Source organism: Cibotium barometz, chromosome 61 (genome assembly GCF_041138505.1).
Source record: "Cibotium barometz isolate CiBa-2024 chromosome 61, ASM4113850v1, whole genome shotgun sequence".
Lineage (NCBI taxonomy): Eukaryota > Viridiplantae > Streptophyta > Polypodiopsida > Cyatheales > Cibotiaceae > Cibotium > Cibotium barometz.
The window spans coordinates 19636923-19709011 of record NC_141106.1 but is presented as its reverse complement, the minus strand read 5'-3'; positions in this window follow the sequence as shown (position 1 = coordinate 19709011).

Sequence of the window (72089 nt, the reverse complement as noted above, 5' to 3'; positions counted from 1 at the left end):
AAAATAACACTTTTGATATAAAAATTTATCCATTATGCATACTTCTATGCATGAAATAAAAATGGTAAAAATAACACTTTTGATATAAAAATTTATCCGTTATGCCTAATATTAAAATTCAATTTCTTCATGATTGTAATGAAATTCTTTCAATTCATCTAGGATGATAATTCCTAGAATATGGTAGGAAGTCCTCTTTTTATGCTTTGAATGAGATTATTTTATGCATAATTTTTATAAAAATTTTGCCATAGCTCCGCTGCTATGACTGATAAATCTCAATTTTTCTAAGGGATAATGCTTATCATTAAGAAAATAATTAAAATAATCTCTAATTGGATTATCAATCCATAATGGATTGAATCATTAATATACATAAACTAAAAGCATAAGAAAAAGCCATTAATTTGGCCTCAAGCATAGCTTAATCTTGGGTTAAGGAAAAGCTTTATGAAAAGCTTGATTTGGATTGAGAATGGGTCATGAGTATGACCATTTCTTGAGTGAGAGAGAGAATTTACATAAGAATCATTAGAATTTAAACATAAATGAAAATTAACTTCAATAGCATTTATTAAATCATGTAACTCTTCACTACTATTCAAACTTCAATAGCATTTTAAAAAAAAAACCATACCAATTAAACTTCTCAAGCTTGAGAGGGGTTGAGAAGAGAGAAACATTGAGAAATTATAGAAAGATCAATATTCACTAATTACCTTACAACTTGCTTGATTCTTTGTTCACGGTAGAGGCCCCCAACCAATCAATTGGTTAAGTATGTTGATGGAGCCACTAATGGGAATTGAAGAAAGAGGGAAGCTCCAAAAACTAGTGAATTATTAAATGAATTCACAGTTCTTGGCTTAGGTGGAGTAGAGTAACGATGCATAAACACTATATATTTTTCAACAAGGGGGAGGCTTCTATTTATAGGAAAAATTGAGCTCCTAACCAAACAAACTGATTCTAGAATTTTCTAAATCAGTTTGGTCAATATTTGACCATTTTTAGGTCAGTTAAGCTAACTTTTTGGAACTAGACTTAAATGAGGAGAGAGGAGAGATGAAATATCTCAATTTTTATGAGTTTAAAACTCATTCAAGCATGTGAAATATGCACCTCCTTTAAAGAACTCCCCTTCCTTACATATGTCATACTTTTAATATTGCTCATAATTTTTTTACTAATAAACCTTGTACATTTTCAACTCTTCATCTTATGTGAAATATGCACCTCCTTTAAAGAACTCCCCTTCCTTACATATGTCATACTTTTAATATTGCTCATAATTTTTTTACTAATAAACCTTGTACATTTTCAACTCTTCATCTTATGTGAAATATGCACCTCCTTTAAAGAACTCCTCTTTCTTACATATGTCATACTTTTAATATTGCTCATAATTTTTTACTAATAAACCTTGTACATTTTCAACTCTTCATCTTATGTGAAATATGCACCTCCTTTAAAGAATTCCCCTTCCTTACATATGTCATATTTTTAATATTGCTCATAGTTTTTTACTAATAAACCTTGTACATTTTCAACTCTTCACCTCATGTGAGCATTTACTCATTTTTGGGTATTTTCTTTTTACAAGTTGGATTTATCTCCTCCCTACACATGGATTGATGCTATTGGTCCATAGGAACCTTAATTGGACCATAGTCTAAAGATTTCTGAAAATCTAGACCCTTAGGCTAAGGTTCTTTATAGCTATTTTCAATTAATTCCAATTGCACATTGGAAAATTCTTTTTGAATTTCTGTTTCAGGGGAACTCATTTGAATTAGAAGAGATATTTTTCTATCCAAAAATATTCAAAATCTGAATATTCTCTCTCTAGAATATTTTTCTCTCTCTAGGCTAAAACAGATAGAAACAAGGTCTTTATATTTCTGAAGAGGGATTGATTACAGGGAAAGATACTAGACATCAAAAAGGGGGTGGGGGAGGAATCTTACATTATGAAAAGCTTCATTTGGATTGAGAATGGGTCATGAGTATGACCATTTCTTGAGTGAGAGAGAGAAATTACATAAAAACCATTTGAATTAAACATAAATAAAATTTATGTAACTCTTAACTATCATTAATCAATTAACTATCATTAATCAATTAACTTCAATAGCATTCATCAAATTATGTAACTCTTCTCACTACCATTCATCAATTAACTTCAATAGCATTCAAAAAAAACCATTTCAATTAAGCTTCTCAAGCTTGAGAGGGGTTGAGAAGAGAGAAACATTGAGAGATTATAGAAAAGCTCAAAATTCACCACTTACCTTATAAATTGCTTGATTCTTTGTTCACGGTAGAGGCCCCCAACCAATCAATTGGTTTAGTATGTTGAAGGAGCCACCAATGGAGATTGAAGAAAGAGGGAAGCTCCAATTTCTTACAAATTGGAGAGAATTTTAGAGAATAGTAAATATTAGTATTATTTCAGCATAGTTCTAGAATAGTAAAATTCTCCTCCTTTCAGCATAGTTCTAGAATAGTAAAATTCTCCTCCTTTTTTTCAAAGGATTCATGTTCTATTTATAGGAGAGGGAGGCTCTAACCAAAGCTAACTGATTTCTAGAATTTTCCCAATTTTAGTTTGGTTGAATTTGGACTAGATTTGGACCTAGTTTTGTTCCTTTTTGATTCGGTTTGGTTCCCTTTTGATTTGGTTTGGTTCAAGAGAGAGGAGAGATAAAAATATCACATTATTTTTGAGTTTAAAACTCATTCAAGCATGTGAAATATGCACCTTCTTTAATGGACTCCTCTTCCTTACATATGTGTCAAAATGGAATGATTATATCCAAAATATCTCATATTTTTAATATTGCTCATAGTTTTTTACTAATAAACCTTGTACATTTTCAACTCTTCGTCTTATGTGAGCATTTACTCATTTTTGGATACTCAATTTATCTCATTTTTTGATATTACTCATAGTTTTTTATTAACAAACCTTGTACATATTCAACTCTTCATCTTATGTGAGCATTTACTCATTTTTGGATACTCAATTTATCTCATTTTTATTACTCATAGTTTTTTACTAATAAACCTTGTACATATTCAACTCTTTATCTTATGTGAGCATTTACTCATTTTTGGGTATCTCCTTTTACAAATAGGATTTATCTCCTCCCTACACATGGATTGATGCTATTGGCCCATAGGAACCTTAATTGGACCATAATCCAAAAATTTCTGAAAATCTAGACCCTTAGGCTAAGGTCCTTCATATCCATTTTCAATTAATTCTAATTGCACATTGGAAAGTTCTTTTTGAATTTCTGTTTCAAAGGAACTTATTTTAATAAGATGAGTTCTTTTTCTATCCAAAATATTCATAATCTGAATATTCTCTCTCTAGAATATTTTCTCTCTCTATGCCAAAACAGGCAGAGATAAGATCTCTTATATTTCAGAAAAGGGAATTGATTACAGGAGAATATGCTGGACATTTTGAGAGGCTAGGGAGGAATCTTACATTCACTCCCACTTGAAAAACGCGAGATGTTCTCATCTCGCAAACTTGGGATAATTTCGCAAGATGCACGAATATGAGACTTAGAGAAAAATTAATTAAGATTAACCACAAAAAAAAGTCTCAAAGAGAGTAAGATTCGAGATAAGAACAAGATTTAAACTTTATTCATTCTTGAAACATATACAGTAAAGATAGAAGAACTCTTTACACTTCCATAAGCCCGTCCATCATATGATCACAAAAGCAGCACTCACAAGCTGCGCACGTATAAGGTAACTCATCTATGGGAATAATTTTGTTGGTTATTGCCGTACCTATCTCAGTGGTATGAGGTGATCTAACAAAAGAACCTCTGAGAGGCAAGCCAAAAACGGGGTAAAGGCATATCTTCTAATGAGGAAGAAAACACGCCAGTAAGAAGACTCGCTCAGAAAACCCAAGATGCCTTGATCTCATGATGTAGTAGTATCGGGGACCCAAACCCAAAGCTTCAATAACCATGGCCAAGCGGACATTGTTACGAAAGTGTTGCGACCCAAGGGTGTTGTCCCAGTTATGTCTTGATAGGTCCGCCATTTGGTCTGAGCTACAGAAGTTCCCAAGTGAGGAAAAAGTGAGCGCTCATACTGTTCTATAAAATCTTTCTTCACAAACTCACTTGCGTCTTGAAGGTGAGAAATTATCATGGATAAAACTAATTCCTGTTGCCAAGCCATGAAGGAGATTAAGAAGAAGGGAGATCGATGGAAGTAAGATTACTGTGAGGAATGACAGGTAAAAGTTACGACTTATATAAAGGAAGGAGCTAGCGTAACTTAGAAGCCAATGGTATCTTGTCACACTGAAGTTTTATCGTCTTTCCATGATTTGGGTTTGGCACATATTTCTATGAAATACATTAAGAACTTTGAGATGAGGAGGTAAAAGAAGCTTGTAGGCTGTCACTTACTTTCTTTGAATTCAGATAAGGCTCACAATATCTGGGGGATAACTTCTTATACTCCCCAAGAGATAAAGAACTTCTTTTGGGCCGTACTCCAAATGAAGACCAAAACCTTGGTATCCAAAACACCAATTTTTACGTCTGAACTCATTGTTCTGAATCCTTAAAACAGGTGGGACTCCTGAGAAGTATTCTAGGGAAAGGGTCTTCCTTTTTTAAACAGAATCTTTCTTTTATTTTAGAGAGGGAATAATTATAAGATCAGAAAGGGAGATTCTTACTCCTGTATACCTCGAAGGAGGCTGGGGAGGAATCTTACATTCTACCCCACTTAAAAAAGTGCGAGATGTCCTCATCTCGCAAGGTAGAGGACAACTCTTTTTCTTAGGATCCAATTTTATTATGGGGTTCCTTATATTCTGGTCAACCCAACAGAATGCTGGGATAAATATCCCTTATATAGAACTCATCATTAAATAACAATTCATTCAGATCGTATCATTCATATCTTTAACATGATAATGGTCCTTTAGACCGAAAAATTTCCTTCTAAACATTCCTCCACGGGAATTTCAGTCGAGTAAGTTCTCAATTTGTCATCCCTTAACTTGATCTATTGGTCAAGTGTTAACAGTAGGGCTGGTGTTTAAAGGACAACTCACGCGGCAAAAGAGTTGTCCCTTGTTTTTATAAAAACAAGGGACTGGATGGAAATTTTACCGCGTGAGTTGTCCTTTAAACACTTCCCGCCACTAGCTGTTGCAACCGAATTTCCCTAAGAAAAACATATACCAAATGCTCCCTCCAGCATTCTGGCGTAAGACATTCCTTTAAGAAAACAGGGTTTCTATGATGCAAGTTTTGAGTTTGATTTGCTTTTGAATACAATGAGTATATCTTGAATCAGTATCCCCAAAACTTCTTAATCGTAATCTTGAATTTCATAACATAATTCCTCGAGTTCTGTAACCTTGATCCACAGATCAATTCTAAGGGTCTCAAACTTAGTTTTAGATTTGGTGCAAGTTTTGAGGGTATTTTTCTAAACTGGTCACATCATCTTTCCTCGAAACTGTGACGAAAGAGTTTGGTCTTAGTCATAGTTTGATTCAAGGTTTGAGTCTGATAAGATTTTTCATGAACTATCTTTCTCCAAAAGGTTTGATAATTCAATTACTATTTTAGTGAATTTCTTTCTTTGAATATTCACTTAACTGATTTTTAAATTAGTTACGAATTCCAATGAGGATTAAATTAATCGTTTATCTGAATATTTCAACCTTGATAGATTTCCTAAATTTTCTTTTTACAATCCATGTGAGTATAAAACGATAGAAATTTCTCTCTTAGAGTATTTAATTATTCATTTATCAATTTCTCATAGAATTTAAACATAGAATTTAAGAGAATTCTAATTTTGATATAAAAATTCTATATGCAACTATTTATGCATAAAAATAAAACGAAGGGTTGGTCTTTTGTTGCATTTTTTTTCCGCCCTTTCATTATTTTTTGATGCATGATGTGAGCATATGCGTGGCAGCATGAGCATATCAAAGAGTAATGCTTTCCCTTCATACCCTCACTTGGTTTTGGCACACAAGCATTTTCTTTGCAAGCAAGAAGCTAGCATCAAGGCGCCGCAGAGAGTGCATGTGTGGGACTAAGGGCTTGGCCCACTTTCATTTTTAAAGGCTATAAACCTTAGCTTGAAGGGCTTGGCCCACTTTAATTTTAAAGGTTTTAAACCTTAATGGCTGGAAATCGCCGCCATGTAGCATTGAAATGAAAGGCCGCCAGCGCATGCTGAATCCAAGCATCCCCGCCAACACGGCCCACGAGCGCACGTTCGCTTGAAGAGAGAGGGGATGTCGCCATTCTCGGTTGCCGGCCCTTGTGCTGCGAGCAAGAAGAGGAGTAAAGCAAGCTTTACTAGCCGGCCTTTGTGCTGCGAGCAAGAAAAGGAAAGTGAAACAAAACTTTGCTAATCGCCCCGCTGGCACCGAGATCGTGAAGGAGAAGAAGACATCGCCAATGCCTCCCTCACACACTTAAAGGGAGAGTGCGGGCGCCCTGCTCATTCCGGTGTCCAGAAGTGGAAGAGCGAAAGAAAAAGAAGTGAAAAAAGCATCCCTGCTACGTTACAGGGAAATTACCTTCATATCACATATTACATGTGAGATCCCTATTCCCACCAAGCAACGGATTCAGGATACTGGCAGCGGAAGTAGCACTTCTCGCGCGGGACAGGGGTCCCACATTCGGGGCCTCACCCACGGATATCCGGATAAGAGACTAATCTGTCGGTTGTTCCAAAACCGAACCCGGAAAAACTTCCTTTACCGGAAAGCACGGGTGATTCCACCAGGAAAACTTTTACTCTAACGTAGTCAAAACCATTAATAGTGATGATCAAACTGATCCGACTGCACCTATAAAGATACTTGGTCAGATCAAGGAAGAAACTTGCACTTGGATCATTGGAATCGACGCTTTTTTTCCCATCAAGAGGCACAGCCGTTGATTCCTATCCATAGAACAATTACTATCCGGGACTTATTTCATCTATCGTAATAACGGAAATTGAGTCTCGATTTACGGATCCATCAGTCCAGCCTAACCCCATCCGATCCCATGGGTTAGCCAACCGCCCAACCACTGTAGTGATGGGATCCAATTTGGAATTTGGTTAGGTTTTGTCCCGGGTACCAAGGAAAAGAGTTCCAAGGCCCCCTAGCCGGAAGTTCATGCAAACATAAAACTAGCCACACCACTATGAAATTGCCTTTTTCTTAGCATCAGCTAACTTTAAAACAATCCTTTAATGAAACCATAGTACCACTGATCACAATCTTCCAATTTATCCAGTTGATTCATAATTTCCCATCATTCCTTCATCAGAGTATCTTTGGCATCATTGGCAACTAGAACGCTCACCACCTGTCCACACAGGGGCCTTTTCAATAGTTCCTAGCCCATAATACTCGGCAAGATAATCACTTATAAAAATCAAGATGGACTCTCGTTGAAGATCAGCAAGATCAACCAACAGATCCATATAAAGAGCCATGGACTCATCCATTGAAGACCAGCAAGGTCAAGCAACCAGATCCATGCCCGGTTTCACAAAACAACTCTTACTCCTTGTTCCAATATCTTCCTCGACGCACGCGTGGGTATCCTTGGCGACCCAGAGCCCGAGCACTGTATGGTCAGCACCCTCTAGGATCCTTCGCAGGTGACCTAGCGCTTCACTCATAGGCCGCTTCCTTGGTCCCTCATCCACCGTACCGGAAGCTCACCATTTAAATCGAACCGAGGCTGGTCAAGACCTCGGTCGACCTTGCTACGCAAGACGTCCTCCATTGACTCTCCGTCAACAGTTGCAACTTTAACAGTTAGGTCTTCATGACCTTAATCCACAAGACGGTCAAAATGCTTCCCCAGCATTCTTGACATAAATTAGTCATTTACAAACAGTTACAAAATACAGTTTCTAAATCGAACTCTCGTCTTTCCACATTATCCCTCCTTAGTCCACATTACTTATTCCACATTCCATTCAATGTGTACTCATTCTCATCCATTTCTTCATGTCGACGACACATTAATTCACATACACATTCCCATTCACATCCATACATCCACATTTACATGCATACATCCATTTTCACATCCTCATTTATACATCTACATCCCATATCCACATTCATACATACACATCCATATCCACATCCATACATCCACATCCACATCCACATTCACATTCACATCCACATTCACATCCTCATTTATACATCCACATCCACATCCACATTCACATCCATACATCCACATCTACATGCATACCTCCATTTTCACATCCTCATTTATACATCCACATCCCTTATCTACATTCATACATACACATCCATATCCACATCCATACATCCACATCCACATCCACATCCACATTCATATTCACATCCATATATCCATATCTACATGCATACATCCATTGTCACGTCCTCATTCATACATCCACATCCACATACATACATACATCCACATCCACATACATACATACATCCACATCCACATTCCCATTCACATCTATACATCCACATCTACATCCACATACATACATACATCCACATCCACATTCCCATTCACATCTATACATCCACATCTACATCCACATTCACATCCACATTTCCATTCACATCTATACATCCACATCTACATCCACATTCACATCTATGCATATACATCTTCATGCATACATCCATTTTCACATTCATACATTCATACTCCCATCTCCACATCCACACATCCACATACATACATCCATTTCCACATTCCCATTCATATAACCCCGTATGCCTTCACATCTAATCTTTTACATCACATCCATTCTCGCCCTATCACAACCCATATACATCTTATCCTATCACATACACTTCTTACCTCATCCCATACACATCTTATCACATCTTAATTCATCTTATCACCTCTTATCACCTCTTATACACTTCCTATCACATCCTATCACATCTCATATCTATTTATAGAATACAAGAGAATTCTTATATTTGATATAAGATTTCTTTATGCATAAATTCCATTTAAGGAGATAAATACTTCCTAAGAAAAATCAATCTTTTATGCGTTTTCCTATGCATAAATTCATTTTAAATGAAAATGACACTTTTGAATTAAAATTCAATCTTTTATGCATCTTCCTATGCATAAATTTAATTTAGATGAGAATGACACTTTTGAATTAAAAATTCAATCTTTTATGCATCTTCCTATGCATAAATTCAATTTAGATGAGAATGACACTTTTGAATTAAAAATCAATTTTTTTATGCATCTTCTTATGCATAAAGTCAATTTGGTAGGAATTACACTTTTAGAATAAAAGAATTTCTCTTATGCATCTAAGTTATGCATAAAATCCATTTATGATGAAAATTACACTTTTAGTATAAAAAGAATATCTTTTATGCATACCTCCATGCATGAAATCCAATTATGATAAAAGTAACACTTTTATAATAAAATAATCAACTTTTATGCATACCTCTATGCATGAAATTCAATTGTGACAAAAGTAACACTTTTACATTAAAATAATCATCTTTTATGCATACCTCTATGCATGAAATCCAATATGATAAAAGTAACACTTTTGATATAAAAAAAATATCCTTTATGTATACTTCTATGCATTAAAAATGATAAAAGTAACACTTTTGATATAAAAAAAATTATCCTTTATGCATACTTCTATGCATGAAAATTAAAAATGATAAAAGTAACACTTTTAATATAAAAAAATTATCCTTTATGCATATTTCTATGCATGAAAATTAAAAATGATAAAAGTAACACTTTTAATATAAAAAAATTATTCTTTATGCATACTTCTATGCATGAAAATTAAAAATGATAAAAGTAACACTTTTGATATAAAAAAATTATCCTTTATGCATACTTCTATGCATGAAAATTAAAAATGATAAAAGTAACACTTTTAATATAAAAATTTATCCTTTATGCATACTTCTATGCATAAAAATAAAAATGATAAAAATAACACTTTTCATATAAAAATTTATCCATTATGCATACTTCTATGCATGAAATAAAAATGGTAAAAATAACACTTTTGATATAAAAACTTATCCTTTATGCATGATATTAAAATTCGATTTCTCCATGATTATAATGAAACTCTTTCAATTAATCTAGGATGATAATTCCTAGAATATGGTAGGAAGTCCTCTTTTTATGCTTTGAATGAAATTATTTTATGCATAATTTTTATAAAAATTTTGCCATAGCTCCGCTGCTATGACTGATAAATCTCAATTTTTCTAAGGCATAAAGCTTATCATTAAGAAAATAATTAAAATGATCTCTAATTGGAACATTAATCCATAAATGGATTTCATCAATATACATAAACTAAAAGCATAGAAAAAAGCCATAATTTGGCCTCAAGCATAGTTAATCTTGGGTTAAGGAAAAGCTTTATGAAAAGCTTGATTTGGATTGAGAATGGGTCATGAGTATGACCATTTCTTGAGTGAGAGAGAATTTACATAAAAACCATTAGAATTTAAACATAAATGGAAATTAACTTCAATAGCATTTATTAAATTATGTAACTCTTCATTACTATTCACCAATTAACTTCAATAGCATTTAAAAAAACCATACCAATTAAGCTTCTCAAGCTTGAGAGAGGTTGAGAAGAGAGAAACATTGAGAAATTATAGAAAAAATCAATATTCACTAATTACCTTACAAATTGCTTGATTCTTTGTTCACGGTAGAGGCCCCCAACCAATCAATTGGTTAAGTATGTTGATGGAGCCACTAATGGGGATTGAAGAAAGAGGGAAGCTCCAAAAACTAGTGAATTATTAATGAATTCATAGTTCTTGGCTTAGGTGGAGTAGAGTAACGATACATAAACACTATATCTTTTTCAACAAGGGGGAGGCTTCTATTTATAGGAAAAATTGAGCTCCTAACCAAACAAACTGATTCTAGAATTTTCTAAATCAGTTTGGTCAATTTTTGACCATTTTTAGGTCAGTTAAGCTAACTTTTTGGAACTAGACTTGAATGAGGAGAGAGGAGAGATGAAATATCTCAATTTTTATGAGTTTAAAACTCATTCAAGCATGTGAAATATGCACCTCCTTTAAAGAACTCCCCTTCCTTACATATGTGTCATAATGGAATCATTTTAATATTGCTCATAGTTTTTTTTTAACTAATAAACCTTGTACATTTTCAACTCTTCATCTTATGTGAAATATGCACCTCCTTTAAAGAATTCCCCTTCCTTACATAGGTGTCATAATGGAATCATTTTAATATTGCTCATAGTTTTTTACTAATAAACCTTGTACATTTTCAACTCTTCATCTTATGTGAAATATGCACCTCCTTTAAAGAATTCCCCTTCCTTACATATGTGTCATAATGGAATCATTTTAATATTGCTCATAGTTTTTTACTAATAAACCTTGTACATTTTCAACTCTTCATCTTATGTGAGCATTTATTCATTTTTGGATACCCAAAATATCTCATATTTTTAATATTGCTCATAGTTTTTTACTAATAAACCTTGTACATTTTCAACTCTTCTGAACTCATTGTTCTGAATCCTTAAAACAATTGGAACTCCTGAGAAGTATTCTAGGGAAAGGGTCTTCCTTTTTTAAATAGAATCTTTCTTCTATTTTAGAGAGGGAATAATTATAAGATCAAAAAGGGAGATTCTTACTCCTGTATACCTCGAAGGTTGGGGAGGAATCTTACATCCTACCCCACTTAAAAAAGTGCGAGATGTCCTCATCTCGCAAGGTAGAGGATAACTCTTTTTCTTAAGATCCAATTTTATTCTGGGATTCCTTATATTCTGGTCAACCCAAGAGAATACTGGGATAAATATCCCTTAGAACTCATCAACAATTCATTCAAATCATATCATTCATATCTTTAACATGATAATGGTCCATTAGACCAAAAAATTTGCTTCTGAACATTCCTCCACGGGAATTTCAGTCAAGTAAGTTCTCAATTTGTCATCCCTTAACTTGATCTAACGGTCAAGTATTAATAATAGCAATCTGACAGCACAATCCACTAATCTCATAGTGATTTACTGAAATCATTATCATCATTCCAGTTATGAATATCATCACAGGGACTCATCCCATTCATCCTCATTGAGGTTTTGCTCAGCTTATTGCATTTCAACCAAATTTCAGGGATCATCATTTTTCAATCAGAATCCAATTCAATTCATCAATTCTCAAACAGAATTAAAAATCATATCAACCACATTCGAAATCATCCTCTAGATAGCATTAACGCTTATAATTTCAAGTCTTAGATTTACTCGTATATACTGTCAGTAAAGAGCTGCAATATACTCTTGGTATATACGGGTAGTCACGGCCCTTGGAATTATAAGGTAAATACCATCTGTGCGCTTTTGCCGCACAGGTCGTAGCTGGGGACTTGCCGAACACCGTATGCGAGCCACGAATGGCTGCAAGCATACAACCAGGAAGGCAAGCTCAAAACAGAATGCAAAAGGTGTGTCACTCACCGCTTAACTGCCGCCTTGAAGGATTCCCGCGTCGCAGCCGTGAAGGAGGAGCCGCCGTCGCCGCTCTACCGCCTCTCCGCCGCCTCGCCGTGCCGCTACACAGTGCGCTCGATCGCTCTCTCACTCTCTCTCTCTCTCTCTCTCTCACACACGCAGGAGAAGGAAAACAAGGAGATAAGGCAAGAGCACTCTTGTATTCACAACACATGAGAATGAGGATTTTAGGGTTACATTTGACTCATATAGGTGACTTGGCCATTCACACTTGGGCGCCCATACATGGCCGGCCGACCCTAACCCTTATCCTACTGATATCCAAGGTGCGCCTCTCATCGGCGATCACCCAATCCCTTCATCCTTAACATATGGTACCCACAAGCCCGGCCCATGACTCAGAATATTTAAATTAATGATGTAAAACATAGTATGTGTCCGTCATGGGTTAACATGCCCCCCTTCCTGATGTAGATTCCGTCCTCGGAAGCTATGGTATGGTAAGCTCGAGAGGGTTGTTGTTGTTGACCGTCTGCAAAACAGGGAAGTAGAGTGAAAGTATGCTGGAATTCAAAAGATATAAAGTGTATAAATTAAAGCATGTTAGACCACAATGGATGTTGTTATGAGAACTTAGTTTAAGGGTCACATGAATGAGCTAGTGTAGCAAATTAACAGGAGTTTAAAATTATTGAAAGTAAATCCAGAGTAAGCAAGGTGTCAAAGGTTAATCAAAGTTTATAACTGGCGTAAGTCAAGGTAAATAACCAAGCTTAATAAATAAACAGATGACCACACTGTGTCTACTCTAAGAACAAGTTAATACCACGAGTCTAGGGACACAAGAAACATTATAGTTACAGGAGCCTTTTGCCTTTTTTTAAAAAAAAATGCACGTGACAATTTTTACACAATGGCGACCTTCCTAAGGCAAAACTAACATCGATCCTGGTACCATGTTTAACACAAGGCATTATCCAGGAATCTATTAGCTCACTTTAGGCAAGGCTACCCCCTACCAACCAAGGCATCGGTTTGGAGTAGAATACTCCTCGCCTACCAAGTGTCAATAAGGCGATAGGCCAACATTGAAGCACATCATAGACTTGTATTGCCATTTATTGTAGGCTTGTTTTTTTTTTAAATCTATTTCTTTTGATCCTCGCTCCTGAACTATATTTTGTCTTGCATCTTTTCGACAAAGGGGTAATAGCTATGTCCTAGAGGTCAACACACACATGGCTAGGTGTCAAACATTAAGATGGTTTTACCCTAGACCTAAGACAATCGTATTCCAAGGTTAACTAAAGACGTCATGCTGCCTAGGAATATTTCCAATAAAGTTAAGCTCATTAATGATTTACACTAGCATGCAAGTAACTTCAAAAACTAAGTAGTACATTGACAATTTCCATGTGGTCATGCATTATAGTTTATGCAAATTTTTGAACAGTAAAAACGAAAGAGAGTGGGTATGGAAGAATTACACCTGTAATTGGAGATCTCCTTGATTTGACGAGACAGCTTGCAATTTGATGTAGATATATTTTGATGAACGTTGCGGCAGTCTCTGGACTTGGAAGCGAACCCACCTCAAAGTTTTTAACCTGTACAATCAACTAACAAGCACTATACCTCGAGAGGCACATCAGTGTGAAAATTTCAGGACTTGTTTAAGGAATCTGAACTAGAAAAAACTTGGAAACGCTAACCTACCTACCAGTCACCACACTACTACTGAGGATACGGTAAGAGGATGTTGTAGAGTCCTGGCTCTAGCCCTAAGGCTAAGCCTCTATCCGCATCATCCAAACAAATAAAGTCAACCTCAGTAGTGCCATGAGTTTCATCCGTCCATTCATCATTGTCAGATATTTCCTTTTCATTTTCCCATCCACATAAACTCATCAAAAATGTAACCATGCGAGGATAGTCATCTTGTGGAAAAGGAAAGCATTGGGCTATCGGGGATATGTCCTCTACGGAGTAGGGGTCAGTCATGGTCAATAGGCGAATTAGCCATTCTAATTCCTCAACATTTTCTTCTCTGGCTAGTACATCTATATGATCCCATTCAGTTTCAATTACAGGATAGCACATGTGGAATATCTGAGAAAGGTACAGATGATACCTCTCACCAAAGGTAGGAGTGGATGAAGTGTATGATGATCGGGCATCTGCCATATCTGCAAACACAGATATAGCATCAGTAGGTTTAGACAGGTCAATCTAGTTCTTGATTGTATACGGATATTTCTCTTGTTTTGTGCTCTTGCTCTTTTTACTATTTTTTGTTTTTCTTTTCTTTGTTTGTTTTTTTTTTTAAATGTATGAAGCTATATATATACATCCCCTTGAATTTGGCAATTACATGGTCAGGGGAGAAGGCTAAGGAGGAAGCATTAGAATGTCGAGCGTGAGTACATGCTCCCCCTTTCCTTGGGTAGATCATATTATTTGCAATGATGTTGCAGCCTCTTGGAACCAATTTGTCCAGCGGGTCATAGGTTGTGATATGGGCAGATAGCTTTTTATGACCCTTGTGGCCACATCCAATTGTAGAGATGGTAGGGTACGCTCCCATTGACGAATGGAGGAAATGGTTTCCGACGATACTATTACAAGGGGAGACGTAGACTCATCGGTTTTTTGTTGGGTGTTGGCAAGAGTAGGTGTAGAGCATGTAGAAACTTCTATATCAGCGTGTGCCTGGCATGAGGAGCTAGAAGCTTCATGTGGCTCCCCCCTTCCTGAGCTAGGTGGTAATGATCAATATCGTTTGGGAATCCAAACTAACTCTGGAAGAAGTGGTGCGGAGCACTCTGTTACCTTTCCCTTACCACGATCTTGAATTATCGTTGGGGTGGCAACAATTGGTTTGCAAGGTTTCACAGGTGATGTAGAGGGATTCAGCTTATGTTTAGGGACCCAAATCTGGTCATTTCCCTCGTAGTACCCTTGGGCTACTAGTAATTTTTTAGAGATCCATCGTGATGTTACATTGCCCTTTCTCGGGTGGGTAGCTGCTTTCCTTTTACGAGGCTTCTTGGTGGCTGAACGAGATTGAGCAGGGGAAGTAGCTATTAACGAAGCTTTTGGGACCCATTTGTATGTGTTTTTTGGCATAGTAAGCGAAGCTTTAGGGACCACCTTGTCTGTTTCCACTCTTGGCATTGAAGCGTTAGAGGGGTGGCCAACAATCGAAGATGGTTTTGCCACTGGACTTTGTGATTTTTCATTATCTAATATTTGAGGGGATGACTTAGGTGCGGGATTTTGAGCGGTCAGACCTAGTGTTGGTTCTTGCGTTGTGACTTGTCTGGTTGCCCAATCGGTTCTTGGTGGCCATCATCCATTTGTGCCCTAAGATTACAGTCCCTTCCATGGTGCCAGCTGGCATAACCAAAAAGCTTTGAATTATGGTTCCCTTGTCATAGGCAACCGAAGTGTGCAGAATTCCTGAGACGGGGGTTTTCTTCTTGTTGATTCCTTGAACTTGGATAGAACTCTTGGATAGAGGTGGTTTTCCCAGTTGACACCACACGCCATATGATAGCAAATTGTGTTGAGCTCCTGTATCCAATAATGCATTGTACAGCACCTCCCCGTAAGGACTCTGTAACTCAATTGGGTATCTTAGAGGTGGGTCAGATTCCAGTGCATCCTCTTCTGCTTCCTCGAAAAATACTTGCGTAATTCCCAAGGTGGCTTCTCGTTGTCTCCTAGCACGCTGTTGACGTTCTTTAGCTTCGACTCTCGCTTGTATCTTTTTAAGCTCAGCTTGTTCTTTAGCTGCCTTCTTTTGATGGATTGCATGTAACTCCTCCTGGCTCAGGGGGTCATAGTATCGTTTGAATTTACTCCCATTAAGGAATCCAATGGTTTCAACTCCGTCGAGAGTCTCCACTCTGATGGTACCTTGCGGGGTAATTTCACATACTCTATATGGTCCCTTACCAGCATATTTGAGCTTCTTCTTTTCATTTCGCACTCCATACATCAGGACTTTATCCCCAACCTTGATGTCCTTGTCCTTTAGATGGCGATCAAACCATTTTTTCCTTCTATCCTTCTCCACAAGGGCATTGTATACAGCCAATTGTCTTTCTTCGTTTAGCCTCTCAAGGATATATAGACGCTCTACTAAGGGATTACCATCCCATCCCTCTTGAGTAGCAACACGAAGACTAGGAATGACAAATTCCCACGGCATGACTGCTTCTTGGCCATATACCATTTTGAATGGTGTACAATTAATAGCCACTTTGTACGCAGTACGATAGGCCCATAAAGCTGTCGTAAGCTTTAGATCCCAATCCGTGCGATGAGCTTCAACTGTCTTTGTCAAAACAGAGATTAATGTCTTGTTTGTACTCTCGGCTTGGCCATTCGCTTGCGGATAATAAGGAGTAGATTTATGATGGGATATCATGAAATTTGTTGTGAGCTCCTTAATCACTTCATTTATAAAATGTGTACCATTGTCGCTCACAAGTTCAAAAGGACAACTGAAGCGTGTGATTATATTTTCAAAGAGGAACTTGGCTGTTGTCCTCGCATCTGCCTTACGTGTCGCTTTCGCTTCAGCCCATTTGGTCATATAGTCAGTGGCCACAATAATATAGCGAGATTGTGTGTTTCGGGCCGCTGGGCTAATTGGACCTACAAAGTCTAAACCCCACTTTTCAAATGGTTGGTTTACTTTGATTGGATGTAGGGGAATCTGATCTTTCCTCTGGGGTTTCTTATATCATTGGCATTCATCGCAACCCTTCACAAAGAGTGATGCATCTTGGAACATAGTGGGCCACCAATACCCTGATTGTAAGATCTTTCGCGCAGTTAAGTCTCCTGAGAAGTGACCACCGGCTATGCCCATATGTGCCTCTTGCAAAATGTATAGATACTCATCCTCTCGGGCACAACGCCTAAGAACGTCATCCTTTCCTCTTTTATAAAGAGTCCCAGCTATCAGGCAATAGGGTTCACATTCTTTGATTAGCTTTCGAGCTAGATCTTTGCGAAGCTCCTTGGGTGGAAAGCCATTAACCAAAAAGTTAACAATCTTCTCACTCCATTCAGGCATTGTCTCCACCATGAACAGGGAAGTGTCTGGTAAGTCATCATCAACCCCCGTAGGAGCCTCACCATTAGGTATGCGAGACAAATGATCAGCCATAACATGTTTTTTGCCAGGTCTCACAACAACAGTGAAATCAAACTCAAGAAGAATCAATAGCCATCGTGTGATTCTTCCTGTGGAGCATGGTTTGTTTACCAGATACAACAATGCTTGATGATCTACATAGAAAACAAACTTGGTGGCAAGGAGGTAATAACGAAATTTCCTTACTGCATATATCATTGCCAACCCTTCTCGCTCCGTAGTGGTGTAGTTCATCTCAGCATCGTTCAACTGGCGACTGGCAAAGCTAATGGGGTAGTCTAGCTTGTGTTCTCCAGGTTGAGTTAAAACACACCCAATAGCAAAGTTTGATGCATCAATATGCACATGGAAGAGTAAATCCCAGTTAGGCATTCTCAAGATTGGAGCACTCGCCAAGGCCTTCTTTAATAGCTCATAGGCACGGTCACATTCTTCGGTCCAAATAAACTCGATGAGAAGCTTATACAATGGTCGAGCTATCTCGGCGAAGAATAGAATAAACCTTCGATAATAACCAACATGGCCCATAAAGCGTTGGACTCCCTTGTAGTTGGTGGGTGGTGGCAATTCCAGAATGACCTTGATTTTACTCTCGTCAGTGGAAATCCCATTTTTGGACACTATATGTCCTAAGATAACTCCGTGTTTAACCCAGAATTGGCATTTGAAAGGATTCAAGGAGATGCGATATAATCTACACCTTTCAAATATTTTTCGTAAACACATCAAGTGCTCGTCCCACGAGGAATGAACACAAAGATCATCTAAGAAAGCTTCACAGAAGTCCCTTAGATATTCCTTAAAGGCCGTGTTTATCAATCGTTGGAATGTTGCAGGTGCATTGGTCAAGCCAAAAGCCATGACGCGAAAGGCAAACACTCCAAACCTTGTGATAAATGCTATTTTAGCTTGGTCCTCGTCTGCAATTGTGATCTGATTGTAACCCGAGTACCCATCTAAAAAGCTATATGCCTCCTTGCCTGCCACTCTTTCAAGCACATGTTCAGAATATGGCAAGGGGTAATGATCCCTTCTGGTGGCTGCATTAACCTTTTTGAGATCAACGCACACTCTGAGTTTCCCATTCTTCTTTGGCACGATGACTATCGGAGAAACCCATTCTGAGTGCTCAATTGGGTATATGAATCCACATTTTACCAGCTTTTCAATTTCCTCTTGTACAATCTTTGCATACTTAGGATTCATTGGGTAGGGACGTTGCTGGACTGGTTTAGCAGTGCTAATCATTGGAATCATGTGTTGCACCACCGAGGGTGGAACACCCTTCATATCATGATATGTCCAAGCAAATATGTCCTTGAATTCTTTAAGAAGCTTCGTAAGTGCAGCTTCTTCCGCCTTGGTGAGGTCTTGAGCAATAAAAACTGGTTTAGACTCCTCACCCGGATCTGCTAAGTCTATCTCCTTGACTACCGCAGGGCCATCGTAGACACCGCTACTCCCATTGGTAGGCATTCGTTGGGCTTTTGTGTAGACTACTTTACGTTCCCCTGTGGTGAATGATTTGAAATGCTCGGGTGCGGGGTGTAAGTCTACTGGTTCTTGTTGTGCCAGGCTTTTTTCTTTCAATTCCTCTTCCTTTTGTTGTTGAGCCAACTCTTGGTTTTGCCGCCTTCTTGCAGTACGACTTAGTTTCGGCTTCTCTTCGATTTCTAATTGGGCGACGTCATGAGGTTGCGGAATACACCACATGACACTTTGGAGGTATTGTCCCCAATTATCCGCTATTTTCCGATGAGCGTCAATGGCTCCTACATAACTAAGCCATTCTGCAGTAGATCTTTCCTTGTTTATTGCAGTGCGTACATTAGCTCGATAGCGTTGGCGCTTATGTCTCGTTTTCTTCTTACCAAGTTTTTGATTTTTGTTTCTATCAGATTCGGACTCACTTGGTCGATCTTCACTTTCGGACGAACTGCAGGAGGCCACTGTCCTAGGCCTTGAGCACCTTGCTTCCACATTTGGGTGAATATTTGATTTATCCCCCCCATCAGGCTCAGAGTCAGTTTCTTCTTGTTGAGATTCATACTCAGAGTTGCATTGGTCTGAGTCTTCACTACTGTCAGTGTCAGTGGAGTTTGCCACGTTCTCGCCATTAGGTGTCAAGTGCATAACACCTATCATGTTTATTGGCACTAACGGTGGCATATCTTGCCCCTCAGGTGTTACCCAACTTGTACCTCTATTTCCCCATGTGTCTATGGTTGCCGCTAGGTGTAACCAATCCACGTTATCCGACTTAGTCATACCCGGTAGGACATCCATGTAAGGAGAATCCTTCCCATCATCAGTCTCTTTTTTGCATGTATAGCAATACCTTAATGGGGCGGAGTGAATAGTGGTATCCGATCGATTATCAATGATAACCTTGGTTCCTAAAGGATGTGCACGACCATTCTCAAGATCAACTCGAATGACAGAGTCCTGGAATTGTAGGTAGACATGGTTTTTCGACCAGTCATGCACCATTTGTGCTTCCCTCATGAAAGGACGACCTAAGTTCATTTGATATGACATAGGATGCTTGGAGAAATCCATTACAATGAAGGTATGTTTTACCTTGTATCCCAGGACCTTGATCTTGAGGTCCCTTAACATTCCAATAGGTTTAGCTATGGTTTCGTTTCACATCCATACATCCACATCTATATCCTCATTCACATCCATACATCCACATTCATGCATCCACATCTACATGCTTATCTCCATTTTCACATCCTCATTTATACATCCACATCCCATATCCACATTCATACATACACATCCATATCCACATCCACATGCATACATACATCCACATCCACATTCCCATTCACATATATACATCCATATCTACATCACATTCACATCCATACATCCACATCTATATCCTCATTCACATCCATACATCCACATTCATGCATCCACATCTACATGCATACATCCATACATCCACATCCACATTTACATCCATGCATCCACATCTACATCCTCATTCACATCCATACATCCACATTAATACATCCATACATCCACATTCATACATCCACATCCACATCCACATTCACATCCATACATCCACATCTACATGCTTATCTCCATTTTCACATCCTCATTTATACATCCACATTCCATATCCACATTCATACATACACATCCATATCCACATCCACATGCATACATACATCCACATCCACATTCCCATTCACATATATACATCCATATCTACATCACATTCATATCCATACATCCACATCTATATCCTCATTCACATCCATACATCCACATTCATGCATCCACATCTACATGCCTACATCCATACATCCACATCCACATTTACATCCATGCATCCACATCTACATCCTCATTCACATCCATACATCCACATCCATACATCCACATTCATACATCCATACATCCACATTCATACATCCACATCCATACATCCACATTCATACATCCACATCCACATCCACATTCACATCCATACATCCACATCTACATGCTTATCTCCATTTTCACATCCTCATTTATACATCCACATTCCATATCCACATTCATACATACACATCCATATCCACATCCACATGCATCTTATCATATCTTATCACTTCCCATATCTTATCACTTCCCATATCTTTTATGCATACCTCTATGCATGAAATTCAATTATGCTAAAAGTAACACTTTTATAATAAAATATTCAACTTTTATGCATACCTCTATGCATGAAATCCAATATGATAAAAGTAACACTTTTGATATAAAAAAAATTATCCTTTATGCATACTTCTATGCATGAAAATTAAAAATGATAAAAGTAACACTTTTGATATAAAAAAATTTATCCTTTATGCATACTTCTATGCATGAAAATTAAAAATGATAAAAGTAACACTTTTAATTAAAAAAAATTATCCTTTATGCATACTTCTATGCATGAAAATTAAAAATGATAAAAGTAACACTTTTGATATAAAAAAATTTTCCTTTATGCATACTTCTATGCATAAAAATTAAAAATGATAAAAGTAACACTTTTAAAAGTTATCCTTTATGCATACTTCTATGCATGAAAATTAAAAATGATAAAAGTAACACTTTTGATATAAAAAATTTTCCTTTATGCATACTTCTATGCATGAAAATTAAAAAGGATAAAAGTAACACTTTCGATATAAAAAAATTATCCTTTATGCATGATATTAAAATTCAATTTCTCCATGATTATAATGAAATTCTTTCAATTAATCTAGGATGATAATTCCTAGAATATGGTAGGAAGTCCTCTTTTTATGAAATTCTTTCAATTAATCTAGGATGATTATAATAAAATTCTTTCAATTTCTCCATGATTATAATGAAATTATTTCAATTAATCTAGGATGATAATTCCTAGAATATGGTAGGAAGTCCTCTTTTTATGCTTTGAACGAAATTATTTTATGCATAATTTTTATAAAAATTTTGCCATAGCTCCGCTGCTATGACTGATAAATCTCAATTTTTTCTAAGGGATAAAGCTTATCATTAAGGAGATAATTAAAATGATCTCTAATTGGATCATTAATCTATAATGGATTGAATCATCAATATGCATAAACTAAAATCATAGAAAAAAGCCATTAATTTGGCCTCAAGCATAGCTTAATCTTGGATTAAGGAAAAGCTTTATGAAAAGCTTCATTTGGATTGAGAATGTGTCATGAGTATGACCATTTCTTGAGTGAGAGAGAGAAATTACATAAAAACCATTAGAATTTAAACATAAATGAAAATTAACTTCAATAGCATTTATTAAATTATGTAACTCTTCACTACTATTCACCAATTAACTTTAATAGCATTTAAAAAACCATACCAATTAAGCTTCTCAAGCTTGAGAGGGGTTGAGAAGAGAGAAACATTGAGAAATTATAGAAAAGATCAATATTCACTAATTACCTTACAAATTGCTTGATTCTTTGTTCACGGTAGAGGCTCCCAACCAATCAATTGGTTAAGTATGTTGATGGAGCCACTAATGGGGATTGAAGAAAGAGGGAAGCTCCAAAAACTAGTGAATTATTAAATGAATTCACAGTTCTTGGCTTAGGTGGAGTAGAGTAACGATGCATAAACACTATCTATCTTTCAACAAGGGGGAGGCTTCTATTTATAGGAAAAATTGAGCTCCTAACCAAACAAACTGATTCTAGAATTTTCCAAATCAATTTGGTCAATTTTTGACCATTTTTAGGTCAGTTAAGCTAACTTTTTGGAACTAGACTTGAATGAGGAGAGAGGAGAGATGAAATATCTCAATTTTTATGAGTTTAAAACTCATTCAAGCATGTGAAATATGCACCTCCTTTAAAGAACTCCCCTTCCTTACATATGTGTCATAATGGAATCATTTTAATATTGCTCATAGTTTTTTTACTAATAAACCTTGTACATTTTCAACTCTTCATCTTATGTGAAATATGCACCTCCTTTAAAGAACTCCCCTTCCTTACATATGTGTCATAATGGAATCATTTTAATATTGCTCATAGTTTTTTACTAATAAACCTTGTACATTTTCAACTCTTCATCTTATGTGAAATATGCACCTCCTTTAAAGAACTCCCTTCCTTACATATGTGTCATAATGGAATCATTTTAATATTGCTCATAGTTTTTTACTAATAAACCTTGTACATTTTCAACTCTTCATCTTATGTGAGCATTTACTCATTTTTGGGTATCTTCTTTTACAAAATGGATTTATCTCCTCCTTACACATGGATTGATGCTATTGGCCCATAGGAACCTTAATTGGACCATAATCCAAAAATTTCTGAAAATCTAGACCCTTAAGCTAAGGTCCTTTATACCCATTTCCAATTAATTCTAATTGCACATTGGAAAGTTCTTTTTGATTTTGTTTCAGGGGAACTTATTTTAATAAGATGAGTTATTTTTCTATCCAAAAATATTCATAATCTGAATATTCTCTCTCTAGAATGTTTTCTCTCTCTAGGTTAAAACAGTTAGAAACAAGGTCTTTATATTTCTGAAGAGGGATTGATTACAGGGAAAGATACTAGACATCAAAAGGGGGGTTGGGGGAGGAATCTTACATCTAACACCCACCAGCTCATCATCCGCTCCTCCCCATCACCAACCCCCATCCTCACCACCCCTGCCGTCTCGTAGGCACTTTGACCCTCCCTCTTTTTCTTGCACTCTTCTTCACCTCCCTTTCGTTTTCCCAATCCACCCTTCACCCCCTTTATTATCCATTCACTTAGGCATGCACACTGCATTCTGGGATGATGTAGCCTCCACATCCGCTAGACCATCACCCCACTACTCTCGACATCGGCCTCGCCACATGACCTTCCTCATCGTCAACCCCTCCACCCCTATCGCTGACTTAGCAAACCTCCACCCAACCACTTGAAGAAGGGGATATCCCACCGCCACCCCCATTTGAGTGTGAGGAATCTGACCAACCCCTTAAACTTGCACAATCCCCTGGACCACACGCAGTTTGAGCAGGCAATAGTCATCATGCTCAATTGACAACTCTAGGAGTAGCCAATTACCCGTGTCATGGACCGCCTCTATGTCCACCTCCTTTGCCCCTAACTTGACGCAAAGCACAAGTAGTGGTGGTGTGACAACCCACCCCAAACCCACGTGACGACTACCATTGGCCACCTGCTACTCGTCCCATAATGTTAGATCTCATGGGAAAGTCTCCGAAGTAGTGGCGTTCATTCCTCACAAAGCCCTTCATTTGGGAGGTTTACTTTAATGTGCCACATGCCTTGAGGATCAGCTCGACTTCCTCGCCATTCAATGAAGGTGGGCCTAGAAGACATTCCATCATGCAGGGCAGCGAAAGAACCCCAAAATCTAGTTGAACTTCCCATGTAGACATTCCATGTTGCGCCCCCATCCGCGCAGCATCCCTGCACCGAGAAGTATATGGTCTCAAGCCCACCCTTGGCTAGAAGGAATTATGAGCTAGAGAATAAATTAGGTCAAGAAATAGGGATAGCAAGGTAAAAGATAATCGAATTCAACAAGTATTTCTATAAGTAAATAGAAGATGATTGGTGGAAGATTCATATAAAGTAATGTGCATGATGAATAGAGGTATTCTACAAGATGGTATTAAGATTATGAAATTGCTATCATAGGTTGGATTGCGTAAAGGATTGATTCCCTTACGTTTTTCCATGATAATTTGTTAAGTACCATATTACATAATAGGGGTAGAGAATAAGGAATTCTAAGGTTCATATTATATGAGAGGTATATGGATGCATGAACTTAGGATAATAAGGCCAATTATCTTTAGAATAATAGAACTTTTGGAGGCACAACAAAACAAGCCAAACACATGAAACAAGGGACTCGGAACAATGTTTAGATAAAAGAAGATTTCTACCTAGTGGGGACACCACTTTGAAAGAGATAGGAGGATTTACTTAGATACTACCCCAGCTCATGAGATGAGGACATCTCAAATCTTTTAAGTGGGGGAGATTGTAAGGTCCCTCCCAAGCCATGTATGTATGTGTCTCTTTTAATATAGATTTCAATAAGAAAGAGAGTGTACTTAGAGAAGAGTGAGACAATAAGGCTAGAAACATTAGGAAAGTGTTAGAATAAAAATATTAGCTCTAAAAATCCTAAAAGAAATAAGAAGACAAGAATAATCCTATTAAGAGATAAGTATCTCCAAAAATAGTCCTATTAAGAGATAAGTATCTCCAAAAATAGAAATTCGAATTTAGGTGATAAGAGGTCATATTTAGAGTACTTTTACATATTTAGAATCCATGCATACTAAAAATGTGGAAAACAATGCGTTTCTAAAGATGGCGCGTTTGTGGCTATATACAGACGTTTTTGCCTATTCTACCCATGCTGGCTTGTAGACCAGATGCCTTCCAATTCTTTTGACTGGTTATACAACCATATATTGAGATTTTATTAGAGAGTTATGGCCGAAACAATTTGCTGATTCTGTCAGGGTCTCTACAACATAGGGAAAACTGTAAGAAGGCAACAAGTAGCCTCAAGGTAATCCTAGAACTTGAGATATATATATCCCTTCATTCTTATCTAATATCTTAGAAAAGAAGCTTAGATTGCTATGGTCTTTCAGAGGAAGAGACCAAAACTCCATAACTTTTCTTTTAAAGAAAGAATAGTACGCCGTAGCCCTACAAGAGAAGGCTATTTTGCCATAGACCTTCGAAAGAGAGAAAAGTCACAGTACGAGTAAGAGGAGATAAATCTTGGGGATGATCGAATGATTTCAATCGTAAGAGAAGGTATTAGAAGACTCTATTCTTATATGTCAAGTTCTAAAGCTCTTGTTATCGAGCAAAGGTAACGATAAACGACAAATTTCTATAAGGTATATACATATTTTTTTTTCCAATTATATAGCATTCTTAGGGGTTGAGGTATGGCCTCAGCTTCTCTATTATTTGTTAATAGTGATCTATTTGATTGATTTACTAGTTAAAGTTTGTATTCTTTTAAACAATAGCATATGTCTTAATAAAGAATGTCTTATCACAATCGCAAGTTGAAATGCTAAAATCTTTGTGAAAATGATTATTTTCTTAAGAAGGTAACATGGATTCTAGTCCTATGGTTTAGTTGAGTAAATGGATTGTTATCTTGGTTAAATTAAGGTACAGGTGTACAACTCTCACTTCCTTGACGCTGCCCCGTTCTTGTGCTTGTATAGTCGGACGGCGATGGTGACGTTAGTAAGGCCCAGAGTTGGCCCATGGTATTCCTCATACCATTGGGAGAATGAGGTTCGCCGATTGAGGCGAGTGATTGTGATGCTTTCTGAGGGCCCAGGCTAGTGCCGTGAATTAGCCCACCCTAGTGTGCAGACATCCCTGTGATGAGGGGTGGGAGGATCGAGCGACGGAGCTTGAGAGGGCGACAGGCCGGGGCGACAGGCCGGCTTGAGTCCTCGCCACAGCGATGAGGTGTATGGTCCCGTAGGGTTTTGCCCAGCATGTAGAGGCTAGAAGGCCAAATTCTAGATCATTGACGATATAAAGGAAAAAAATAAGAGAGCTGGTTTGGCTTGTATGGAATTGATTCATTTATACACTTTTTCTATAAAATCTTGTCTTTGGCATTATTGTATTGTGGAAAAAGGTTGTTTTAATAAACCTTGTGAAAAGGACCTTAATTAAGGAACATGTTTATTTATGTCAAATAGTGTGGTAGGATTAATTAGAAAACAAATTGACGCGTGAGTAGGGTGGAAAGTGGGAGGATGGAATGTCCTGACGGCACCATCTTACGGACGAGTGGACCCGATTAGTCGGGTAGCTTTCCAACATATTAAGTGAAAGCTATAAGAATCCTCCCCCAACCCCTCTTGATGTCCAAATTCTCCCCCTGTAATCAAATCCCCTCTTCAGAAATATAAAAGATCTTGTTTCTGCCTGTTTTGGCCTAGAGAGAGAAAATATTCTAGAGAGAGATTATTCAGATTTTGAATATTTTTGGATAGAAAAAATTCTCATCTTATTAAAATAAGTTCCCTTGAAACAGAAGTTCAAAAAGATTTCCAGAAGGTGCATTAGAAATCAAGCATAATGTGTTCAAGAGGCCTTATCCTAGGGGTCTAGATTTTCAAAAAATTTTAAATTAAGGTTTCTATGGGCCAATAGGATCAATCCATGTGTGGGGAGGAGATAAATCCAATTTGTAAAAGAAAATAACCAAAAATGAGTAAATACCCACATAAGATAAAGAGTTGACTATGTACAAGAGTTATTAGTAAAAAACTATGAGTATTACTAAAAAATGAGATATTTTGGGTATAATGATTCCACATGTGTAATGAAGGGGAGTCCCTTCAAGGAGGCGCCTACTTCACATGCGTAAAAATAATGTGATATTTTTACATAAAAATGGTAAAAATTTGACCAAATTAATCCAAAAATTTCTAGAATCACTTTGCTTGGTAAGGAGCTCACTTTTTCCTGCAAATTGAAGCCTCCCCCTTTTGTTGAAGCTTAATAGTGTTTTTGCACTGTTACCCTACTTCTTCCAAGAGCCAAAAACTGTGAATTTACTCATAATTCATTAGTTTTTTACCTTCCCTCTTCTAAAGATTGGTGGCCACTCTTGTCTCAAACAAGAGTAGAACCCTCAAACCATCAAGCCATAGGAAAGCTCTCAAATTCTCCGTGTAAGTTGGAGATTCTTCTCTTTTCTATTCATTTTATGGTTTTTTATGATATTTGTCTTCTCTAAAATGAATATGATGTTATGCCTCATTGAAAAAAGGCATTTCCCTCTATTCTTTAGTAAATCCAACCATTCTTTATCCTAGATGAATGATTAATGGATAAAATCAAGTTTTTCATAATGTTCCCTTTGATAATAAGTAGAAAATGTTTACATTAGAATGATTTAAATACTCCTGGTGAACTTCTAATTAATTTTAGAGAGTTAAAAATTAAAAAATGGTCACCCATACAAAGGAGGTTATGGCAAAATTTTTTAAAAATTTGAAAATAAGCATTATCTTTTATTATTCTAAAAGAGTAATCCTTATGGTTTCTATATTCTAAAAGTGTCATTTTCATGCATAGAAGATGCATTTTGATTAATTGCATAAAAGAAAAATTTTTATTATGAAAAGTGTTACTTTCATCAAAATAGATTTTATGCATGAAAGAATATGTTTTTATTATAAAAAGTGTTACTTTTATCATTATTGAATTTTATGCATAAAAGGATGCATAAAAGAAAATTATTTTTATTATAAAAGTGTTACTTTTATCATATTGATTTTTATGCATAAAAGAAGTTCTTTTATATTAAAAGAGTTATTTTCATCACAAATGATTTGTATGCATAAATATATGCATAAAAGAAATTCTTTTATATTAAAAGAGTGATTTTCATCACAAATGATTTGTATACAAAAAAGATAAAAAAATTTATATTAAAAGTCTGATTTTCATCATAAATGATTTTTATACATAAATGTATGCATAAAATAAATTCTTTTATATTAAGAGAGTGATTTTCATCACAAATGATCTTTATAAATGATTTGTATGCATAAATATATGCATAAAAGAAATTCTTCTATATTAAAAGAGTGATTTTCATCACAAATGATTTGTATGCACAAATATATGCATAAAAGATTTCTTTTTATATTAAAAGTGTGATTTTCATCATAAATTATTTTTTTGCATAAATGGATAGATAAAAGAATTCCTTTTATATAAAAGAGTTATTCTTATCAATTTTGATTTTATGCATAGAAGATGCATAAAGATTTTTTTTTAATTCAAAAGACTTATTTTCATCAATTTTAATTTTTTGCACAAATAGATGCATAAAGAATTTTATTTTTATTCTAAAAGAGTTATTCTTATCAATTCTCATTTTATGCATAGAAGTGATATGAATCAGATAAATGTAAATGGATGGATGGAAGTGATATGAATCAGATAAATGTAAATGGATGGATGGATGTGATGTCCTGTGAATTAGGATATCCATTTACATCAGATAGATTTAAATGGATGGATGGAAGTGATATGAATCAGATAGATGTAAATGGATGAATGGATGTGATGTCCTGTGAATTAGGATATGAACGGATGGTATAGGATGTGAAGGAATGTGATGGCATGTGAATAATGATATGAATGAATGATAAGGGATGTGAATGAACAACGGCATGTGAATCAGATGTGAATGGATGATGTGGGTTGATGTGTGAATGATGTAGATTAATGTAAATTAATGTATGGATGACGAGGTTTGATGTGTGAATGATGTGGGTTGATGTAGATGGACGAATGGATGTGGAAATGGATGTGTGGATGTATGAATGTGGATATAAAGAATTTTATTTTTATTCTAAAAGAGTTATTCTTATCAATTTTGATTTTATGCATAGAAGATGCATAAAGAATTTTATTTTTAATTCAAAAGAGTGAATTTCATCAAATTTGATTTTATGCATAAATAGATGCATAAAGAATTTTATTTTTATTCCAAAAGAGTTATTCTTATCAATTTTGATTTTATGCATAGAAGATGCATAAAGAATTTTATTTTTAATTCAAAAGAGTGATTTTCATCAATTTTGATTTTATGCATAAATAGATGCATAAAGAATTGTACTTTTAATCCAAAAGAGTTATTCTTATCAATTTTGATTTTATGCATAGAAAGATGCATAAAGAATTTATTTTTTATTCAAAAGAGTTATTTTCATCAATTTTAATTTTATGCATAAATAGATACATAAAGAATTTTACTTTTAATCCAAAAGGGTTATTCTTATCAATTTTGATTTTATACATAGAAAGATGCATAAAAGATTTATTTTTATTTGGAAAGTATTATTTTCATTGAAATTGAATTTATGCATAGATAGATGCATAAAAGATTTATTTTTAATTTGAAAGTGTTATTCTCATTAAAATAGAATTTATGTAGAGTAAAATACATAAAAGGTTTATTTTTTATTCGAAAGTGTTATTTTCCTTAAAATTGAATTTATGCATAAATAGATGCATAAAAAGATTTTTATAAAAGTGTTATTCCTACTAAAGTTGTCTTTATGCATAATTAGATGCGTACATATATGAATCTGATGTGATGAGATGAAAAATGATGTGATTGGATGAGAATAGGTACATATATGAATCTGATTTGATGAGATGGAAAATGATGTGATTCGATGAGAATGGGTACATATATGAATTGAATGTGGAATAAGTAATGTGGATTGATGAGGGATAATGTGAAAGACGAGAGTTCATTATAGAAACTGTATTTGTGAACTGTTTGTAAATGACTGTTTTATGTCAAGAATACTGGGGAAGCATTTTGACCGTCTTGTGAATAAGGTCATGGAGACCTAATTGATAAAGTTACAACAACTGACGGAGAGTCAACGGAAGACGTCTCGCATAGCAAGGTCGGCCGAGGTCTTGACCAACCTCGGGTTGATTTAAATGGTGAGCCTCCGGTACGGTGGATGAGGGACCAAGGAAGCGGCCTATGAGTGAAGCGTTAGGTGACCTGCAAAGGATCCTAGAGGGTGCTGACCATACGGTGCTCGGGCTCTGGGTCGCCAAAGATACCCACACGTGCATCGTGGAAGATATTGGAACAAGGAGTAAGAGTTGTTTTCTGAAATCGGGCATGGATCTAGTTGATTGACCTTGCTGGTCCTCAAAACGGATGAGTCCATGGCTCTTTATATGGATCTATTGATTGATCTTGCTCTGATCTTCAACGGAGATTCCATCTTGATTTTTATAAGTGAATATATTGTCGGGTACTATGAGCTAGGAACTATCGAAAAGGCCCCTGAGTGAGTAGGTGGTGAGCGTTCTGGTTGCCAATGATGCCATAGATACTCCGATAAAGGAATGATTGGAAATTAAGATTTAATCAAATACTTTGAAAGATTATGATGGGTGACACTATGGTTTCATTAAATGATTGCTTGAAAGATAGTTGACACTATGGTTTCATTAAATGATTGCTTGAAAGATAGTTGAATCTGGGAAAAAGGCAATTTCATATTGGTGGGTGTGTAAGTGGTGTGACTGGCATTAAGTTTGCTTGAAATTCCGGCTAGGTTGCTTGGGAACTCTTTTCCCTGGTACCCGGGACAAAACCTAACCAAATTCTAAATTAGATCCTATCACTACCCATGGGACTCGCTGGACCGATGGATCCCTAAATCGAGAATCAATTTCTGTATGTATCTTCGGGGTGTACACGCAAGATATCTGTACAATAAATTTGAGAAATTAGATTGGGGAGAAAACCTTTTGTGAGGAAAAACATACGGTGATCAAATTAAGAAACTACTGAGAGACTGAATAGAAGGATAGACCGAAACTTTTTTTAGAGAAATTTTCAGGATATATCTCATTAGTTCGCATATTATAAATTATTAAGATTATAACTCCATTAAGGTTTGAATAGTTGATGTGTGAATGTCATCCATTGGATGCTTTACACTACGACGATCATCCAAGATCTTGAACCCATCTCAGACAAACATGGGTCTAACTTCAAATGTGTAATTCCCAGAGGATCATACTCTTAGATGTGTTAATCCCAAGATACTAGATGTGTAATTTTCAAAAAACTAATCATCTCACATGTGTCAATCCTGATAATCTTTGGATGTGTCAATCCCAAGGCACCATATGTGTAATTCGCAAAAAATGAAGATCTCACATATATTAATCCAAAGTGCCTTTAGATCTGGCACGCTATGATAAGTATTTGATAGTTTTGATCTTTTCATGGACACAATGAAAGAAGCAAGTTCACCCTTGCTCATCTAAAAATCGTAAGAAATGCCGAATTAGTTGGAAGCACTGTTGTCAAGCTAACCACTGGAGCTAGAATCAGTTATGAGATGCCATGAAATTACACCTTTGTGAAAGGTTTTGTCCTCTAGGATTTTGAGAGGATAAAATGAATGAATTTTTGGAGCTAACCCAAGAAAGGAAGACCCTAAAAGAATACCACCAAACTTTTGTTAAATTTCTCCGATTTGCTCTAGAGATGGATGAGGTAACTCTTCTCCATCAATTCATTTGGGAGCTTAATCTACCTTTGAATAACCTCATCAAGAATGTAAAACCATCCTCTATTTCAGAAGCCATAATTATAGCCAGAGACTGTGATAAAGTTTTTTTTATATAGAAAGTGTCGAGAAGGACATGCATGAGTCCTTCCATGTTAATCAAGAAGAGGTCTCCTAATTCAAGAGGAACGTCAAGCCCACCCTTGGCTACAAGGAATCATGAGCTAGAGCAAAAATTAGGTCAAGAAATAGGGATAGCAGGGTTAAAGATAATCAAATTCAACAAGTATTGCCATAAGTAAATAGAAGATGATTGGTGCAAGATTCATGTGAAGTAATGTGCATGATGAATAGAGGTATTCTACAAGACGGTATTAAGATTATGAAATTGCTATCATAGGTTGGATTGCATAAAGGATTGATTCGCTTACGTTTTTCCATGATAATTTGTTAAGTACCATATTACATAATAGGGGTAGAGAATAAGGAATTCTAAGGTTCATATTATATGAGAGGTATATGGATGCATGAACTTAGGATAATAAGGCCAATTATCTTTAGAATAATAGAACTTTTGGAGGCACAACAAAACAAGCCAAACATATGAAATAAGGGACTTGGAACAATGTTTAGATAAAAGAAGATTTCTACCTAGTGGGGACACCACTTTGAAAGAGACAAGAGGATTTACTTAGATACTACCCCAGCTCGCGAGATGAGGACATCTCGAATCTTTTAAGTGCTAGGGGGAGATTGTAAGGTCCCTCCCAAGCCATGTATGTATGTGTCTCTTTTAATATAGATTTCAATAAGGAAAGAGAGTGTACTTAGAGAAGAGTGAGACAATAAGGCTAGAAACATTAGGAAAGTGTTAGAATAAAAATATTAGCTCCAAAGTTCCTAAAAGAAATAAGAAGACAAGAATAGTCCTATTAAGAGATAAGTATCTCCAAAAAAAGAAATTCAAATTTAGGTGATAAGAGGTCATATTGTGAGGACTTTTACATATTTAGAGTCCATGCATACTAAAAATGTGAAAAACAAGGCGTTTCTAAAGATGGCGCATTTGTGCCTATATACAAACGTTTTTGCCTATTCTACAGACGCTAGCTTGTAGACCGGATGTCTTCCGGTTCTTTTGACTGGTTATACAACCATATTCTAAGTTTTTATCAGAGAGTTATGGCCGAAACAATTTGCTTATTCTATCAGGGTTTCTACACAGGGAAGACAGTAAGAAGGCAGCAAGTAGCCTCAAGGTAATCCTAGAGCTTGAGATATATATATCCCTTCATTCTTATCTAATATCTTAGAAAAGAAGCTTAGATTGCTATGGTCTTTCGGAGGAAGAGACCAAAACTCCATAGCTTTTCTGTAAAAGAAAGAATAGTATGCCGTAGCCCTGCAAGAGAAGGCTATTTTGCCATAGACCTTTGAAAGAGAGAAAAGTCACAGTACGAGTAAGAGGAGATAAATCTTGGGGATGATCAGATGATTTCAATCGTAAGGGAAGGTATTAGAAGACTCTCTTCTTACATATCAAGTTCTAAAGCTCTTGTTATCGAGCAAAGGTAACGATAAACGACAAATTTCTATAAGGTATATACATATATTTTTTTCAATTATATATCATTCTTAGGGATTGAGGTATGGCCTCAGCTCCTCTATTAATTGTTAATAGTGATCTATTTGATTGATTTACTAGTTAAAGTTTGTATTCTTTTAAACAACAGCATATGCCTTAATAAAGAATGTCTTATCACAATCTCAAGTTGAAATGCTAAAATCTTTGTGAAAATGATTGTTTTCTTAAGAAGGTAACATGGATTCTAGTCCTATGGTTTAGTTGAGTAAATGGATTGTTATCTTGGTTAAATTAAGGTACAAGTGTACAACTCTCACTACCTTGATGCTGCCCCGTTCTTATGGTTGTATAGCTGGATGGCGGTGACGTTAGTAAGGCTCGAAGTTGGCCCATGGTATCCCTCATACCATTGGGAGAATGAGGCTCACCGATTGAGGCGAGTGATTGTGATGCTGCCTAGCTCTAAGGGCCCAGGCTAGTGTGGTGAATCAGCCCACCCTAGTGCGCGCAGACATCCCTCTGAGGGGCGGGAGGATCGAGCGACGGAGCTTGAGAGGGCGACAGGTTGGCTTGAGTCCTCATCACCAGCGGCCGACAATAAGGTGTATGGTCCCGTAGGGTTTTGCCCACCACCATGTAGAGGCTAGAAGGTGGAATTCTAGATCATCGGAAGTATAAAGGAAAAGAATAAGAGAGCCAGTTTGGCTTGAGCTGCTCACAAAAGCTACAAACAAAGCACAAATCACGGCCCAACATAATGTGGAGATGCTAAACAAACTTGCCATGGCGAAGAAGACCTTGGTCCAACAGAAAGAGCTGAGTGAAGGGAAGATCAGAACCCTCACCACAACGAGAAAAATATGCTCTAGGCTCTGGTGGAGAGACTCAAGGCAGAATTAGCAGAAGCCTAGAAACCAACCAAGGTCAGGGTGACACCATCCAAGGGTTGAAAGAAGAAGTGCTGGGGAGAGCACTACAGCATTGGCAGTCACCCAGACAGAGGTACAGGCCTTGAAAAACCAGGAGGAAGAAGAGATATTGTGCCTTTCGCTTGATACTAAAATGGCAATTATAAAAACAGCAAAGGCGAGACTCAACAAGGTGTGGGACCAAGCCCTGGAAGCACTGATTGAAACAATGGAATTGATTCATGTATAAACTTTTTTATAAAATCTTGTCTTTGGCATTATTGTACTGTGGAAAAAGGCTATTTTAGTAAACCTAATGAAAAGGACCTTAATTAAGGAACATATTTATTTATGTCAAACAGTGTGGTAGGATTAATTAGAAAACAAATTGACGCGTGAGTAGGGTGGAAAGTGGGAGGATGGAATGTCCCGATGGCACCATCCTATGGACGGGTGGACCCGATTAGTCGAGTAGCTTTCCAACATATTAAGTGAAAGCCCTACGCTAGTTAGATAGGTTCTCGGGCAATTCTATTCTAGAAAACTAGGCCAGCACCGCTGTGCCTTGCATGGATGAGGAAAAAAGCGTTGTCTCTAGGAGTCAAGACTAGTAGTTGCCCAAATTTATGATCAATTACCCTATGGGTGATTTGATTTTTAGAAGACCACGCTCCCCCTGCGGGATAGGACTAGGTCTTACCTATGAATCATATCCTTGAATCTCTACATGGTCAAGGTGTCGATAAATAGGAAATTTTCTCCAAGTTAAGACTTAGTGGACTATCTTAAGTGTTTCCCCTTTTGGAAGGGGGGAATCTTACATTTTTCATTTAAAAAAATATTATCTTGTTCAAAAAAAGATTCTTGCTTATATAGATTCTTGTGCACAAAGTGCTATAGTCACATATAATAGTCGAAATGTTACAAATAAAGTTGCATCCATGGGTCTTATAATTTCACGATCGCATAATGGTGACTCATTGCAATGGGAATTTACATCAATGTTGTATCTATGGTTTATTTAGGTTATATATTGTGCATATTTATTTAGTGAAGTATTATAAACTAATGTTCACAAAGTATTATAGCTATGTTGTATATGCTAGTTATCATATAACTGTGCTGATTAGCATACAACTAGCATACATGTACATGCAAGCTAGCATACAACTATGTTAATTAGCATATGCTAGTTAGCATATAACTATACTATTCTAGTTAGCATATAACTAGAATTTCCACACACAAGTTAGAATACAACTATGCTAGTTAGCATACGCTAGATAGATGCATACAACTATGCTAGTTAGCATACATCTAGCATACATGTATGGAAGTTAGGATGAGAGATCGTGTCTGTGTGTGTGTGTGAGAGAGAGAGAGAGAGAGCAAGAGAGATCCCATGTGTATACAATGTGTGTGTGTGTGTGTGTGTGTGTGTGTGTGTGTGTGAGAGAGAGAGAGAGAGAGAGAGAGAGAGAGAGAGAGAGAGAGAGAGATTCAAGTGTGTATGTGTGTGCTTGATAGAGAGAGAGAGAGAGAGAGAGAGAGAGAGAGAGAGAGAGAGAGAGAGAGAGAGATGGTATCAAAAGAGAGACAACCCTAGATTTTGCAACATGACTTTAGATCCTTGTTCATAGACCTCAAGTTCAGCAAGCCCCAAGTTACCTTGCAACATGACAGTACACTACTACCCAACTCATGTCTTCAATGCTATAAATGCATAGGACATTTAACAGCCTTTGATCATTCAACACTGCTCTTGTCCCTCTCTCATGCCTTTATCTAGGGACTTTTCTTTGTTGTAGCTAGCTTCTCTAGGGATTTTATAGCTTGTTGATAGCAGGGTGGGTATGTCTTTCCCTATGGTAAACCTATACAAGGTCCATACCTTGTCTAGCAAATATGTGCATAGATCTCCAGGCCAGTTTGTACCCTACAACTATTTCCTATTCTGGGGAGTTCTCTCGATTGTGTTAACTATCTACTAGGTGTTTAACACCCTTAGGTGTTTTCCCACTTCAGCTGCACAATTTTTTACTGTTGTGGATAGCCGACACACAGGGTGCTCTGGGACATATTGCAGAAGTATGTTTGCTGTTACTCAGAATACGTCAGTAGTGAAAAAGCCATGGACAAGGCTAGATTTAAGGAAAAAATGCATCCAAATGGTAACTAATGATAGGCCAAGAAAACTAAATTGCCTTATAAACTCACATAAATTAGTCATGAGTGAGCAACCAACATTACATTATGTCCAAAATAGAACAGTATTATGTCAGTGAGCCAAGAAACCTGTATTAGAATATCAGAATATCAAAAATACAATAGTTCTCCAATGCTATTGATTTGCAGCATTACATCATAATATAATGCCATATCTCTATTCTAAAAAACTAAAAAGTTACATCTAGTGTAAGGTGTTACAAATACACGTTAGTGACAAGGCAAGTGTTAATCTTGGAAACACTCATAGGGCATGCTTTTGTAGATAGCCTCATAGGTTTCTAGAGTAATTTTTAACTTAATTCTTTTTTGCAGTATACGCTCCATGGATATTTTGATATAGTGTACAAGATGTGAAACTACTTTATTCATCCACATAGTCTTCCTTGGCCTTCTCTTCCTTTGCAATACATTTGATGCGGTAAAAGTCAACTAAATCTATATTGGTTGCAAAGTTTGGTTTCACTGGAAACGTGTCACCAACTTGCAAAGCACTACTCAATACACCAGGATGTCCCTCATACTTGATTGTATCCAGAAAATCCATTTTATGTTAATCTTTTTGCTTTATAAGTACTTGATTGTAGCCAGAAAATCCATTTAGTGGGAAAAGCCATTTTATGTTAATCTTTTTGGTCTATAAGTACTTGATTGTGGCTAGAAAATCCTTCAAGGAAGCTATAAGCTTTCTTCCTTTACGACCTATTCAAGCACACGTTCTGTGAAGGGCAGTAGTGATCCCATATTGTGGTAGCATTGACTTTTTTGAGGTCTATGCACACACTAACTTTTCCATTCTTTTTGGGCACTATTACTATGGGTGAAACCCATTCAGTGTGCTCTATCTTAAATTAATTTGGCATCTATGCGCAGATAAATTTCTTCTTGGACCATCTTGGAGTATTTGGGGTTCATAGTAGGTATACTCTCTACTTCATTGGCCTTGCTCCCCTTGACCATGGGAATGGTGTGTTTGAACACACCCTTCATATCCATGTACTTTTCCAGGTAAAGAAATCTTGGAATTCTATGAGAAGGGCAATAAGGTCTTTCTAGAGAGGTATTCCCCTATATAGATGGGTTTTGGATCCTCCCCTTGGGCGTGCCATGTTGATTTCCTTGACCTTGGCCAACGGGCCCATCATAAGATGTTCCTGGCATCCTATCATGGGTTCTTTGAGCCTTTTTGTATTGTAAAATTTTTTATCCTACCTTGTATACCCTAAAGTGTTCAGGGACTTGTTTGGCCTCGTCGGCTTTAGTGCTTCGTGTAGTCTTTTTAGGGTGTAGGGTATAGGGTTGATATCAACTTTTGTGTTAGTCTTTTTAGGGTGTAGGGTATAGGGTTGATATCAACTTTTGTGTTAGTTCTTCTTGGGGGGTTGCCCTAAGATTCTTGAGATGTGCAAGACTAGCATTTCCTTTGGGTCTACCTCTTGGGGGAGATTCTTAGGGAGCACGTGGTGGTTAGGGATTTTTTAAAGCTCCTAGGTTTCCTTGGTTGATTTTGTAAGTTAGGCATAGAAGAACTTCTTGCCCCCCGCAACATGTGCTACTTGAGGTTTCTCCTTCAATCGAGCTTGACACTCCATGACCAATTCTTGAGAGTGGCCTTTACCCGTCTCTTCTCTTCAATTAGGTTTTACTATTTGGCTAACTATTGAGGTAGCTGATTGGAGTCTATTTTCCCTCTTCCCTTGAGAGACAGATGGTAGTATCCTCTCCTCATCTCAGTAAGTATACATTGTACATTTTCTCTTCTTCCATCACGTAGTGATGGAAGGATTTGCGAGGGCGGGCTACTTGGCTTCTTAGGTTTGAAGATGGTGTTGATAGCTTCTCCCTCTTCACCCTCTTCAAAGATCTATGTGAGGGTCAACTAGTGAACTGGGATCGCTCAAGGTAATGGTTGTTGTGGTGGAGGAAGTGGGGATGGTAAGGGTGCTTCAAGAAAACCTAAGGATTCCTCTTGGGGTCACCTCATGGCCAACAAGTTGAGGTGCATTATGTTGTGTTGGTGCTACCAAGGCCAGCGGTGGGGTTTTCTTGGGTTTAGTGGGGGCAAGGCCTGTCTCGTAGAACCCTTTCTTGAGCAACTCTTTAGTGACAGAAATTGGATGTCTCATGATTACCCCACCTTTGGCACACTAAGCACAATAGAGAGTGGGTCGGGGTCTTAAATGTGGACATTCCATACTAGTGTGGTTTTCTTGACAAATTGGGCACCATACTAGTTCTCTCTTGGGGTAAAGATGGGGTTTCTTAACTTGGTCATGGAATTGATCTACTCTCAATTATTAGGTCATTTGCTGCATTAATGCATAGCTTCTCCACTTTTCCTGAAGAGGATTATTTTCCCTTTCCTTCTGAATTTTGTAGTTTTGAAGGAAGCTTCAGAAGTTTCCTCGTGTCATCTAAGGAACAATTCCCCTTGAATTTGTCCTTGAACTCCATGGTGCTTCTATAACATTTCTCAAAGGAAGTATGGGGGGCTAGTGCATAGAGGATAGGGAGTTATGCAAGGCTAAATATTCAAGGCCCTCTAGGAATCGTCGAATAAGTCCTACATTAGAAAACTTGTCTTTATTACAGTAACATTGAAGATATCTCAGCCAATTGATATAGTCTGGGATGGATTCTCTATTTTTTTGTTTTACATTATGTAACAATTCGATCAGACCCCAATGAGTTCCTTGTCTCAAATATCCTACTTTAAACGCCTCTTTTAAGGCATCAAAGGTTGTCTTCCACTTTTAGTGATAAAAACCATCGTCCTATGTTTCCATCAAGGGTGAGACCAAAGACACTCACCTTAACTTGATCATCCACATGGCCAAATGCCTCACAAATCTAGTGAAAAAACTCCAAATGAGGTATGGGGTCTCCTAATCCATCAAACTTAGTGATAAGTTTGGAGATGTGGGCTATTTTATTCCTCTCTAGCCCATTGCACTAATTATGCAAGTGCTGGTGTTGCAATTCCTAAAGCCATCCCCTTTGTATTTCTATGGCTATCCTCGACATTTCTGGTGTTAGTCTTGCCCCATGACTAGGGCTGGTGCAAGTTGGGATATGATAGGTGGGGGAGCTACGCTTGGAGGATAGTATCCCATATATGTATTGTGCCATAGTGATGGGATTGTTTGTGCTTTGTAAGGATACACATGGTATCCGGGCTACACTCTGCAAAAGGTGGAGTGTACAGTTGTGTCGTGTGCTAGCTAAAATGTTATAGGTGGGATCTTTCTCTTTGGTAGTAAGAGGTCTCTGGACCTTGGTGAACTCGCTCTTGGCCTAGGCTTGGTGAACTGGCTCTTGTCCTAGGCTTGGGGATGGCCTATGATCTTTCCAAGAATCAATCATTATGATAATCAACATGGATCCTGAAACTGTTGGATCAATCATTATGATAATCAACATGGATCCCGAAACTGTTGGATCAATCTAGAATGGGTTACTTAGGCCCTCCTCGCTTTCGGTCTAGGAGATTCTAGTGACGGTGTGAAAGTTCTATCTAGCTAATACTCCATGCCATGGGGCTCTTTTGATTGTGTGTTTCCCACAATAAAGTTTCTCACTTGTGAGGCAAGACTCTTTTGTGAATGTGCAGGGATCCTAGGTCTTGCTCATGAGTCAATGGTCCGTACATGTAATGGGCAACCAATCCTCATGTGTCTAGGTCAAGGGGGTAGTGTGTCCCGAGCTTGAATACTCTTTTCTTTCATTGGTGCTGTGTTGACTAAAGGGTCAGATCTCATAAATGATTGTGTGTAGGATGGTTTAGCGTCGGTAAAAAAAAGGGTTTTTTTGCACCAATTTCCTTGAGCATAGGTGCATGAATGTGTCAAGTGACAGCGCAGAATCACACTCTGGACATGGATATTTTTACCCTCTGGAAGCTTAGGAATGGTTATTCACTCAAAGAGGAACGAACATTATTTCGTGAAGGTATGGGCCGGCTTAGTAAGAGTTGTGACTGTACGTTGAAGTTTGTACAATCATGGATCTTGAAGAGAATAGACGTTCCAACACCATATTAGTGAATTTGGGAATTTCCCAATTCCCATTTTTGAATACTTAAAAAAGGAGACATGGATAACATGTTTGTAAGTTTCTCAAAACCCTATCATATGACCTATCATTGGAAAGCGCTTGAAAAATGGAATCTAAAGAGCTATAAAGCGCTCATTTTGGATTAGTGGTGTTCAAGTTATGGTTAATCCAAACTTTTGCCCACGTGTCCCAAACTTGTGGGAAATTCCCATATTCCCCAATATGGTGTTTTCCCTAGTGAAGGAATAAGCGTTTGCTGCGAAAAGCATGGTCTTCCACTTTTAGTGATCAAAACCATCCTCCTGTGTTTCCATCAAGGGTGAGACCAAAGCCACTCACCTTAACTTGATCATCCACATGGCCAAATGCCTCACAAATCTAGTGAAAAAACTCCAAATGAGGTATGGGGTCTCCTGATCCATAAAACTTAGTGATAAGTTTGGAGATGTGGGCTATTTTTTTCCTCTCTAGCCCCCATTGCACTAATTATGCAAGTGCTGGTGTAGTGCAATTCCTAAAGCCATCCCCTTTGTATTTCTATGGCTATCCTTGACATTTCTGGTGTCAGTCTTGCCCTGGTACAAGTTGGGATATGATAGGTGCTGCCCCATGTCACTCTCTCTCAAGCATATTCTACACATAGATGCAGATGCACGCACATGCATGCATATCCTCTCTCTCTCTCTCTCTCTCTCTCTCTCTCACACACACACACCTCTCTCTCTTTCTCTCTCTCTCTCATGCACTCTCTCTCTTCACGCGCACTCTCTTACATAGAACCTCTCTCTCTCTCTCTCTCTCTCTCTCTCTCTCTCTCACACACACACACACACACACACACACACACACACACACACACTTAAATAGATGTACACACATATATATAATTTTAATTAATTAAATTTTAATGGTAGGGATGAGTGGTGAGGTGTGCTCACTCTCAAATAAATGCATCTTACATGTAATCTCTCTCTCTCTCTCTCTCTCTCTCTCTCTCTCTCTCTCTCTCTCACACACACACACACACACACATGCACATGCACACCCTCTTTCTCTCACATACACATGCACACACTCTCAAATGACGAAACTCTCTCTCTCTCTCTCTCTCTCTCTCTCTCTCTCTCTCTCTCTTACACACACATACATGTACACACATACACATGTACTAATGCAAACACACACTCTTTCCCCCTACACACTCTCACACATAGACTTCCATGTCTCTGTCTCTTTGTGTGTTTCTCTCTCTCTCTCTCTCTCTCTCTCTCTCACACACACACACACACACACACACACATGCATATGTACTAATGCAAACACACACTCTTTCCCCCTACACACTCTCACACACATACACTAATGAAAACACACACTATCTCCTCCCACACGATCTCGAAACTGTTGGATCAATCTAGATTGGGTTACTTGGGCCCTCCCCGCTTTCGATCTAGGAGATTCTAGTGACGGTGTGAAAGTTCTATCTAGCTAATACTCCATGCATGTGTCCCTGACATAGGGCTCTTTTGATTGTGTGTTTCCCACAATAAAGTTTCTCACTCTTGAGGCAAGACTCTTTTGTGAATGTGCAGGGATCCTAGGTCTTGCTCATGAGTCAATGGTCCGTACATGTAATGGGCAACCAATCCTCATGTGTCTAGGTCAAGGGGGTAGTGTGTCTCGTGCTTGGATACTCTTTTCTTTCACTGGTGCTCTGTTGACCAAAGGGTCAGATCTCATAAATGATTGTGTGTAGATTGGTTTAGCGTTGTCAAAAAAAGGGTTTTTTTGCACCAATTTCCTTGAGCGTAGGTGCATGAATGTGTCAAGTGACAGCGCAGAATCACACTAGACATGGATATTTTTACCCTCTGGAAGCTTAGGAATGGTTATTCACTTAAAGAGGAATGAACGTTATTTCGTGAAGGTATGGGCCGGCTTAGTAAGAGTTGTGACCGTACATGTTAAAGTTGGTACAATCATGGATCTTGAAGAGAATAAACATTCCCTAGTGAAGGAATAAGCGTTTGCTGAGAAAAGCATGGCCTATAGTCAGAGGAATGGTAGGCATTCCTTGGTGGAGGAACGGTCGTTCACTTAGGGAAGGTGCAATCATGAATTGTGTTGGAAAAAAAGATCTTCCAACATAAGTATGGACATTCACTTGGGAAAGTATGGGAATTCACTTTTTCAGGGAACGAACATACATTTGTGAAGTTACGGACATACACTTACAGACACTGGCAAATATCTTAAATGTGCAAAACGGTGTATCTTCTAATAGTTGCCTTCAAATATTCTCCTTATACTATATATCTACTACTTTTATACCCTTTTTAATGCACTTTTTTAATGCACTTTATGCTTTCTTTAATGTATATTACTCACATTGATGAGGTAGACGTGTAAATATTTTGCGAATGGGCATTCCTTAAGAGTGTACAACTGTACCTTTCTGAAGTGAATGACCATTCACTTCTTAGAGAAGCAAACCCAGACTGAATTGTTTCTAGTTGTTGTTTTTAGAGGTGATGGACTTGTCAAGACACTCACAGGTAGGAATATCAATTCGAAACGGAACTAGAAGCTAGAACAGTGGGTAGGGTAGCACATAGAGTCCATGAACAAATCACCAAGTTGGTGCAAAGTGCATAAGGGAGGATGGTGAGGACAATGCACGAAAGCCCACTCTCTGTGAAAGAATTTTGAGGAAAATCTGGATAGGACAAACTTGGTCAAGAAAATGGAAGAAATTGGAGCAAGAAAGAAGCCAGTGTGTAACGGTAGAGCAACCAAATAAAGGATGTTAAAGTGCCAAGTAGAGCCAATTACATACTAGAGCAACAAAACCATATTAAGAATGAAAACGGAGGGACATCTAGAAGGAATCTAGATAGGAAAACTAACAAGGGAAAGTTAGGAAAAGGAAAGGGAAGTAAATGCGAAAGAATATACAGAGACCAAGGTATGACCAATGACCAGGGGAAAAGTAACTACTCCTTGTGAAGAAATACGACTTGTGGTGAGAAGATCTCAGCAAGATGAAACTAAACATCACACTAGACCAAATGCTAAATCTAGTTTCCAATTTACAAGAAAATTTTACTTCATGCCATAGTACAAAATGAGAAGTTGGTGCAAGTGCCCTTTCAGGAACTAGAAAATCAGGCAGTAGAATACAAGAATGTGGAAAAGGTCCAAGATTGTAACACTCTATTCTAAAAGTGACCATCAAGATCAGAGGACAGAAAGTGATAAGGGTCATTCTTGATGGAGGATTAGGAGTGAGAATTATATCAAATAATCAAGCTAAAAAGCTAGGCATCACTGACATTCAACCAGTTAGGGCCTTGCTGCATTAAGTTTGTCTCCTTTAAAATACTACCCTAACTTATTCACTCAGCTTAGGGATGCCTATAAGTTTGCGTGGTTCTATGAATCCATCCTCATTGGTTTTGTTGGAACTTCCTAGTTCCACCTATTCTTCCATTCCTACTCCTAGCCTTCCTTCCATGCTATCCTTCAAATCCTTCCATAGACTTGGGTTGCCCTTCAGTAAGGTGCCAATGGGAATCTAGACTTGTGTGAAAATAGGAAGGAGGAAAGGCCTTCAATATCTCTGAAAATGGGTGTGAGGTCTTGAATATGATTATCCTTATTTGTGTTAGTCTTTTTAGGGTGTAGGGTATAGGGTTGATATCAACTTTTGTGTTAGTTCTTCTTGGGGGGTTGCCCTTAGATTATTGAGATGTGCAAGACTAGCATTTCCTCTGGGTCTACCTCTTGGGGGGAGATTTTTAGGGAGCACGTGGTGATTACGGATTTTTTAAAGCTCCTAGGTTTCCTTGGTTAATTGTAAGTTAGGCATACAAGAACTTCCCGCCCCCTGCAACATGTGCTAGTTGAGGTTTCTCCTTCAATCTTGACACTCCATGACCAATTCTTGAGAGTGGCCATTTGGCTAACTATAGGGGTAGCTGATTGAGGTCTATTTTCCCTCTTCCTTGAGAGACAGATGGTAGTATCTTCTCCTCATCTCAGCAAGTATACATGGTACATTTTCTCTTCTTCCATCACGTAGTGACTTAGGATTTGCGAGGGCGGGCTACTTGGCTTCTTAGGTTTGAAGATGGTGCTGTTGATAGCTTCTCCCTCTTCACCCTGGATGTCTCATGATTACCTCACCTTTGGCACACTAAGCACAATAGAGAGTGGGTCAAGGTCTTAAATGTGGACATTCCATACTAGTGTGGTTTTCTCGACAAATTGGGCACCATACTAGTTTTCTCTTGGGGTAAAGATGGGGTTTCTCAACTTGGTCATGGAATTGACCTACTCTCCATTATTAGGTCATTTGCTGCATTAATGCATAGCTTGTCCACTTGTCCTGAAGAGGATTATTTTCCCTTTCCTTCTGAATTTTGTAGTTTTGAAGGAAGCTTCAGAAGATTCCTCGTGTCATCTAAGGAACAATTCCCCTTGAACTTGTCCTTGAAATCCATGGTGCTTCTGTAACATTTCTCAAAGGAAGTATGGGGGGCCATAGAGGACAGGGAGTTCTGCAAGGCTAAATCTTCAAGGCCCTCTAGGAATCATCGAATCAGTCTTACATCAGAAAACTTGTCTTTATTACAGTGACATTGAAGATATCTCAGCCAATTGATATAGTCTAGGATGGATTCTCCATTTTTCTGTTTTACATTATGTAATAGTTCGATCAGACCCCAATGAGTTCCTTGTAAGGTCAGATTGACCCTCTTCACATGTTCTTATATAAAAGACAAGAACTTTAAGAGGAGCTTGAGAAGAAATTCTTAAAATGATTGAGTAGATGCAATAAGAATCAAAGAAGCAAAGGTAACAAATTTAAGAAAATAGACGCACATGACCCCACTAAAACAAAGAGTCATTACATGTTATAGATGTTGTCAAGAACGACATTATGCTAGAGGCTATCCAATGAAAAATCAGAACAAGATCTTTCCGGTATGCATGTACCACAACCAACACCAAACATCTCAGCAAGAGGGTATGATCACTCATAAACTATCAAACGTTGGAGGTATGTATTTACTTATTTTTGCAAACACTTCATATTTATATCTACATTTATTTAATCATTTTGTTATTGTAAAGACCTAGATAGTAAACCTTAGTAAACCATAGTTCCAAGCCTAAGACTTAGTCAAATTGAGTAAGTTAAGAAACATTTAGCATCCATAGACTCTTATAACTAGAAATTAGCACTATCATACTTCAAGTTAATTCAAGTAGGCCCAATATTTCTAAAGTACACATATATTTTCAAGTCTAAGATTTGTTTGAATCAATTCCAAGATTTACAATTTGCAAGACCACATTTGAATACAAATAGATCTTACCAACCACCATCACTCTGATTATGAGTTATTTAAGCTAACAAGATTTGAATACAAATAGATCTTACTTACCATCACTTTGATTATGAGTGGTTTAAGCTAACAAGACAAAAATTGAAGTGAAACTCTTAGCATAGTTTTTTTTAGCATCTCAAGATTTTTTGAACAACCATAAGAATTTCTCAAGTTATTAAAAGTTTTCAATAAATACAAATTTAGTTATTCCTTTTCTTTGAGCTAAAGAAAAAATATGTTGGAATTCAACTTTGAGGAGAAACTTGTCTCAAACTTCTATTCTGAAGGAGTGATATGCAGACTTAATCTAGTGGTATGGGACTATGTAGCCTTTTTGTGCTCCCGAGAGTTCGCACGCCGATGGAAGATGTATATGAGGCTTGAGCCCTAAATGCTTGCCTCTCACACATAAGCTCTTAGGGATGAGGGATTAAGAGAGAGAGAGAGAGAGGGTTAAAGACACCTACACTACCCTTTCATCCTAATCAATGAAATGAACAAATGAATAAGCAAACAAACATAGAAATAATCTATCATAGCTTACACACAACTATACACACCCCTTGACATAACCCTTTTTCCACAACACCATGAATAATCCCAAGGTTAAGGTTAAGGGGTAACCTAGACATAGATTACTCTCACCATTCCACATGCAAGGAACCCAAGAAATGATGGTTATACCCTCCATATCTTCCTGCAAGCAAGATGTAAACCCTCAAGCACACAAACTTCCCTCTTGCAACAAGACCTCACAACTTCTCACTAGCTATATTGCAAGCACAAGGAACAAGAGATCTCTCACCCTTGCAACACACACTCTCTCACACAAAAACAATCAAGGGGGTAATGGGAAAAAGAGGAGACTTTGCACAAGAGAAATCTCACACTCACTCAAGCATAAGACACAAGAGTGGTCCCAAATCTAGGGTACAAGTAAATGAGCACTCCCTAACCCATGCTCTTATAACAATGAGTCATGAAAAACGACAACCAAATCATACAAATGACAACTCAACTCCATTTTGAAAAAAAAAACCCAAAAATATAACATTTTTCAACTTTATGGAGAGAAAAAATACATTTTCATGTCAAACATTTTAAAAAAAACACTACTGTTGTAAAAAAAAGAATGCATAAAACATTAGTTACATTTTACTCTAAACCCAAAAATGTCCAATTGAAAAAATAATTACAAAAGAGGAGAAACTCTTCCAATCAACTATTGGACCTTTTTCTTAAAAGTATCAATTTTTTTTGGTGCAAGTGTCAAGAACTTTTTTAACTCAAATCCATACACAACAATTTCTATATCATGCAAATTAAGCATGTCCACACATTGACAAATTTCACTTTTCTTTCCTTTTTTGCTTTGTTTAAGCATCTCAAGATCATACTTTCCCTTGAGAATGGGTAGGTTTCTGTACCAATACACATTTCTACATACGTAGCGTGTTATTAACAAACTGATAGGTGATAAAATTGACATTACTTTTAGACCCAATATAGTTTGATGAAACTCTTACATGGGTTAGTGTATTCTTTGTATAAAAAGTTGATCCAATGGTTGAATTTAAACATATTTTGATATTAAGACATGTAAGATCCCCCTGTTCCCACCGAGCAACAGATTCGGGATACTAGCAGCGGAAGTAGCACTTCTCGCGCGGGACAGGGGTCCCACATTCGGGGCCTCACCCACGGATATCCGGATAAGAGACTAATCCGTCGGTTGTTCCAAAACCGAACCCGGAAAAACTTCCTTTATCGGAAAGCACGGGCAATTCCACCAGGATAACTTTTACATCTAACGTAGTCAAGATCATTTCTGATCGAGTTGATCCAATTACATCTATAAGATACTTGGTCAGATCAAGGGAGAAACTTGCACTTGGATGATTGGGATCAACGCTTTTTTCCCCATTCAAGAGGCACAGCCGTTGATTCCTATCCATAGAAGAGTTACTGTTCGGGATTTATTTTATCTATCGTAAAAACAAAAGTTTGAGTCTCGATTTATGGATCCATCAGTCCAGCCTAACCCCATCCGATCCCATGGGTTAGCCAACCGCCCAACCACTGTAGTGATAGGATCCAATTAAGAATTTGGTTAGGTTTTGTCCCGGGTACCAAGAAAAAGAGTTCCAAGGCCCCCTAGCCGGATGTTCATGCAAAATAAAACTAGTCACACCACTCACACACCCAATATGAAATTGCCTTTTCACAGACTCCACAAGTTTAAAACAATCCTTTAATAAAACCATAGTATCACTGATCACCATCTTCCAATTTATCCAGTTGATTCTTAATTTTCCCATCATTCCTTCATCAGAGTATCTATGGCATCATTGGCAACTAGGACGCTCACCACCTGTCCACTCAGGGGCCGTTTCCTAATCCCTAGCCCATAATACTCGGCAATATAATCACTTATCAAGATGGACTCTCGTTGAAGATCAGCAAGATCAACCAACAGATCCATATAAAGAGCCATGGACTCATCCATTAAAGACCAGCAAGGTCAATCAACCAGATCCATGCCCGATTTCAGAAAACAACTCCAACTCTGTTCCAATATCTTCCTCGACGCACGCGTGGGTATCCTAGGCGACACCCAGAGCCCGAGCACCGTATGGTTAGCACCCTCTAGGATCCTTCGCAGGTGACCTAGCGCTTCACTCATAGGCCGCTTCCTTGGGCCCTTATCCACCGTACCGGAAGCTCACCATTTTAATCGCACCGAGGCTGGTCAAGACCTCGGCCGACCTTGCTACGCAGACGTCCTTCATTGACTCTCCGTCCTCAGCAGTTGCAACTTTTTCATTTAGGTCTCCACGACCTTAATCACAAGATGGTCACAATGCTTTCCCAGCAATCTTGACATAAAACAGTCATTTACAAACAGTCACAAAATACAGTTTCTATATTAACTCTCATTTTTCCACATTATCCCTCATCAATCCACATTGCTTATTCCACATTCCAGTTATATGTGTACTCATCCCATCACATCATTTTCCATCTAATCACTTCAGATTCCTTCACATCACATATCATATATTCACATCCATACATATATCTACATCCACATCCACATTTACATCCATACATCCACATCTACATCCATACATCTATTTTCACATCCACATCTACATGCACATTCATGCATCCACATCCATATATCCACATCTACATGCACATTCACATCCATACATCCACATCTATATGCGTACATTCACATCTACATGCTTACATCCACGTCTCTATGCATGCATCCACATCTCTATGCATACATCCATATCCATATCCAAATTCTCCTCCATACATCTACATCTACATGCATACATCCACCTCCACATTCACATCCACATCTATACATCTACATCTACATGCATACATCCACCTCCACATCTATACATCTACATCTACATGCATACATCTACATCTCCATTCACATCCACATCTATACATCTACATCTACATGCATCCATCCACATCTCTATTTACATCCTCATCTATACATCTACTTCTACATGCATACATCCACATCCACATGCATACATCCACATCTATACATCTACTTCTACATGCATACATCCACATCTCCATGCATACATCCACCTCCACATTCACTTCCACATCTATACATCTACATCTACATGCATACATCTACTTCTCCATTCACATCCACATCTATACATCTACATCTACATGCATCCATCCACATCTCTATTTACATCCTCATCTATACATCTACTTCTACATGCATACATCCACATCTCCATGCATACATCCACCTCCACATTCACACTCACAACCATACACCTACATCTACATGCAAACATCCACATCTCCATGCATAATAAAACTCTTTTAATTAATCTAGGATGATAGTTCCTAGAATATGGTAGGAAGTCTTTTTTTTATGCTTTGAATGAAATTATTTTATGCGTAATTTCTATAAAAATTTTGCCATAGCTCCGCTACTATGACTGATAAATCTCAATTTTTTCTAAGGGATAAAGCTTATCATTAAGGAAATAATTAGAATGGTCTCTAATTGGATCATCAATCCATAATGGATTGAATGGATTGAATCATTAATATACATAAACTAAAAGCATAGAAAAAAGCCATTAATTTGGCCTCAAGCATAGCTTAATCTTGGATTAAGGAAAAGCCTTATGAAAAGCTTCATTTGGATTGAGAAAGGGTCATGAGAATGACCATTTCTTAAGTGAGAGAGAGAAAAACCCATTAGAATTAAACATAAATGAAAATTTATGTAATTCTTTACTATCATTAATTAATTAACTTCAATAGTATTTTAAAAACCATACCAATTAAGCTTCTCAAGCTTGAGAGGGGTTGAGAAGAGAGAATCATTGAGAAATTATAGAAAGATCAAAATTCACTATTCTTATCTTATAATTTGCTTGATTCTTTGTTCACGGTGGTAGAGGCCCCCAACCAATCAATTGGTTTAGTATGTTGATGGAGACACCAATGGGGATTGAAGAAAGAGAGAAGTATCAAAAACTAGTGAATTATTAAAGAATTCACAGTTCTAGAGTAACAATGCATAAGACACTATATTTTTTTCAACAAGGGGAGGCTTCTATTTATAGGAATATTTGAGCTCCTAACCAAACAAACTGATTCTAGAATTTTCCAAGTCAGTTTGGTCACTTTTTGACCATTTTTAGGTCAGTTAAGCTAACTTTTTGGAACTAGACTTGAATGAGGAGAGAGGAGAGATGAAATATCTCAATTTTTATGAGTTTAAAACTCATTCAAGCATGTGAAATATGCACCTCCTTTAAAGAACTCTCCTTCCTTACATATGTGTCAAAATTCTATTGCTCATAGTTTTTTTTTACTAATAAACCTTGTACTTTTTCAACTCTTCATCTTATGTGAAATATGCACCTTCTTTAAAGAGCTCTCCTTCCTTACATATGTGTCAAAATTTTATTGTTCATAGTTTTTTACTAATAAACCTTGTACATTTTCAACTCTTCATCTTATGTGAAATATGCACCTTCTTTAAAGAACTCCCCTTCCTTACATATGTGTCAAAATTTTATTGCTCATAGTTTTTTACTAATAAACCTTATACATTTTCAACTCTTCATCTTATGTGAAATATGCACCTTCTTTAAAGAACTCCCCTTCCTTACATATGTGTCAAAATTTTATTGCATATGGTCACAAAAGCAGTCCTCACAAGCTGCACAAGTATAGGGTAACTCATCTATGGGAATGATTCTGCTGGTTATCGCCGCACCTATCTCAGTGGTATGAGGTGATCCAACAAAAGGAGCTCTGAGAGGCAAGCCAAAAATGGGGTAAAGGCATATCTTCTCATGAGGAAGAAAACACGCTAGTAAGAAGACCCGCTCAGAAAACCCAAGATGCCTTGATCTCATGATGCAGTAGTATCCGGGACCCAAACCCGAGGCTTCGATAACCATGGCCAAGCGGACATTGTTACGAAAGTGCTGCTGACCCCAGGGTGTTACCCTAGTTATGTTTTGATAGGTCCGCCATTTAGTCTGCGCTACAGAAGTTCCTAGGTGAGGAAAAAGTGAGCGCTCATACTGTTCTATAAAGTCTTTCTTCACAGACTCTCTTGCGTCTTGAAGGTGAGAAATCATCATGGATAAAACTAGTTCTTGTTGCCAAGCCATGAAGGAGATTAAGAAAGAAAGGAGATTGATGGGAGCATTTACTCATTTTTGGGTATCTTCTTTTACAAATTGGATTTATCTCCTCCCTACACATGGATTGATGCTATTGGCCCATAGGAACCTTAATTGGACCATAATCCAAAAATTTCTGAAAATCTAGACCCTTAGACTAAGGTCCTTTATACCTATTTCTAATTAATTCTAATTGCACATTGGAAAATTCTTTTTGAATTTCTGTTTCAGGGGAACTTATTTTAATAAGATGAGTTATTTTTCTATCCAAAAATATTCATAATCTGAATATTCTCTCTCTAGAATAATTTTCTCTCTCTAAGCTAAAACAGTTAGAAACAAGGTCTTTATATTTCTGAAGAGGGATTGATTACAGGGGAAGATACTAGACATCAAAAAGGGGGTTGGGGGAGGAATCTTACAAGACAGGTAGGTATATGGAGTCCATGGCCACAGAAGAGGTTTATTGAAAACAAAGATGTCTCTAGATTTAGATAGAAATCCAATGATCCAAACGGTCAAACTTTATACGCTAGTGAGCACTATAATTTATCACTTTACTTTATTTTGATCTAATAGTTTGATTTAGAGTTATAGTCTTTGTAAAAACATAATTTTCAGTTTATAACAATTAGATTTTGAGCCATAAAAATGACAACAGTTGTTGTTTTGAAAATTTGATGAAAATTTAGATTCTAGAATCCATTTTGTTAACAAAGTGAATTTTGGAATCCAAAATTTCATTGAGAATAATGTTTCTATCATGACATCAAAATTTTCATCCAAAAGAAGATAAATTTTGGTCCATAATAAATGCGAATTTCACTTTTATAAAATGAAAAATTTAGTTTGTTAAAAAGTTTCGTTGACTAAAAATTCTGCCGAACGGATTGAAATTTTGGTCGATGAAAATTTCAATCCGTCGATGGAAATTTGGATTTTAGAAGTATCCAATTTTTTATCGATGGAATTTTTCCCATCGATGGGATTTTTTAATGGATTTTTTTTCGTCAATAAAATTTTTTCCAACGAGACGAAATTTTTTGGACGACAGACTAAATTTTACATCCAGTAAAAGTGAAATTTTTGTTCATTATGGACCAAAATTTCTCTTTTTTCAGATGAAAATTTCACTCTCACGATAGAAACGTCACTGTGCTCAAAATTTTGGATTCTGGAATCCATTTTGTCAACAAAGTGGATTTTGGAATCCAATTTTTCAAAATGATAGCTGTTGTCATTTTCATGGCTTAAAATCTAATTATTATAAATTATAAATTATGTTTTTGTAAAGATGATAGCTCTAAATTGAATTGTTAGATCAAAATAAAGTAAACTGATAAATTGTACCACTCACTACCATCTAAAATTTGATCATTTGGATTGTTGGTTTTCTATCTGAAGCTAGAGAAAAAATTTCTTTATAAGCCTCTTCTATGGCCATGGACTCTATATGCCTACTTATCTTAACATCCAATATATGCTCTAATTCAATGATTAGATGAGGTGCAATGATTGGGATAAAGTTAGTTAAATTTTGGAAAAATAAAAAGTACATTTTTGTAATTCTGAGTAAATAATGTATTATACATTACATAGACATGTGTGAATTATTAGTAGTTTCAAAGAATATTAGATCTTGTATTGACCTTGTTTTTTCCATTTTGTTATTTGATATGAAAAGTGGAAAATTTTTCACCTTTAAATTAGCAATATGTATATTTTCTTAAAAAAGTTTAAAACTATGCTTATTTTGCAAAAAAAATATTAATATCTTCAATGTGTGTAAAATTGATCAATATTTAGGACTAGTGAAAAATCAAGACAGCTTCTTGCAAATGACAACTCATGACTCGTCTTTTTTCATGACTCACTCTTTTTTTATATAGCAAAGACAAGACTATCTATATGCTACATGGCATACGAGAGTCACACAAAATACAACTAATGAGGTGGAAAAGCCCATCATCCCCATTACCTAAGGAAATTACCTTAGATGTACATCAGATAAATAATACAACATGTGCAATGTGCAACACCAAACAAGTAATACAATGTGTGCAATGTGCATGTACACCTAGAGTGGTCAATGAAGCTCAATGCCAGCCGAGGTGTTAACCCTAAAGGGTTCACATTCCCCCACCTCTATGGATGCACATCCGATCCCATCAAATGTGGAAAAGGATGTCTAAGGTGGAAGTACAAAAAGGAGATAAAATGATGAATCATAATAGGCCAAAGAAGATAAAAAGATGTGTCGATGAAAGACCATGTCAAATGGGGTGAGAGGTCCTGCCCCACCTCTAGTGTGTATACAACCCATCCACACCAAGATCCCAAATGAAGATGGGAAACTTAATGGGTTCCCATAAGTTTATACCTAGGTTCCAAATATATGATGCTAAGTCAGGTGCCCTAGCAAACTACAATGTACAAGGGGAGGGGAAGTCGATGGTGAGGATATGGTCCAAGAATCATCTAAAGTGAATTCTAGATCCCAAATAAAAGTGGCTACATATGGTTCTCTAGAAAAGGCCATACTGGTATAAGTACCATCAATCATAAGGCCTAACAATGATGCATGTGGAGATGATGAGTCTAGAAGAAAAGCCATGGAATCACAATGTGTACCAAGAGGCTTCTCCTCCATGAATGTATCTTGAAGCGGGGAGATTTCCTCATGATAAAAAGAGCAAGTCAAAGGATGGGAAATAGTTGGTGTTGAGGCTATCTGTTGCATAGTGTGTATAGACATTGGCTTCAAATGGTTTGAAGGATTCATTATCCTGTTTTCTGGAGTGAAGCTCTCTTGACAGTAGTCTTTGTTCAGAATCATCTTCCTACTACTGCTCCTTCTGGTAAGATACCCATCACAGCATGGACAGGTGAAATTCCTTCTGTATCTCATTTTCGAACCTTTGGATGTATTGCTTATATTCATGTTCCTAAAGAAACACGATCAAAGCTTGATGCTCCTGGGCTTAAAGTTATGTTTATTGGGTATTCTAACACTTCCAAAGGCTACAAATTCTATGACCCGTCCTCCAAGAAAGTGCTTGTGAATCGTGATGCTATTTTCAATGAATAGCTTATGGGCGGTACATGGTCCATGGATGATTCGGATGATACTAAATCTTTGCTTCAAGCTTTTCCATTCTTGTGTGATGATGAATCTTCTTCTATAGAGCAACTTTCCTCTTCACAACCATTGATTCCGAATGCTGTCATTGATGATGTTGACATTTTTATTGATCTGCCTATTGATTTTGAGCATGGTTCTTGTCATGTTTATGATGAAGATTTTGAGGCTAATGTTTTCTCTACTTCTGAAGATCCTGCCACGTACAGTGATGCTATATGTTCTCCACAAAAGGATCAATGGCAAGAGGCTATGGAAGTAGAGTACGATTCTCTTATCTCTAAAGGTACATGGATACCCACCACTGAGCTGTCTCCTGCCCGTACTGCCATTAAGTGTAAGTGGGTATATAAGACATTTAAATTTAAAGCAGATGGATCCTTTGACAAATTCAAGGCACGTTTAGTTGCCAAAGGTTATTCTCAAGTTTCTGGCGTTGATTATCATCATGAAACCTTTTCACCAGTTGTTCACATTACTAGTATTCGGGTTTTATTGGCATTTGCTGTTCAATTTGACTTAGAAATTCATCAGATGGACGTGCGCACAGCTTTCTTGAATGGAGATTTGAATGAAGAAATTTACATGGAACAGCCAGAAGGATTTGTTATTGCAGGTAAGGAAGATCTTGTTGCTCGTCTTCATAGGGCTTTATATGGTCTTAAACAAGCTTCACGGGCCTGGTACATCAAGTTTGATCTTTTTCTTACCTCCCATGGCTTTCTCTCTTGCTCTTCTGATCTCGACTTATTTACCAAACACCAAAATGGTAGTTTTGTAATCCTTGCCCTTTATGTGGATGATACAATCCTTGTTTCCAATGATTTGGGATTTCTACACCAAAGTAAGCAGTTGTTATCTTCGGCATTTGATATGGTGGATCTTGGAGAGCTTCACTCGTGTCTTGGCATTCAGATTCAAAGGGATCGCAGCAAAGGTATTTTATTACTTCGACAGTCAAAGTTTATTGAAGATACTATTAAAAAGTTTGGTTTGGAATCTGCACATTCAGCAACTACTCCTTGTCTTGCGAGTTCCATGAAAAACACTTCTGATGGTGGTGGCCAGCTTGTTACAAATCAACCATATGCTAATTTGGTTGGATGTCTTCAAGTTGTTGGTTTGAACACTCTTCCTGACATTTTGTTTATTGATAACTACCTCAGGCAACACCTTGCATGTCCTTCTCTTAAGCATTGGTCTTCAACAAAGCGCGTGTTGAAATACTTGAAAGGCACTGCAGATTATGGTTTGGTTTATCAACGACAATTCACATCCGACTCCATTCCATCTCTTTCTCTTTTGGGTTACACAGATGCAGATTGGGCTAGCTCACATTTATCTATGCGATCTACTAGTGGCAATTGTTTCTTCATTAATGGTTGTCTTATTTCTTGGACCAGCAAGAAACAACATTGTGTTGTAGTTTCTACAACCGAATCTGAATATGTTGCGGCATCACTTGCAGCTCGTGAACTCATTTGGCTTCGACAAGTGTTGACAGATATTGGCCATTCTCCTCTTTCTAGTACACCCTTGCGGTGTGATAATCAGAGTGCTATTAGTCTTGCAAAAGACTATGTCCAATATAACAAGTCAAAACATATTGTTGTGCATTACCATTATGTTCGATACGAAGTACGCAAAGGCACTATCATGATTGAACATCGTCCAAGTGAGCCATATATAGAGCTCCAACACCATATCCATGTATTACATATATTGTGTCTAAGAATCATGTGCAAGAATCATGTACATACCATAGTCATATCCAATTTTCATACAAGAGGGGCCATCCAACCATGTGATTATTGGGCTACCCATGTGACTATTGAGCTCCCATAACCTAGAGAAGATCCTAACTCCCCACTATCCCTCTTGTAACCACTTCTTGATATGACATCTTGTAATACCCAAATTCCACAACTCATTAGTCTAAGCTAATGCTACTAGTGCTAGGGGGTGTTCACACCCAAGCTAATGCTAAAATGCTAAGGGGTGTTCACACCCCTCAAAACCTATCTTCTCCTTTGTTTAGTTGGGGGTGTGCTATCTCCTGTCAATGCCAAGTACATCATGAAAATCTATGAATAAGTGACTCTGTTAGAAGGTGCAATGCAAGCCATTTCAATTTATACAATATATCATGAACAACCACAAAATTGATGGTGGTAGACCAAGGAGATGGTGGGAAGATGATTTCCACCAATCTAAGAGTTCTCAAGTATATGCTAATGAAGAATCTTGTCCATGGGCACTCATGTGTGCTACCATCTATGTTGATGTAGCCACCTGCTTCTGCTCCATGTGTCCACGAAGTCAGCTTCATCTCCAGAAGTCTACAAGGTGAGTCCTTCCTTAGGTCTTGAAATTACAACATCCAACAAGTAATTGCATTCTAGGAATCATTACATCATTTTCTTATTCTTTTAATATTTCCATTCTATTTTTTGTTTCTTCCTTTTCCTTACAAGCAACTCGATAGGAACCTCAATGAACCTTTCATCCGAACCTCGTGCCTTCTCAATGGGTCTTATGGGCATCTCGGTAGGTATCTCACTGAGATTTTTTCTCCGGCTTTCATGCCTCTTTATCTAAGACTTATAGGAAACTCAGTAGGGATCTTCAATAGGGCCTCCATACCTCATGCCTTCTCACTGGGACTTACAGGCATCTCGGTAGTATCCTCAGTGCAAGACTCTTCCTTTGGCCCTCATGCCACGTTTTAGGACTTACAGGTGATACAGTCACGACCTCACATGGGTTTGCTTTAGACCTCATCCCTTCTCATTGGGTCTTACAGGCGTCTCGATAGTATCCTCATCCAAGCATCTCCTCCGGCCATCTCATGCGCTTCGTCTGGACCTCATGCCTTCTCACAAGGTCTTACAGCCATCTTGGTAGTATCCTCATCTAAGTGTCTCCTCCGCCCAATCTCATGCCTCATTATTTCAATATTAATATCGGTTGAGACCTTGTTGGGCTTCTTCCAGACCTCATGCTTTCTCACTGGGTCTTACAGGCATGTCAGTAGTATCCAAGCTAAATCGACCCTCTCATGCTTCATTCTTTTCAATACTAATATCATTTTTAATTGACACCATATTTAAGGCAATACTTCAACAATTGATGTAATTATATTGTCCCAATTACCATTCAAGTTCATGAGGTCGTCCACCCTGAGTTTCCCACGAAGGTGAAGGTTGCATTCCATGTACTCCATGTAGTAGGCATAGATAGCTAGATCATCAAAGCCAACATGTCATATGACATATGTGTGTGCTTATCTTTTTCTTCCCATTTTTAGTGTTTGATTTGATATAAGCCACTGCAACTAGTGCAACACATTGGCGCAAGACCAAGTGTGCTCTCAACAAGTAGAGCTTGCTGCAATACCAAGGTTATTGCCGTTCACACAAAAGGTTGCTTGATCTTAACTTTAGTGTTCATTTATAAAATAAAAAAACCTCTCGCTTATGTGTATTTCCCGTGCATGGAAACCCATTATTCCAAGGTTCCCAAGGAGTCATAATAACTGTATCATCCTGAAATGACATGACATCATGGAGTATCCCATGTGCATCATTGAGCTATGGCTACAGCTACATCAAAGAACACATCATCAGCCTCCTCAATTATGTGAGGGATAGTATCAAGAAGCCCATGTGCATCATCAGCCCCAAAATACAAGAACCTTGTCTTTGCAAGTGGAATCTTTAATGTTAATAGGAGTGAACGGTGGGTCTCATGGGTTCAAAATCGATTTTTTTGGGGGGTTTCCACCTTGTGCCTGGGAAACCTGCAAAGCTTCTTGTTTTGTATCAGCCAGACTTCACAAATGGGATCACTGAAGGATATCTTCAGCTTGTAACTTCAGTTGGCATTTTTTCTGTGACTCTCAAGGCAAATGTTCCCAAACACATGCTTGCTTTCTGCCAAAAGGTACTGTTACTTTCAAAAGCTAAGACATTGTTTCTTCAGGTCTATTTAGTGGCCCTCCTTCTTGTACTTTCACTGTTTGAAAAAATGCTTAAATAAGAAAGTACAATCACATCAAATGCAAATCAATGGCCATTAACAAGTAATACATCCCGGTCCCAAAGTGGAGGTCAAGGAAGCAGGTAGTATCAGGATGACAAAAGGCTGGGTGTGCACAAAAGGTCTTCAATCTATGTCAACATAGACTTTGGCTGCATTGATGATGAGGACAGGCAATGTAGCAACTTTTTGAGTCCCACTAGATCACTTAATATTGTACATGTAGAAATGAGTTGCATAGGAAGTTTGAGGTCATTCCACATTCCACAGTACAAGGTAAGAATATAAACTGTAAGAGAACTAGCGGCGAACTGTCACCATAAGAATTGATGCTGGCTCAAAGCGGAACAATTCTGCAAGCTTGAGCAATAGGATGGTAGGAAAGAAAGAAAATCTTGGTCATTCTCATCCCTCAGATCATAGAAAGTGGTCAAAGTCGACATTATTCTCCTTTGTCGACCCCTTCCGCACGAGTGAAGTTATGCACGTCTGTGAGCCCTTTGCTTCCCCATTCCATCACATCCATACGGTATTGTACAGCTGCAGCTGTAGAGGATTACTTCGGAACCACCGCCACTAAACACCCCATGGCAATGTTGTTGGACAAAAAAGAAAACAATGAGTCAGCTTCGTGGCATCTTTCTACCCATAGCAAACACTTGGATGGCCTTGTTGCAAGGGGAGACCATTCAACACTTGCAGCAACAACAAGGGGAACACTTCACATGCAAGGTGGCAAAGTTCGTAACAACGTTTGCTACATTTCCTGGGCCCGGCCAAAGGTCTTCTCATGAGGCCGGCATGAGGGCGCAGGAAGCTGAGAGGCAAGAAGTGCACTTGTCCTCATGGCCACGTGTCACTTAAGGTCTGCAACAGAAAAAGCCACAAAATTAAAAAGAATGCTATCAAATTATGGTTGGACAAATGGTGACAGAGAGGCTCTCTCGCTAACCACTGTGTTAACGAGAAGCTCTTTTAGACACTGGCTCAACAGCAGCGGGGGTGAGCATTGATGATGTGGCTTCTGGCGACGAGCCACAGGGAGCCGAACCCTAGTTTAACAATGTCACGATTAAAAGCTTTGTTGTTGCTCAAGGCTTAGCGATGGAAGCGCTGCAAGTATAGTAGGCGGCAGACGCAACATGCAATACATAAAGATTAGCTACAAGCAAATACGAGCATGAGAAGACCCAGAGGAGATATTAGAATGTACTTAGCAACTCTTAATAATGCACCAACTAAACGGTTGCAAGTTATCTTACACAGTTGGATATGGCTACTTCTGTTGGTTGTTATGCATTGAAGAAACGTGTATCTCCCTTGCATACTTGCACGGGGTTAAGCACTTTCATGCTATCATGCACTGGCTACTTCTGTTGGTTGTTATGCATTGAAGAAACGTGTATCTCCCTTGCATACTTGCACGGGGTTAAGCACTTTCATGCTATCATGCACAGTAAAAAAATTTAAGAACATCAAGAAACATAATAAAAATATCAAGAACACCAAGAATAGTCCCGTCGTCATGGCCAAGTGTTAGCATCAAGTTGTTAACATGGGGAATACACATGCTCCTACACACATAGCCATGGATTACACATATACACATGTGCATTCAGTAGGAAGAAGCATGGATCAAGAACAACATAAAAGATACAAGATAAATATACAAACATAGCAACATAACATCATAGCGTATTCCATATCCATGTATCACATATTGTGTGTCCAAGAATCATGTTGTTAACCACTCTAGTTAACACTACAAAGAAAAGCGACCATAGGTGCATTTATAGTCACATTTTGACAACGTGCTTTAAAATGTTACGGGCGCATTTATAATCGTATCTAAAATTGCATCTACAGATACGTGTTTATATGTGCATCTATTTACACATCTATATGCACGTCTATAAGTGCGTCTATACTGATATAAACGCGCTTATAGACACGCATATAGACGTGTATATAAACACATATATAGACACGTAAATAGACATCTTTATAGCCTTTATTATAGACACGCTTATAGACGCGCTCTGGAATTTAAAAAAATTCCAGAGAGCTGTCTGTGCAGATGTACAGCTGCATTTTTTACACATGCAATTGCATTTTCTACACAGGCAGCACTCTGGTTTAAGGTTTTACTTACTTGTATATAGACGAATCAAGATCAGCAAAGATATTAACATAAAACTGAAATTAAAGATAGATATGTACAAAAAGATTTGTGAACACACTTCACATATTGATTAAAGAAGATGAGAAATTACATTTTATATCCAAAAAATTTTCCATACATGATCGTAGCCACATAAGCCTTGAATAAAAACATAGATACATAAAGAAGATGAAAAATTTCATCTTGTATCCAAGAAATTGTCCATACATGATGGTAGCCACATGAGGCTTAAAAAAGAAACATAGTTGCATAAACCAAAAATATACATGAAGAAAAACTACTCGGAGGAGTCATCACTCTTCGAGTCATGTTGTCCTCCTTCTTGTCCACCTTGTGCCTACACATCCTTCTTGTCCACCTTGTGCCTACACAAAGTGAAGATATATATAAATAAAAATAGAAAGTATTATAAAGGTCGAAACATGTTTTGTAAATAAAAATAAAAAATATTACCTACATTGGTGTTCTCCTTGCTCGATTGTATTGTTCGTTGGAATGATCCCTTCATCGTGAAGGTAATCCCATGTATCTCCTCTAGTGTGGCGATTCTCTGCTGGAGTAGGATCTCTACCCACAATGTCACGCTACATCACAAAAACATTATAACACAACTCAAATAGAGAGAATACAAAGAAAAGACATGAAGTTGCACTATACATACAAACTCGGCCTCCCATGATGCATGACCTCCAGATCGGAAGTGCAACAATCCATATCGCTCCATTTATACTCGCCACACTTCTCTTTGTTGTTGGTTCACTACTCCTTATAGGATCTCCTTCTTGGCTTTCTTCCACTTGCCCCTATGAGCAGTAGATGGCTTGCCGTGTCCATTTTGAGCGGCATCTATTCGGGCTTTCTCCTCCTTTGCATGTCTCCTTACTAGAGACCTCCTATTCTTAAGTATGTCTTTTATTTTGTGTCGCACCCATCTACTATTAAACCTTTGGTTTTGAGGATTAAGATACTTCTTGTGGACATCTTTAATGAAATCATCCACTAGGCTCTTCCTTTGCTGCTTAAAATGTATAAAGTAGTCTTTATAGTGTGCAAAAACTATTGGTGCAAGTAGTTTACCACCTCCTTCCCACGAGAGTCATTAACTATGCCGCCCACATCTGTGATATCATAATATAATATATCACCATGATGTGGTGGTGACTCTGAAGAAATATCCCCCAAAGCACTACCCTAGGCATCCTCTATCTCCTCTACCTCCACTCTCAGTGCTAGTGTGGCATGAGGTACGATCGCCACTATCTGCATGACTACCCTCCCTACGACGACGACAGCTGCCACTCTTATGAGCCATGATGATTGTGAGGTGTCACATCTCTTGAAGGTGTAGGTGTAGGAGATGCTATAGCACTAACTAGGGTTGATGGATAAGGGGTGAATGTAAAGGTAGGTGAAGTGCCTAACAAGGGGTAAAGTGTCTGGTAAGGGACTCTGTTGGTGGACCTGATTGGTAAAGTGATTGCTGCTGCATAGGCTGCCAACTGCTCCGCGGTGGAAGTATAGCCAAAGATGCCCTCTACCTCCCTAGCAAACCATCATTGAGACTTGATGAGAGCCTTAACCTGTGGGTTTATTGGACAAGAGGACGAGGACCTAGGCCATATCTCTACAAACAAAGAAAATATAAAAAAAATATTTTGAAATGAAGACTTCCCGGCTCTTTAAGTTAATTGACCTTGGGAATAATCTCATTCTTCAAAACACAAAAAAAAAAACAAATACTAAGAAAGCATGTAAGCCGTTATGCAAGTCGGGAATCATCTCATTCCTAACATTATGCATTATGCAAGCCTTATGCAAGCCGTTCCTATGTAAGCCTTGCATAGAGCATTATGCATTAGGCCTTATGCATAAAGCTTATGCATATAAGGCCTTAAGCATGAGGCCTTATGTATAAAGCACTATGCATAAGGCCTTAAGCATAAAGCTATGCATGAGGCCTTATGCATAAAGCTACGCATGAGGCCTTAAAGCTATGCATGAGGCCTTAAGCATGAGGCTTATGCATAAAAATTTGCATGAGGCCTTATGCATAAAGCTTATGCACAAGTCTTATACATAAAGCACTATGCATAAGGCCTTAAGCATAAAACTATGCATGAGACCTTATGTATAAAGCTTATGCATGAGGCCTTAAGCATGAGGCTTTAAGCATAAAACTATGCATGAGGCCTTAGCATAAAGTTTATGCATGAGGATTATGCATAAAGCACTATGCATAAGGCCTTATGCATAAAGCACTATGCATAAGACCTTAAGTATACATAAAAGCATTATGCATAAGGCCTTATACATAAAGCACTATGCATAAGACCTTAAGTATGCATAAAGCACTATGCATAAGACCTTAAGTATGCTTTATGCATTATGCATAAAGCTTATGTGCAAACCTACATAGCAAATCCTCAGCATAAGGGTGCAATAATAGTAGAGCAAAGAGAGAAAAGATATGAAAACACTTACCTCTTTTTCATGATGTTGAAAGAGAGGATTAGAGGACCTACAAAACCAACAAAAGGGTGAGCAAAAGATTAGTAAAGCTTATGCATAAAGCGATGCATGAGGCATTACGTTTAAAGTACTATGCATAAGCTTAAAGTACTATGCCTTAAGCATAAAGCTTATTCATAAGTCTTATACATAAATCTTAAAGCATAAGGCTTATGCATAAAGCTATGAATGAGGCCTTAAGCATGAGTCCTTAAGTATAAAACTATGCATGAGAACTTATGCATGAGGCCTTATGCATAAGGCTTATGCACAAACCTACAAGAAAACTCCCCAGCACCCAAGGGTGTAATAATAATAAAGGAAAGAGAGGAAAGATATGAAAGCACTTACCTCTTTTTTGTGATTTGGAAGAGGACCTACAAAACCAACAAAAGGATTAGAGGACCTACAAAACCAACAAAAGGGTGAGAAAAAGATATGAAAGCACTTACCTCTTTTTTGTGATTTGGAAGAGAGGATTAGAGGACCTACAAAACCAACAAAAGGGTGAGAAAAAGATTAGTAAAGCTTATGCATAAAGCAATGCATGAGGCATTATGTTTAAAGTACTATGCATAAGCTTAAAGTACTATGCCTTAAGCATAAAGCATAAAGCAATGCATGAGGCATTATGTTTAAACCAACAAAAGGAAAGATATGAAAGCACTTACCTCTTTTTTGTGATTTGGAAGAGAGGATTAGAGGACCTACAAAACCAACAAAAGGGTGAGAAAAATATTAGTAAAGCTTATGCATAAAGCAATGCATGAGGCATTATGTTTAAAGTACTATGCATAAGCTTAAAGTACTATGCCTTAAGCATAAAGCATAAACCTTAAGCATAAGGCCTTAAGCATAAAGCATAAAGCTTATGCATGAAGCTTATGCATAAAGCTTAAAGCATAAGGCATAAAGTTTATGCATATGCATAAGGCTTATGCTGCATAAAGCATAGATCTTAAGCTTAAGGCCTTAACCATAAAACATAAAGCTTATACATAAGGCTTATCCATAAGGCTTATGCATAAAGCATAAAGCATAGATCTTAAGCTTAAGGCCTTAACCATAAAACATAAAGCTTATACATAAGGCTTATCCATAAAGCTTATACGTAAAGCATAAAGCATATGTTTAAGGCTTATGCATAAGGCTTATGCGCAAACCTACAAAACAAATCCCCAGCACCCAAGGGTGCAATAATAATAGAGCAAAGAGAGAAAAGATATGAAAACTCTTACCTCTTTTTGGTGATGTTGAAAGAGAGGATTAGAGGACCTACAAAACCAACAAAAGGGTGAGCAAAATATTAGTAAAGGTTATGCATAAAGCGATGCATGAGACATTATGTTTAAAGTACTATGCATAAGCTTAACGTACTCTGCCTTAAGCATAAAGCTTAAAGTTGAAGGATAAGGCCTTAAGCATAAAGCATAAAGCTTATGCATAAGGATTATGCATAAAGCTTTATGCATAAGGATTATGCATAAAGCTAAGCATGAGGTCTTATGTATAAAGCTATGCATGAGGTTTTATGCGCATAAAGCTTAGCATGAGGCTTATGCATAAAGCTTAAAGCATAAGGCATACTGCTTATGCATAAGGCTTATGCATAAAGCATAAAGCTTAAGCATAAGGCCTTAAGCATGAAGCATAAAGCTTATGCATAAAGCTTAAAGGATAAGGTATAAAGCTTATGCATAAAGCATAAAGCTTATGCATAAGTCCTTAAGCATAAAACATAAAGCTTATGCATAAGGCTTATGTATAAAGCTTAAAGCATAAGGCATAAAGCTTATGCATAAGGCTTATGCATAAAGCATAAGGCCTTAATCATAAAGCATAAAGCTTATGTTTAAGGCTTATGCATAAAGCTATGCATGAGGCCTTATGCATAAAGCTATGCATGAGGCCTTAAGCATAAAACTATGCATGAGGCCTTTTGCATGAGGGCTTATGCATAAAGAACACCATATTGGGGAATATGGGAATTTCCCAGTAGTTTGGGACACGTGGTCAAATCTTTGGATTAATCATAACTTAAACATCGTTACTCCAAATTGAGCGCTCTATAGCTCACTAGATTCCATTTTCCAAGCGCTTTCCAACAATAGGTCACATGATATGGTTTTGAGAAACTTATAGGCATGTTATCCAGGTCCCACCTTTTTAGTATTCAAAAAATGGGAGTTGGGAAATTCCCAAACTCATGAATATAGTGTTAAAGCTTATGCATTAGGCCTTATGCATATATAAGGCTTGTGCATAAAGCTTATGCGCAAACCTACAAAACAAATCCCCAACACCCAAGGGTGCAATAATAATAGAGAAAAGATATGAAAGCACTTACCTCTTTTTCGTGATGTTGAAAGAGAGGATTAGAGGACCTACAAAACCAACAAAAGGAGGAGTAAAATATTAGTAATGCATACATACAAACCAAGAAAATATTAAGGGTTCAAGAGCAAGAGCAAGAGCAAGAGCAAGATCAAGAAGAAAAGGAGCAAGAAGAAGAAGAAGAGAAAGAGACTCACCACAACCAAGGATATACCAAGGTAAAATCTTACTCCATTATCCTTTGTAAAGTAGATTTGTAGCCTGGTGATGAAACTTGAGAGGGTGAGAGAGGCTTGAGAGGGTGAGAGAGGGTTAGAAGCTTGAGAGGGTGTGAGAGGATTATAAATAGGGCGGGATATTTTTTGGAAGACTGCGTCTTGCTGCCAAAACACTCTCGGGTTTAATTTTCGTCTTTTTCGCTACAATGCGCGTCTATAAGCGCGTCTGTACACGCGTCTATAAACACGTCTATTCTATGTGTCTATAAGCACGTTTGTACACACATCTAAAAGCATGTCTATAAATACGTCTATTCTACAGAGTAGATGAGTTTATAGATGCGCTTTTAGACGTGTGTACAGATGCGCTTATAGACGCACAAATAAACGCAAAATAGAAAAGTTTTTACGAACACATAGAAAGATGAAAATTATTTATTATTTTTTTGAATATGTAGGATGTCTTCATCAATTATTTCTTCTAGTGATGATGAGTCCCTTCATGTTCAAAATTGAGATCGTTGGTTACAACAAAAAATAAAATGTATGTGTGATCGTTGTCGGGATGTATGCATCAACAATGTAGCATTACGATGAATCACATTTCAATGTATGAAAAATGGGAACCGATGGGGTCAATGGTAAGCCTTATTTTCCTTATATTATAAGAATTTAATTTAAGAATTAGTATTCAATGGAGACTCACATTGAAATACTCATGTGTAAGATAATGCGCCGCACCCTTCTATGTTAACTCATAGGCGGCGTCAAGAGGCCAAGCATCATAGAGAAATGGCAGAGGCTTCACAAAACGTAGAAGTGGTGGAGGATTGGAATGATGGAGATACAAGCCCACCACCCTTTCCTCATGAGATGGTGGAGGAAGAGGTTTTAGAAGATATGGTACATGCTCTATTTGCCAATGAGCGTAGTAAAAATGAAAAAGCCATGGAAATGATCACGTTTATAATGTGGCTTTGATCCCACTTTTTGAGGGATTGCAAACAATCTATGGATGGAGCAATGCATGTTTGAATGCACTTCTCAAGTGAGTTTTCTACTTTCGTAAATTGTCTACTTCCATTATAGATATATAAGAAAAAAAAAATAGATTAATGTATTTAATTGTAGTGCCATATGCACCATGGAGGTAGTGTGCCATACCCCGAGCACCTACGATCACTTCCCAAGGATCTTGATGTAGATTGGCTAAATGAGAAGATCGAGAGAGTGGTGCAAGACCAAAACATGCATGTCACATTGGAGGAGTGGGAGTATGCCCAAGGATGCTTCAAAAAGGTAAACAAACTTGTGTTCTTGATCATATTTTAGTATGTTAAACTTGTGTTCTCGATCATATTTTAGTATGTTAAACTTGCAAAAAATTATTTTGAGGTATTTATACTTTTTTTTTCTTAGTATAGTGCACAATGTTAAATGCTTTGTGGTCGGAGGGTAAACATTTTCGCACACAAAAGATTGATGAGAAGAGGAACACCCAAGATTGTGGGTTAATTTGTAAGCTTTGAGGGAGCCAATGGAGCCATGGATGGTTATTGTGGATTGATCCAAAATATCATTAAGCTTGACTTTCGAAGCTTCTTTTTATATATTTTGGATGTCAAGTGGTTTAAGGATATGGTGGAAAAAGGTCCTAATGCAACAATTAAGCATCATGCAAGTGGCTTTGTGACCATTGACTTTGTAAAGTTTTGGCAAAGAAAGGATGGGACTCTAGTGCTACCACAACATTGTGAACAGGTACATATAATTATTGGTAATTACAATATATGCATTTACAAATAGTAGAGATGTAAAATTTTTTTATGATGTACATTTATGCTTGAATAGGTTGTGTATCAATGAGAGATGAATCCCAATCTCACCACATTCAAGATCCATTCATAGTACATTCACCCACATTGAGCATATGGAGGAGCATGTCAACTCAACTATGGAGGGAGATAGCTTGGAAAACATTGATGATGATCGTGCCATTGGAGATGATGATCATGCTATTAGAGATGATGATGTTTCCTCTCATAGTGATGATTCTAGTAGTGGGATGGATCTCTTTGTGGATTTGGATATAGGCACGGACATTGAGATAAATACTTTAACAAGGGTTGACCTCATTGAAGATGAGGTTGAACTCTACTTCTTTCATTGTACTTTTATTATGGCTATGGTAATCCTTTTGGTTTTTTTTAATTGGTGATTGAGATTACATGTATAGATTCATGCCTTTTTGAGATTACATGTATAGATTTATTGTGATATGTTGCTTTTCGTGGCATTACTTAATCATTCCCCTTTGGATTGTTTTTAATGGAGGTTCAAAAATTTTTTTAAAGCTTCACTTTGATGAAAAGATGTGGGGATTGAATCATTGTCCTTTGGATTGTTTTTCATGGCATTACTTGATATACCTAAGTCTTTGCATGTATCCATCCCTTTCACCACATTACTTGATCTATACCTATTTCTTTTCTCTTTCCTTAGCATATTTTTCCTTGCAAATATGCTTTCTAAAGATTCATTTGTATATAAATACACCAAAAAATCATGCATATTATCAAAATCTTGTGCATATACTTCAGTAAATAATATTTTTTGGAATTGAAGATTCTGTTTTTCTTTGCAAGGCCCACAATTGCAACTGCATAGGAAATTGTTGCAGATTGCATCTACAAGGACATCTATACTTGCATCTAAAGGAACTAGATGCACTTATAGACGCATTTATAGATGCTAGTATAGACACAGTCGTAGCTTATGCGTCTATAAGAGCATCTAATTTCAAAGGAACTAGACGTGCTTATAGATGTGTTTATAGACACGAGCATAGAGGCCCCCGTAACTTACACGTCTATGCAGTGCATCTATGCTTGCTTTATGTTGTAGTGTAACATTACCTTTAGCATAAATACACTTATTGTAATCCAGATTTTTGTAACCGCGCAAAGCGCTTAATGTAAAAGAGACATGGGATGACTGAGCTTAAGGCTTGTGTAATGCTAGTCATGAGGATTTTATGAAGTATGAAAAGGGATGGTGATGCTCTAACCCCTCACCTTCTCTTTTCTCTCTACCGAGTCCCTCTTGCATATAGGTGGCATGAAGTTAAGGTTGATCTTTCCATATCTCTCTCCTTCTTGCTCCCTACTTAGCCATTCCTTCTCTACTTGGGTGACACAAGTAGAGGTGGAGTGAGCCCCTAGCGACTTCACATTGAGGCGTTAACCCTCATTTGGGTTGGCTAAGTGCAACTCTCCGGTCTCGACCCTTGCATTTGTCTCTTTTTTCTTCTCTCTCCCTCTTTGTATGCAAGGTAGTATGGTAGGCTTAACATCTTTGGCACTGCTCTGCTGCTGCCTGGGGATCGCATTTAGCTTTGGATCCTGCACTTTATTCATTTACTAGAGTCCTTGTTTGGCCCGGTTGGAGTGAAAATCCATTGGTTGTTTGATTGATTTTGTGTTTTTTTTTTGTTGATGGTGAATCCATGGAGCATTGAAGGTTGATCAAGCATCGAAGCATTGAGATCTTCACCGACGAGTGCGGGAGAAGCAAGTAAGTGCTCAACATTGCCCTTGACATTCATGCAGCTCTTTGAATCTTTGTTTCTTTTTAATCAAGTTTGCACTTTAGTTTAATCCACAAATTAATGTTAATTAGTTAGTCTCCATTAAGAATTATAGGCACCAATAGATAGCTCGAGACTAGCTCTAGCTCTCTATAAAGCATTGTATAGATAGCTCGAGACTAGCTCTAGCTCTCTATAAAGCATTGTATAGATAGCTCGAGACTAGATCTAGCTCTCTATTAAATCAAAAACATAAAAAATTGGTGGGAGGATACCTGAAATAGCAAGCATATGAGAAAAAAATTGATTCAGAAAGCATACAACCATTCCATTTGTGCCACGCTCGTACCACTTGTCTTGACCAAAGAGAATGCCCATACTAGTTGTTTTACTTGAGGCAAATACCCGTGGAAATCTTCCCATGCCTATTCCCTTCTCGACCCCAACTTGGCATGCTCGTTCCAACAACTGCCACGCTCATACTTTCTCCATTCAAAAGTGCACGCCCATTCCTTTGTGAAGCCATGCCTATAGCCTTCAGGAAGAAAACTTCCGTGCCATCTTCCCTCTGAGAAGCGTACGCCCGTTCCCTTCGGCTTTTGAAAGAGTACGCTTGTACCATTCCAAAGCGTACAGACATACCATTGAAAAAAAAAGGCTTTTCATAGGGGGGTTTTGCATAGTAGTTCCATGCACCTACACTCGGGTAAATTAGTGTGAAATAACCCTCTTTTCGACGAAGTGAACTCTCTTGAAAGCTCCCTCGCTTGTAAGGTCAGACCCATCGGTGTCATGGAGTTAAACGGTTCTTGTCTTTGACAGCACTTGCAAAAGTGAAGACCACCCCAGTATGGGAGGAGGAACTCCCGACCTCGAGACAAGAGAGCCTGAACCTCAGTGCATGGACAGACCATCTGTCCAAGAGCAAGCTCCTACCTCCCCCACACATTCATAGAGAACCCTTTCTTTGAGGCTCCGCAACTTTATCCTTGGAAACACACAGTCAGAAGAACCAAAACCTAGGGTTAGAGGTATGAAACAACCACAAGAAAGCAAGCCCACGCCATCTCTACATCCTAGAACAGAAGTAGGGCAGGGTGAAAGCCAACAGACCTAAACTAAACCACCAATCTGGAGAGCCATGTCTGTTTTTAGAGTGTATGATTCTTAGAGTGCCCAAAGACTTGTAAAAACCCTAGGGCCAGTTCCATCATCTCAATGACCAAAAACATTGTACTACCAAAGAGAAAGGGTCTACCTCGGCCCTTTGCATCATCAACCCAGTCCCCCTGTATATCAGGCAGTACCTACCAGAGGGAGTTTACCCTAGGTACCACATGGGGCCGCAAGGGGCACAATCTAACCCACCTACAAGGGCGTCCAATGTTATATTATCCTCCTAGCCGTGATTCTCCTCCAACTTTCCTCAACCTACACCCACTCCACAGCCATGGAAGGGCTAGCCCCGAAAATGTTAAGATTAGCTATGGAAATAGGGAGGGGGTGGCTACGGGCATCACGCCCCCAACACCAAACCTGCACCAAGATCAGACTAAACAAAACCCTCCAACATCTCAAATCTTATCACTAAGTTTGATGGGACTGGAGATCCCATTCCATATTTGGAGATGTTTATTCAAATTTGCGAACCTTTTGGCCACACGTAGAAGATCAGGTTAAGGTGAGTGCCTTCGGCCTCACCCTTGATGGTAAAGTTGGCCAATGGTTTAGGTCCTCGAAAGGCGAGGATAAGGCCACATTTGAAGCTTTTAAAGAGGCTTTCAAAGTAGGATGTTCAAGCCAAGGCTTTCAAAGTAGGATGTTCAAGCCAAGGCACGAGATGGAGTCCAGTAGAGCAGTTACACAATGTCTGACAAAGGGATGGTG